Below are 72,089 nucleotides of genomic sequence, written 5' to 3'. Positions count from 1 at the left end.
ATTTTCTCTGATGAATACCCTTTCCGATTGTTTCGGGCATCCGGAAAACACCTTGTCCGGAGAAGACAAGGTGAGCGCTACCATCAGTCCTGTGTCATGCCAACAGTAAAGCATCCTGAGACCATTCATGTGTGGGGTTGCTTCTCAGCCAAGGGAGTGGGCTCAGTCACAATTTTGCCTAAGAACACAGCCATGAATAAAGAATGGTACCAACACATCCTCCGAGAGCAACTTCTCCCAACCATCCAAGAACAGTTTGGTGACGACCAATGCCTTTTCCAGCATGATGGAGCACCTTGCAATAAGGCAAAAGTGATAACTAAGTGGCTCGGGGAACAAAACATCGAAATGTTGGGTCCATGGCCAGGAAACTCCCCAGACCTTAATCCCATTGAGAACTTGTGGTCGATCCTCAAGAGGCGGGTGGACAAACAAAAACCCACAAATTCTGACAAACTCCAAGCATTGATTATGCAAGAATCAGCTGCCATCAGTCAGGATGTGGCCCAGAAGTTAATTGACAGCATGCCAGGGCAGATTGCAGAGATCTTGAAAAAGAAGGGTCAACACTGCAAATATTGACTCTTTGCATAAACTTAATGTAATTGTCAATAAAAGCCTTTGACACTTATGGAATGCTTGTAATTATACTTCAGTATACCATAGTAACATCTGACAAAAAATATCTCATAACACTGAAGCAGCGAACTTTGTGAAGACCAATACTTGTGCCATTTTCAAAACTTTTGACCACGACTGTACATACACTCTTAGAGAAAAAAAGGTGCTATCTAGAACCTAAAAGGTTTCTACAGCTGGATAACCCTTTGAAGAACCCTTTTTGGTTCCAGGTAGAACACTTTTGGTTCCAGGTAGAACCCTTTTGGGTTCCAGGTAGAACCCTTTCCACAGAGGGTTCTACATGGAACCCAAAAGGGTTCTACCTGGAACCAAAAAGGGTTCTACCTGGAACCAAATAGCGTGCTCCTATTGGGACAGCTGAATAACCCTTTTGGAACCCTTTTTTCTTAAAGTGTATTAATATCTAGAACATACTAATGGCCGAGCATAAACTGGACACAGAATCAATTTAAGATGACAAGACTAACCATTCTAGTGCTTTCAAGTCTCCCTATCACAGCAGCAGATTGTAATAGATGATGTGCACATAAAGATGTATCCTCTCCCCCGATAAGGGCCTCCATCTCTCCCTTCTCCTCAGGGCTTGCTGGAGCATGTGGCATTATTTATGTGTATAGCAGTTCGGGCTGCTCAGCCAATATTACAAACAGCTGAGCCCAATGGTAGTACGCTACATTGCGAGTGCAGGGAGTGCCAGTCCCCTTGATCTGACTGCACACTGCAGCTATGGAGAACTGCTCTGGAAAACAGGCAGTATGGAGAACCATATTGAAACCAGGAGGAGTTAGTCCACTTCAGGAGGATGTCGCAGCTTTCTTACATTTACATTTTAGTCATTTAGCATACGCTCTTATCCAGAGCGACTTACAGTTGGTGAATACATATTTTTTTATACTGGCCACCCGTGGGAATCGAACCCACAACCCTGGCATTGCAAACGCCATGCTCTATCAACTGAGCTACATCCCTGCCGGCCATTCCCTCCCCTACACTGGACGACACTGGGCCAATTGTGCGCCGCCCATGAGTCTCCCGGTCGCGGCCGGCTGCGACAGAGCCTGTATTCGAACCAGGATCTAGTGGCACAGTTAGCACTGCGATGCAGTGCCTTAGACCACTGTGCCACGACTGTCGTGTCGTCTCAGGTGTTGCGGGCAGAATGGTGGGAGAAAAGAGGCAGAATAGAGAGGAGAGAGAGAGAGAGAGAGAGAGAGAGAGAGAGAGAGAGAGAGAGAGAGAGAGAGAGAGAGAGAGAGAGAGAGAGAGAGAGAGAGAGAGAGAGAGAGAGAGAGAGAGAGAGAGAGAAAGTAGTGTCAGTAGCTGAGTGTAGATGCGGTGAGGAAATCAAGCGCAGGAAACACGGGCGTTCGTCAACAGACTTTAGTTAACAAAATGCAGCACCAAACAGGCGAACAGCCAACCCAACCGGGAGGCAAAATACAAATTACGCACAACACACACAGTGCGTAAAATGAAGATAGCTCACACAGTGCGGACTCTCGGAAAACAACAAACACGAGAGTAATACAAAAAGAGCAACAGCTTGACAATAAACAATACCACATAACACCTGCCCCCACACACGAAACTAAATAGGCAACCAAATCAAACACTAACACGGGACAGGTGTACAAACAGACAAAACCAAACAAACATGAAACATCGAACGGTGGCAGCTAGTACTCCGGGGACGACGACCGCCGAAGCCTGCCCGAACAAGGAGGAGGAGCAGCCTCGGCCGAAACCGTGACAGTACCCCCTGACGCGGCGGCTCCAGCCGTGCGCCGATCCCGGCCTCGGGGACGACCAGGACGACGCGGAGCAGGGCGGGTGGGATGACCCCGATGGAACTCGGTCAGCAGGGACAGGTCTAATATGTCCCTCCTCGCACCCAGCACCGCTCCTCCGGGCCGTACCCCTCCCACTCCACAAGATATTGGAGACCCCCCATCCGGCGTCTCGAATCAAGGATGGACCTCACAGTGTACGCCGGAGCCCCCTCGATGTCCAACGGGGGCGGAGGAGTCTCTTCTATCTCATAGTCCTGGAGTGGACCAGCTACCACCCGGCCTGAGGAGAGACACATGGAACGAGGGGTTAATATTCCTGTAATCAATAGGCAGTTCTAACCTGTAACACACCTCGTTCAACCTCCTCAGGACTTTGAATGGCCCCACAAACCGCCGACCCAGCTTCCGGCAGGGCAGGCGGAGGGGCAGGTTTCTGGTCGAGAGCCAGACTCGATCTCCAGGTGCGTACACAGGCCCCTCACTGCGGTGGAGATCGGGCGCTCGTCTTATGCCGACGGATGGCCCGCTGCAGATGAACGTGGGCAGCGTTCCATGTCTCCTCCGAGCGCCGCACCCACTCATCCACCGCAGGGGCCTCGATCTGGCTCTCGTGCCAAGGTGCCAGAACCGGCTGGTACCTAACACACACTGGAAAGGGGTTAGTTGGGTGGAGGAGTGGCGGAGAGAGTTCTGTGCCATCTCGGCCCACGGAACGTATCTCGCCCACTCCTCCGGCCGGCCCTGGCAATAAGACCTCAGAAACCTACCCACATCCTGGTTGACACGTTCAACCTGCCCATTACTCTCCGGGTGGTAACCCGAGGTAAGGCTCACCGAAACCCCCAACCGTTCCATAAACGCTCTCCACACTCTGGAGGTGAACTGGGGGCCTTGATCAGACACTATATCCTCGGGTACCCCGTAATGCCGGAAGACATGGGTAAACAGAGCCTCAGTGGTCTGTAGGGCAGTAGGGAGACCCGGCATGGGAAGGAGACGACAGGCCTTCGAGAACCGATCCACAACGACCAGGATGGTAGTATTCCCCCTGTGAGGGGGAAGGGCTGTAACAAAATCCACCGAGAGGTGGGACCAGGTCGTTGTGGAACGGGCAGGGGTTGTAGCTTACCCCTGGGCAAATGTCTGGGCGCCTTACACTGGGCACACACCGAACAGGAGGAGACATAAATCCTCACATCCCTGGCTAACGTTGGCCACCAGTACTTAGTGCTAAGGCAGTGAACTGTCCGGCCGATACCTGGATGTCCAGAGGAGGGGGACGTATGAGCCCAATAAATGAGGCGATCGCGTACCTCGAGCGGAATGTACGTCCGACCCACTGGACACTGTGGAGGACTTGGGTCGGTGCGTAACGCCCGCTCAATCTCTGCATCGACCTCCCATACCACCGGTGCAACCAGACAAGACTTTGGTAGTATGGGAGTGGGCTCAACGGACCTCTCCTCCGTGTCATACCGCCGAGACAGGGCATCTGCCTTCCCGTTCTGGGACCCAGGGATGTAAGTGATTTTAAACACAAACCGGGCTAGAAACATAGTCCAGCGGGCCTGGCGAGGATTCAGTCTCCTAGCTGCCCGGATGTATTCCAGGTTACGGTGGTCAGTCAAAATGAGGAAAGGGGTGTTGAGCCCCCTCAAGCCAATGCCTCCACACCTTTAGGGCCTGTACCACGGCTAACAGCTCCCTGTCCCCTACGTCATAATTCCGCTCCGCCGGACTGAGCTTCTTAGAATAAAAAGCACAGGGGCGGAGTTTAGGTGGTGTGCCAGACCGTTGTGAGAAGACGGCCCCAATACCGGCCTCGGACGCGTCTACCTCTACCTGGAATGGTAAAGCGGGATCCGGATGCGCCAACACCGGCGCCGAGGTAAACAGGTCCTTCAGTCTCCCAAAAGCCCTGTCCGCCTCAGCTGACCACCGCAAGCGCACCGGACCCCCTTCAACAGAGACGTTATAGGGAGCTGCCACCTGTCCAAAACCCCGGATAAACCTCCGGTAGTAATTCGCAAAACCCAAGAACTGTTGCACCTCTTTCACAGTGGTTGGGGTTTGCCAATTCTGCCACAGCTGACACCCGGTCAACCTCCCATCTTCACCCCTGACGCAGACAACTGATAACCCAAAAAGGAGACTGACTTCTGAAAGAACAGACATTTCTCTGCCTTGACATATAGGTCATGCTCCAACAGCCTCCTCAACACTCGGCGCACCAGGGCTACATGCTCTGCTCGGGTAGAACTGTACACCAGAATATCGTCTATGTACACGACTACTCCCTGCCCCTGCATGTCCCGGAAAATCTCATTGACGAAGGATTGGAAGACTGAGGGAGCATTCATTAACCCATATGGCATGACGAGATACTCGTAATGACCGGAGGTCGTGCTAAACGCTGTCTTCCATTCATCGCCCTCTCTAATGCGCACCAAGTTATATGCGCTCCTGAGATCCAATTTTGTGAAGAACTGAGCACCGTGTAATGATTCCGTCATAGTCGCAATCAGAGGAAGTGGATAGCTGTACTTCACCGTAATCTGATTGAGACCGCGGTAATCAATACACGGGCACAGACCTCCATCCTTTTTCTTCACAAAAAGAAGCTTGAGGAAGCGGGTGAAGTGGAGGCCCGTATGTATCCCTGTCTCAGAGACTCGGCGATGTAAGTTTCCATCGCCTTCCTCTCCTCTTGAGACAAGGGATACACATGGCTCCGCGGGAGGGCTGCTCCTAACTGGAGATCTATCGCACAATCCCCCTGTCTATGAGGCGGCAGCTGCGCCGCCCTAGTCTTACTAAACACCAGTGTCAAATCCTCATACTCGGGGGGAATATGCAGTGCAGGCATTAGATTCAGACTTTCCACCGAGGTCGCCCCTATGGAAACACCCAGACACAGCCCCTCACACTGAGCAGACCACCCTTTAAGAGCTTTCTCTCGCCACGAAATAGTAGGGTCATGGGTAATCAACCAGGAAGCCCCAGCACCACCGGATACGCAGGAGAGTCAATCAGATAGAGCTGAATCGTCTCCTCATGACCCCCTGCGCCTCCATCTTAAGGGGCGCTGTGACCTCCTAATCAACCCAGATCCTAACGGACGGCTATCTAGGGCATGTACAGGGAAAGGCTTATCAACGGGAAGGAGAGGAATCCCTAATTCTACACAGAACTGGCGATCTACAAAGTTCCCAGCTGCGCCTGAATCGACTAGCGCCTTATGCTGGGAACGAGGTGCTACCTGTGGAAAACAAACAGGCAAGGTTATGTGAACGACAGAAAGCTCTGGGTAAGTAGGGCGCCTACTCACCTGGGAGGACTCCCCAATGCGTGGCCTGCCTTCACCTCCACCGGGACCTTCCCCAACACCTAGCCGCGGTGTGCCCTCCACGGCCACAGTTGGTGCAGGGGACGGCACCCCTCGGGTTCCTACTCCTCCTTTCTCTAGCGCCAGCACCTCCCGAGCTCCATAGGGCTCGGCTCGGAGGTGCTGGAGGGTGAAATGGGCGACCCCCATCCGGGACGTCCCACGGGTGGCGAGCAGGGTGTCCAACCGAATGGCCATGTCGACTAGTTGGTCAAACGTCAACATGGTATCCCTGCACGCCAACTCTCTTTGGACGTCCTCCCGGAGGCTACAACGGAAGTGGTCTATGAGGGCCCGCTCATTCCACCCTGCATCTGCCGCTAGAGTCCGGAACTCCAGGGCAAAATCCTGTGCGCTCCTCATCCCCTGTCGGAGGAAGAACAGACGCTCCCCCGCCGCCTTCCATTCTGGTGGATGGTCGAACACGGCCCGGAAGCGGCGGGAGAACTCCGCATAGGTGATGGTAGCGGCGTCCATTCTCCTCCACTTCGGCGTTGGCCCACTCCAACGCCTTGCCGGTGAGACAGGAGATGAGGGCGGAGACGCTCCGTGTCCCGAGGGCGCCGGGTGTACGGTGGCGAGGTAGAGCTCCACCTGTAGCAGGAACCCTTGACACCCGGCAGCGGAGCCGTCGTACGCCCTCGGGAGCGAGAGCCGAATCCCACTGGGTTCCGGAATGTGGACAGGAGGACTGACCGATGGGGATGGTCCGGTAGGTGGGGGCGTGGGTACCCCGCTGCTTTCCCATCGGTGGAGAGTGTTCATCACCCGATCCAAGGCGTGACCGATCTGGTTAATCCGGTCCTCCTGTCCACGAAGACGGTCCTCCATGACCTCTGTCGACGCTGGGTGCTCCTGCTGACTCCATGATGGGATGTGGTATTCTGTCAGTAGCTGAGTGTAGATGCGGTGAGGAAATCAAGCGCAGGAAACACGGGCGTTCGTCAACAGACTTTAGTTAACAAAATGCAGCACCAAACAGGCGAACAGCCAACCCAACCGGGAGGCAAAATACAAATTACGCACAACACACACAGTGCGTAAAATGAAGATAGCGCACACAGTGCGGACTCTCGAAAAACAACAAACACGAGAGTAATACAAAAAGAGCAACAGCTTGACAATAAACAATACCACATAACACCTGCCCCCACACACGAAACTAAATAGGCAACCAAATCAAACACTAACAAGGGACAGGTGTACAAACAGACAAAACCAAACAAACATGAAACATCGAACGGTGGCAGCTAGTACTCCGGGGACGACGACCGCAGAAGCCTGCCCGAACAAGGAGGAGGAGCAGCCTCGGCCGAAACCGTGACAGAGAGAGAGAGAGAGAGAGAGAGAGAAACAGGGAGTGAGAGAGAGAGAAACAGGGAGTGAGAGTGTGTACTTTAGGGGAGGGGGGACAGTAGGTAGGTCTGAACAGCCAGTCTGGTTCTACTTCCTCTAGAAGAGAGAGACTGGAGTAAGTATTTGCTTCAGTAGTCTTTATAGAGCTGGGCTCAGTGTCTGTGTAAATCTAAGTCATTCAACCTATACATAATTGATGTAATTCAACCTTTACAAAACTATGGCCTAATTCTTTCTCATTAGTTCATACTTTATCATAACACATTGTCATAATATAGAACCATAATATACAGTATTTTTAGTGTTCAATTATGGTAATAAAAAACCTCCATAACAATTTCAGTAATCAAACATTTCCACCACAATCTCCATGAACCACTCAAACAATTTAACTAATGCAGGTTTCTTCAAGGCACACTTAATGATAGACATAGTTATCTTAGGGAAGCTCACTTTGGGCCCTTACGCCTCTAAGGAAAGTCCACGTGTGAGTTGAGCCTGAGCCCTTGTCTCTCTCTGGGCTGGGGTTGGGTTGATTGGCCAGCAGCTCACATCTTGGCTGCAACTGCAGGCGGTTGGCCACGCTGCAGCTGGGAGTCTTGTCAGAGCAGTGGCAGAGTCAACCCTTACCCAGAGCCAGATGAGCCCAGAGCTCATCTAGGGAAGACTGACAAAGACTCCCTCTTCCTCCTCCCCCTCTCCCAGGCTCATGTCAGTCTGAGCAAACCTAGGTCGTGTTCAGTATGAGGAAAGGTTTTTGAAACAGAGTGAAATGGGGAGGTATTTGATCATATCCAGTAAGAAATGTATGATTTTGTTCCACTATGGTGTGCCCAGTCGGGGTCCTGCACCTTGGGTCAAAAAGAAAGCCAGGTAGGAGCCAAACCAGCACCATATTGGTCTGAAAAGGAGTAGGATAAAAGTACTAACCCTAAACCTAAACCTAACCCTAGTCTTGGTATAACCTTAATCTTGGCATTACCCTAACCCTAGCCTTATGTTCAACCTTGGCTCAAACCTTACCCTAAATCCCTCCAAATAGGGGTTTGAATTCCCAATTGAACCATGGGTGTGCCCTACTGAACATGGCTATGTATACTTCCAGAATCACAGATACTAAACACATTCCTGTTATCAGCCTGTCCCTAGAACTATTCTTCAAAATGTCTCCTCAATGCTATTCTGGGCATTTCTCAACATTTGACAAAAACACACTAGTGATATTACTGTAACATTTTCACTCTTTCAACTTTCAACATTTCAATCAGAGGAGAAAGCCTCTCTGAATCACAGCAGTCTGTCTGTTTGAGAGAGAAATAATGGGATAATGTCTATATACTATGTATAGCCAGCCAGGGCTAAGTGAGGGCAGGGTAATTGTATGTTGCTCTCTGTGTGTGTGTGTGTGTGTGTGTGTGTGTGTGTGTGTGTGTGTGTGTGTGTGTGTGTGTGTGTGTGTGTGTGTGTGTGTGTGTGTGTGTGTGTGTGTGTGTTGGTCGTCTGAGCACAATGCTAGTTCCAGTATAATTGACTGCTCTCACTACCAGTGTTGGTCAGACCGCTCACACCCACACACTGTGACTCACTGGCCATGCTCTCTGCCCTGTGACTGGCTGGAGTTCCCTAGGGAGAGGTCGGCTGCTAACAGTCTACAAGGGGTCATACAGTTATGCACACTGTGTGTGTGTGTGTGTGTGTGTGTGTGTGCGCCCGCACATTATTATTTGCAGTATTTCAGTATTTAAGATCAATTTATCGCACTGCTCATCCTGCTTCTGCAAACAATTCCACTATGATACTTTCCCATGTGGCTTAGGGAAAGAGGCTGACCAGTTTGAGCTGATAGCTCACCTTGGATAAATAAAAGGAAATGGATAAATAAACTCTTCCATAAAAGAGCAACAGTTTAAAAGTTCTGTTCAGGAACGGCTAAAAATCATTTGTAAATCCATCAGTTCTGCAATCTTAAAGGGTGGGAAACCAATCAAGCTGCCATTACGGGCAAAGTACACACAATAAACTATGTTTTACCCGTTATTATGTCCGCCTCTGGGCCTTTAGATACATGTCCTGCCTTCTTTACTCCTCGGCACGTCGCCTACTTACTTCAAAGACTATGCCAGTCTTCCAAGGTTTCTTCTCAAGATTAAACAATAGGCCTCGACAAAATACTGATAGTCCCACAAGCACGTCACTTAGGATCCACAGTATATGAAATGTTTACACCTATGTCAATATGATGAATTTTCTGTCATGATATCTTTCAGACCAGTGGTCAAGAGCAGGGGCGGCCTGTTCAATAGGGCGATATGGGCGACGCACTGCCAAACGGGAAAAGGAAGGGATTTTTTTTCTAATCAATTATATCACGGCAACAGTAGTTATCAGTGTTGTAATCTATACGTCTGATCTGCCACAGTGCCACACTGCCACTAAATGTCGAATCAGGCTAAAGTCGTGCTTCAAATGGCTCCCCCCTTTTGGGGGCGATTTCAGTCAGGTTGAAAATCGCCCAGAAGTCTGTAATAGACTCCCATGTAAAATCTATTTTTTCAAATTTCAGAGCCTTCAATACAATCTCAATGGGTGTCTGTGGGCTTGCACTTACGCTTTCATCATACGTTACGTAACCATGAACGTAACTGAGAAAAGAGTGGATTGTTTGAAAGAAGTTCCTTTTTGTCGGCGAACAAATGGAGATAAATTGGCAACGAAACAATTAGGACCTCCCAGACCAAATTTAATAATTCAACAGGTTTCTACTAAAGGCGGAAAGTCCTACACCCGAGGATTTTCCAAAAATTGGTACTGAACGAAAAAGACATTGCCACTCACTCAACTGGATGACGAGGGATACAGGCTAGCTGTCCGCCGCCACAACGATGAGGTTAGTGTTGATAATCACAAGTTTACTGGATGTGGATATGGTGTAATAAAGGCAGTTTATTCAGAGGTAAATATATCTGGAATCGCGTTCACGGACCCGTTCGTCAAACTCTTAGGGAGCTATAAATTAAGCCCCATTACTTACCATATCAGATAAGAGAAATTGCTGCAGCTACATATATTTTACATCCTGGCCCTACATAGTTCACTATTTGCATCACTTACCAAAATATTACATGTGGTCATATATGCTTGGAAAGTGGAGATGCCATAGAACGTCAAAAAAGTAAACATTGCTGGAGACACATTGCCGTTTTGGAGAAGACATCGCGTTTGCTAGCGAAGAGATTTGTTGTGGCAAATGAACTTGGGCTGGGAATTGCCAGGAACCTCACGATAAGATATATGCATCAGCATTGCGAGTCTCATGATTCTATACGTATTGCGATTCGATACTGTGATTTTATTGCGCACCATATGTCTGTTGCAGAGGGATCAGAAAGCCATGAGAACGAGTTTTGATCAGTCATGGAAATAAAAGTGCTGAAAACAAATTTGCTCCCAATGTGAAAAGATTGAGAACAAGCTATGAAGGAACAATAATGGTGTTTTGGTGCAGGTACAGCCAACTAGCGCTAAAATATTGCGATATTGTCAATACAGTATATCGTAAAGTATCACTATGTAACTCGATTTCTTTCACCCCAATCCCTCAAATTAACGGTAAATAACTGAATTGTTTGCCCCACATTTAGCTAAGATGATTAGCTAGCCAGCTAAAATGTTTTATTTAGTTAGCAGTCGCATCTACAATAGTTTACTGTCAATAACATGTCTCCAAAAATGACGTGGTGTCTCCAATTGTGTTGACATTTTACAATTGCAATGCGCATCCATGAGTATCCACTTTCTGTAGCTCAGCTGGTAGAGCATGGTGCTTGTAACGCCAAGGTAGTGGGTTCGATCCCCGGGACCACCCATACACAAAAATGTATGCACGCATGACTGTAAGTCGCTTTGGATAAAAGCGTCTGCTAAATGGCATATTATTATTATTATTATTATCTGAAGAGAGCCCCGAAACATTGTGTGCAGACATTTTATGCAATAAATGAAGTAGGTTCAATCTAGTAGTTCTGATCTTCTGATTGGTCCTGATGAGTTGGGCGAGGTCCCCTGCAGGCTACTGTCACTGTTGCATTGGCTCTGAGTCGGGTTCTCTGTCTTCAAATGTTCAGCCTAAGAGAGGGGATTTTTGTGTGTGTGTGTGTGTGTGTGTTTAACAGTGATGATGTGTGTGTGTGTGTGTGTGTTTAACAGTGATGATGTGTGTGTGTGTGTGTTTGTGTGTGTGTGTGTCCTCAGAGCAAGAACTCGTGAGTTGGAAGAACTGAGAGGCCTATGGCGTGGGTGTTGTCCTTGGCCACCTGCTGACAAGGCTGACAAGATAGGACCCTTTTGTCCATTGTTATTGGATAGGAACAGAACTTATAACCAGCTCCTGACCTAAATAGATCTTAGCACAACATTTTACTCAACATATCATATTCCATATTCACTATAACAAATATATTTACTACGACATTAGCAAGAACCGCCACATCCTCAGCCGGCTAATCCAGTGTGTGAAGTTTTGCGGAGTGTTTGAGTTAGCTTTGCGAGGCAAAGATGAAACTGAGGGCTCCACCAACCCTGGTAAGCCAACACTTTTGAGATCAGTCAATAAATGCTTCTGGTATTGACTTATATGCTGCCCCTGTCTTCATGTTGTTGCTGGACATATCTTTTTTAAAATGTGTGTAGGTCACCTAAATCATCAGAAAAATTGCCCCTCCTGAGAATTTTTTCAGGAGCCGCCACTGGTCAAGAGTACAAAGAGTACCATTTTACAGTAAGCCATCAGCAGAAAGAGATTGAGAGAGGGATGGAGAGAGAGATGGAGAGTAAAGAGAAGAGAGGAGGGGTAGCTGCTGCTATACTTTACTACCCCTGGCTCCCCAGCCAGTTCCTCACAAAGAGGTCATTATCCTCCAGGTTGCCACTCTGGGCCCAGTCAATCTGTTCCGTGTTTCCTTAGGAAATGTCTACTTAGTCCTGGGAAGTCGGAGGCTTCCCACAGCACCTTTGATTCCGGCCTTGTCCAAATAGTTGCCAGGGCGATTACACGGGTCAGGGTGACCCGGGGGACACTGGTAAATAAACGCAAGGGGCGAAGACAAATTCTAATGAGGAAGCCTTCAGACACCTCCGAAGATAACCTGTTTTCATATCCAAATGTGTTAGCCTTGTAACCGCTCACTTTCACCACTTTACATTTTTCCCATGTTTCGTTAAGAGGCCTACTATACCTACTGCTGTGAACTTGAGAGGTAAAAAATATATTTCTATAGGGTTGTATGAGGGCATTAGCCAGTAGCCAGTGGCCAGTAGCCACCCACCTGTTGAGTATTGATTGGCCGGTGGTATGTTCCATAGAGTCTTATCACATAATGACAACAGAGCTGTTACAGGATATGATATGGACCCTTTCTTTCTAAAATTAACCGCCGATATTGTCGCAACCCCTATTACCAGCCTGTTCAACCTCTCTTTCGTATCGTTTGAGATCCCCAGAGATTGTAACTGTTCGCTGCTCTGGCACCCCAATGGTGGAACAAGCTCCCTCACGACGCCAGGACAGCGGAGTCACTCACCACCTTCCGGAGACATTTGAAACCCCACCTCTTTAAGGAATACCTGGGATAGGATAAACTAATCCTTCTACCTCTCTCAAGGTCCTAAACGATATAATAACCGCGATCGAAAAAAGACAGTATTGTGCAGCTGTCTTCATTGACCTGGCCAAGGCTTTTGACTCTGTCAATCACCGCATTCTTATTGGCAGACTAAATAGCCTTGGTTTCTCAAATGACTGCCTCGCCTGGTTCACCAACTACTTCTCAGATAGAGTTCAATGTGTCAAATCGGAGGGCTTGTTGTCTGGACCTCTGGCAGTCTCTATGGGGGTGCCACAGGGTTCAATCTCGGGCCGACTCTATTCTCTGTGTATATCAATGATGTCGCTCTTGCTGCTGGTGATGCTCAGATCCACCTCTATGCAGATGACACCATTTTGTATACATCTGGCCCTTCATTGGACACTGTGTTAACAAACCTCCAAACGAGCTTCAATACCATACAACACTCCTTCCGTGGCCTCCAACTGCTCTTAAACGCTAGTAAAACTAAATGCATGCTCTTCAATCGAACGCTGCTTGCACCCGCCTGCCCTGGACAACTACAAATACCTAGGTGTCTGGTTAGACCATAAACTCTCCTTCCAGACAAAGTTTAAATCTAGAATCGGCTTCCTAATTCGCAACAAAGCCTCCTTCACTCATGCTGCTAAACATGCCCTCGTAAAACTGACTATCCTACCGATCCTTGATTCGGCGATGTCATTTACAAAATAGCTTCCAACACTCTACTCAGCAAATTGGATGTAGTCTATCACACAGTGCCATCCGTTTTGTCACCAAAGCCCCATATACTACCCACCATTGTGACCTGTACGCTCTCTCGTTGGCTGGCCCTCACTACATGTTCGTCGCCAAACCCACTGGCTCCAGGTCATCTATAAATCACTTCTAGGCAAATCCCCGCCTTATCTTAGCTCATTGGTCACCATAGCAACACCCACCCGTAGTATGCGCTCCAGCAGGTATATCTCACTGGTCATCCCCAAAGCCAACACCTCCTTTGGCCGCCATTCCTTCCAGTTCACTGCTGCAAATGACTGGAACAAACTGCAAAAATCTCTGAAGCTGGAGACACTTATCTCCCTCACTACCTTTAAGCATCAGTTGTCAGAGCAGCTTACCGATCACTGCACCTGTACAGCCCATCTGTAATTAGCCCACCCAACTACCTCATCCCCATATTGTTATTTACATTGTTATTTATTTTGCTCATTTGCACCCCAGTATCTCTATTTGCGCATCATCTTCTGCACATCTATAATGTAAATGAGAACTTGTTCTCAACTGGCTTACCTGGTTGAATAAAGGTGAAATAAATAAATAAAATGAGACATGAGTATCATCAGATGGTCTGGCGGAGTGCGTGTGTGTGTGCGTGTGTGTGTGTGTGTGTGTGTGTGTGTGTGTGTGTGTCGCAAGCATCCTTTTACCTCTCAGTGTAGCAAAGGGTATCAACTCACTCTGCATTAAATACCTCTGCATCAAATCCTGTTTTGTGCACAAAATGCAGATGCATTATGTAGGTCTATGTACCTGTAGAATACAGATAATACAGAATTGTATCAAGGAATTACACTCTTACAATATATATCTACGTCAATCCTAGCTATAGAGCTAAGGAGACATAGAGACACTCATAAACAGATCTGTCATTCCATTCCTGGCATTTTTTTATTAGTAACACAGAAGACACCCATTTTTACCATAAATATTTTGCCAAGAAATATCAAGGCTGTAGGCAAGCATGCACTTGACTTGTTTTGTTTTCTCCTTGACAAATTGAAGCTCTTCAGCTACAATTGTTAACTGATTGTAACCATATGATATGATATTAGCAGGGAAATATGACGAGAGATGAATATGTGGTGTGAACAGTAGGGTGTTGTCAAATGTCAGTGTGTCCATAAGTGTTGAATATATGAATGTTGATACATGACCACAGTATACAGTGGGGAAAAAAAGTATTTAGTCAGCCACCAATTGTGCAAGTTCTCCCACTTAAAAAGATGAGAGAGTCCTGTAATTTTCATCATAGGTACACGTCAACTATGACAGACAAAATGAGAAAGGAAATTCCAGAAAATCACATTGTAGGATTTTTTATGAATTTATTTGCAAATTATGGTGGAAAATAAGTATTTGGTCAACAACAAAAGTTTCTCAATACTTTGTTATATACCCTTTGTTGGCAATGACACAGGTCAAACGTTTTCTGTAAGTCTTCACAAGGTTTTCACACACTGTTGCTGGTATTTTGGCCCATTCCTCCATGCAGATCTCCTCTAGAGCAGTGATGTTTTGGGGCTGTCGCTGGGCAACATGGACTTTCAACTCCCTCCAAAGATTTTCTATGGGGTTGAGATCTGGAGACTGGCTAGGCCACTACAGGACCTTGAAATGCTTCTTACGAAGCCACTCCTTCGTTGCCCGGGCAGTGTGTTTGGGATCATTGTCATGCTGAAAGACCCAGCCACGTTTCATCTTCAATGCCCTTGCTGATGGAAGGAGGTTTTCATTCAAAATCTCACGAGACATGGCCCCATTCATTCTTTCCTTTACACGGATCAGTCGTCCTGGTCCCTTTGCAGAAAAACAGCCCCAAAGCATGATGTTTCCACCCCCATGCTTCACAGTAGGTATGGTGTTCTTTGGATGCAACTCAGCATTCTTTGTCCTCTAAAACACGACAAGTTGAGTTTTTACCAAAAAGTTATATTTTGGTTTCATCTGACCATATGACATTCTCCCAATCCTCTTCTGGATCATCCAAATGCACTCTAGCAAACTTCAGACGGGCCTGGACATGTACTGGCTTAAGCAGGGGGACACGTCTTGCACTGCAGGATTTGAGTCCCTGGCAGCGTAGTGTGTTACTGATGGTAGGCTTTGTTACTTTGGTCCCAGCTCTCTGCAGGTCATTCACTAGGTCCCCCGTGTGGTTCTGGGATTTTTGCTCACCGTTCTTGTGATCATTTTGACCCCACGGGGGTGAGATCTTGCGTGGAGCCCCAGATCGAGGGAGATTATCAGTGGTCTTGTATGTCTTCCATTTCCTAATAATTGCTCCCACAGTTGATTTCTTCAAACCAAGCTGCTTACCTATTGCAGATTCAGTCTTCCCAGCCTGGTGCAGGTCTACAATTTTGTTTCTGGTGTCCTTTGACAGCTCTTTGGTCTTGGCCATAGTGGAGTTTGGAGTGTGACTTTTTGAGGTTGTGGACAGGTGTCTTTTATACTGATAACAAGTTCAAACAGGTGCCATTAATACAGGTAACGAGTGGAGGACAGAGGAGCCTCTTAAAGAAGAAGTTACAGGTCTGTGAGAGCCAGAAATCTTGCTTGTTTGTAGGTGACCAAATACTTATTTTCCACCATAATTTGCAAATAAATTCATAAAAAATCCTACAATGTGATTTTCTGGATTTTTTTCTCTCAATTTGTCTGTCATAGTTGACGTGTACCTATGATGAAAATTACAGGCCTCTCTCATCTTTTTAAGTGGGAGAACTTGCACAATTGGTGGCTGACTAAATATTTTTTTCCCCCACTGTATATTATCGATCTATTTAACCTTTATTTAGGCAAGGGAGTCCCATTGAGACCAAGGTCTCTTTTTTGAGGGAGCCCTGCATGACAAGACCAAACACTTACACAACCAAGGCAAGAGCATAAGAAACACAAAGAACAATAAAAAAGGACAATCATACAAATATTCACATACATATTTCAAACCCTAACCTGCCAGGTTGCTAAACAAGGTGACACATGTTTTATTTCTAATCCCTGTGTGTGTCAGGTTCTACAGTGCAGACCCATAGGGTTTGAACTGGAGCCTGTGCTATGGCAGGAAACGTAAGAAGGGGGATTGAAGAGTAGCCTACTGTGAGACCACCCCGTGACCCCATATGTGCCTGAGCTAAAGCAAAGATTAGCACTTTTTTCTGGGAGCCCTCAGCAGATTCATGATTTAGATCTTGCTCCAAGTCCTCTTTATACTTAATATAGGATCAATTGATGCTTAGTGCCCACTAAACCCTTCACCTAATTGTTCCCTTGTAACTTCCTTATTGGGAGGAACTGGTGTCAGCAACTCTATACAATTACTTTTATGTGATGTAGGCCACTTGGTGTAGCTATGAAAGTTATGATACAAGCTGCAACAAGGGCCTGTTATTTCTTGTTCAAATGCATGCAATTGCACTTCCAATGTGTCCTCTAGTGAGGTCTCAAAAGATACCCTCTCAGCATTTGTTTCAAATTATTATCCAAGTAGAGGCCCTCACTGTGTCCCAAATGGCACCCTATTTCTTATATAGCCCACTACTTTTGACAAGAGACCTCAAAAGTAGTGTAGTATGAAAGGAATAGGGTTCCATTTGGGATGCTGCCCTGTCTATTAGCCCTGTCTATTAGCCCAGCTTTGGAAACACTCAACAGGGGGAATGTCTCTGCAATCAATGAGGCTGGTTGACCTGCAGGGGGAGCTCCAAGCCTGTTAGTCACAACCATCACCCCTCGAAGGGGAAATAGCAGTGTTGTGATTGAAGGTTCAAGTAGGTTGTCTCACAGTCACTGGTCTGCCACATACACAGATCTGCAGTTCCCATACAGTAGGATAGCAAGTGTTTCCAGATCTGGCTTGCAGCCTCAAGCCATCGCACACACATGCCCACACGCACGCTTGCTCACATGCCTGCTCACATACACCCATGCACCAATCACGTACGCAGGCATGCACGCTCATACACACAACATACACAATTTCGAAATCTCTTGGATAAAATAATAAAACCATCCAGAACTGATGTAGTTCATATGAGAGGAGTACACTGTATACCTTACTGTCTTCTAGAGGGCTTTCAAATTCGATTTTCAGACAAACTGCTTTAAATCATGTTAGATTATGTCCTTAATATTTGGGACTGGTTTGCAAATGAAGCCATTTTGGAGAAGGAATGTTCCTCCACTCATACCGATTTTAGAGCGTTTAGTTAAAGCGTACAACAATCGATGTCTAGCATTGGGCTGAGTTTCCATTTCAAGTAATCTGGAACCATACCAAAACAGTCCGTTATGGCTGGAAGTTTACCACTGAAACTGTGGTCAACATCACCACCTAGTGTTGGTCCCATTTAAAGTCAAGTGGAACCAGACGTTCCATTCACGTGCGTGTTCTTGAAAAACCAGGTCGCTTGGTGGCGTGATTCCCACTTTACAAACAACTGCATCTGTTCCCTTAGTCATCCTATTTTTCTATGGGAGCTTCAGACACAAACAACAAACAGAGCTTGTCATTAGCCTGACCTCAATAGAAAATGATGTTCCTACAGCATTGCGTGCTGATGAATTGTACATTTACATTTTGGTCATTTAGCAGACACTCTTATCCACAGCGACTTACAGTCAGCGCATTCAACTAAGGTAGGTAAAACAACTACATATCATAGTTAATATTCAAATGAATACAGCGACAAAGGGGTGATTCAAAATGCTTTTTAAAGAACGTTTGCCTAAATACTGTAGTACAGTATTTACTGTGAGAGTGAGGGGGAGGGGGTTGATCCTGACCCTGATTAGATCAGAGGCTGATTAGGAATCAAATAAGAATTAATCAGATCAGATTAAGTGGTTCAGTACGACCAATAGAGCAGATGCCCTCTAGTCTCTCAATATTCATGTGCAACACTTGTTAAGTCCCAGAGACTATATTCAAAGATATACATGGGTAAAAAAGCATGATAGAGAGGGAAAGGGGGAGAGACACACCCATACAAAACCATGTGCAGACGTCGCACATACACACATACACAAAAACACACAAACAAAAACACAAACACAGACACCCACTACTGACCTGCATGCACGGCTACATTCCATAGATTATCTCATTGTGTCTATTCAATGTTGTTCCACGTATACTGCATGATCTCATTGTATCTATAGACACTGAGTATACAAATATTAAGAACACCTGCTCTTTCAATGACATAGACTGACCAGGTGAATCCAGGTGAAAGCTATGATCCCTTATTAATGTCACTTGTTAAATCCACTTCAATCAGTGTAGATGAAAGAGAGGAGACAGGTTAAAGAAGGATTGTTAAGCCTTGAGACAATTGAGACATGGATTGTGTATGTGTGCCATTCAGAGGGTGAATGGGCAAGACAAAATATTGAAGTACCTTTGAATGGGGTATGGTAGTAGTTGCCAGGCGCACCGGTTTGTGTCAAGAACTGCAACGCTGCTGGGTTTTTCACGTTCAACAGTTTCCCGTGTGTATCAAGAACGGTCCACCACCCAAAGGACACCCAGCCAACTTGACACAACTGTGGGATGCAATGGAGTCAACATGGGCCAGCATCCCTGTGAAACGCTTTCGACACCTTGTAGAGTCCATGCCCCGATGAATTGAGGCCGTTCTGAGGGCAAAAAGGGGGGTGCAACTCAATATTAGGAAGGTGTTCCTAATGTGTGATACCCCTTCAGAAGTATTCACACCCCTTGACTTTATCCACATTTTGTAGCGTTACAGCCTAAATATATAATGGATTATATTGAGATTTTTTTGTCACTGGCCTACACACAATAACCCACAATGTCAACATGGAATTCTGGCTTTCATAATTTTTACAAATTCATTGAAAAGCTGAAATGTCTTGAGTCAATCAGCATTCAACCCCTTTGTTATGGTAAGTCTAAATATGTTCAGGATAAAAAAATTATATAATAAGTTGCATTGACTCACTCTGTGTGGAATAATGGTGTTTAACATGATTTTTGAATGACTACCTCATCTCTGTACCCCACACATACAATTATCTGTAAGGTCCCTTAATCGAGCAGTGGATTTCAAACACAGATTCAACCACAAAGACGAGGGAGGGTTTCTAATGCCTCGCAAAGACGGGAACCTATTGGTAGATGGATAAAAACTAAAAAGCAGACATTGAATATTTGAGCATGTTGAAGTCATTAGATGGTGTATCAAAACATCCCATCATTACAAAGATACAGGCGTCCTTCCTAAGTCAGTTGCCAGAGAGGAAGGAAACCATGAGGCCAATGGTGACTTTGAAACAGTTACGGTGTTTAATGGCTGTAATAGAAAACTGTGGATGGATCAACAACATTGTAGTTACTCCACAATATTACCCTAATTGACAGAGTGAAAAGAAGGAAGCCTGTACAGAATACAAATATTCAAAAACAGGCATCCTGTTTGCAACAAGGCACTAAAGTAATGTGGCAAAGCAATTAACTTTTTGTCCTGAATGCAAAGTGTTATCTTTGGGTCAAATCCAATACAACACATTACTGAGTACCACTCTCCATATTTTCAAGCATAATGGTGGCTGCATCATGTTATGTGTATGCTTGTAGTTGTTAAGGGCTGGGGAGTTTTTCAGCATAAAAAATTAACAGAATGGAGCTAAGCACAGACAAAATCCTAGAGGAAAACCTGGTTCACTATTCTTTCCACCAGACACTGGGAGATTAATTTACCTTTCAGCAGGACAATAACCAAAAACACAATGCCAAATCTACACTGGAGTTGCTTACCAAGAAGACAGTGAATGTTCCTGAGGGGCTGAGTTACAGTTTTGACGTAAATCTGCTTAAGATCTATGGCAAGACTTGAAAATGGTTGTCTAGCAATGATCAACAACCAACTTGACAGAGCTTGAAGAATTTAAAAAAGAATAATGGGCAAATATTGTACAACCCAGGTGTGCAAAGCTCTTAGAGACTTACCCAGAAAGATTCACAGCTGTAATTGCTGCCAAAGGGGATTCTAAAATGTGTTGACTCAGGGTTGTGAATACTTATGCAAATGAGATATTTATTTATTAGATTTTGTATACATTTGCAAACATTTCTAAAAACATGTTTTCACTTTGTCATTATGGGGTATTGTGTGTATATCGGTGAGATACAAAAATTATATTTAATCAATTTTGAATTCAGGCTGTAACACAAAAAAATGTGGAGGGGTATTAATACTTTCTGGAGGCATTGTATGAGTTTCTTTCCAAAATGCTATATATCCATTTTTTTATGTTGTTAAATTAGCTTTTATTGTTTAAAGAAATTAGGAAAGATATTGGTGTGTTTTTTCACTATCTAATCATGGCATGGGGTTGTTCAATGACAGACAAGTATTTGTTTAAAATCTATCACTTTCAGAGAGACAAATAATGTTTTTTTTGCTAAATGCTATATATCCGTCTCACTCTCAGATAAATAAATAGTACTGCTAGGTTTTACACAGTGAAATGTCACAAATAACAACAATTGTTATAAAGAAATGTAGAAATTATACATTTGTGACATAGATATTTAAAAAATTTAAAAAATAATAATAAATCTGTATGTAAAACATTTACATTTTACATTTTAGTCATTCAGCAGATGCTCTTATCCAGAGTGCCTTACAGCAAGTGCATTCATCTTAAGATAGCTAGATGAGACAACCACATATCACAGTCAAATATACAGGATATGAACATTTCATTCCAGCTAAACAATGGATATATACACTACCGGTCAAAAGTTTTAGAACACCGACTCATTAAAGGATTTTTCTTTATTTTTAAAATGTTCTACATTGTAGAATAATAGTGAAGACATCAAAACTATGAAATAACACATATGGAATCATGTAGTAACCAAAAAAGTGTTAAACAAATAAAAATATATATTGTAGATTTTAGATTCTTCAAAGTAGCCACCCTTTGCCTTGATGACAGCTTTGCACACTCTTGGCATTCTCTCAACCAGCTTCACCTGTAATGCTTTTCCAACAGTCTTGAAGGAGTTCCAACATATGCTGAGCACTTGTTGGCTGCTTGAGGTCGGGTTATGGTGGAGGCCAGGTCATCTGATGCAGCACTCCATCACTCTCCTTCTTGGTCAAATAGCCCTTACACAGCCTGGAGGTGTGTTGGGTCATCGCTGTAGAATGCTGTGGTAGCCATGCTGGTTAAGTGTGCCTTGAATTCTAAATAAATCACTGACAGTGTCACCAGCAAAGCACCCCCACACATCACACCTCCTCCTCCATGCTTCACTGTGGGAACCACACATGCGGAGATCAACCGTTCACCTACTCTGTGTCTCACAAAGACATGGCGGTTGAAACCAAAAATCTCAAATTTGGACTCATCAGACCAAAGGACAGATTTCCACCGGTCTAATGTCCATTGCTCGTGTTTCTTGGCCCAAGCAAGTCTCTTCTTCTTATTGGTGTCCTTTAGTAGTGGTTTCTTTGCAGCAATTCGACCATGAAGGCCTGATTCACGCAGTCTCTTCTGAACAGTTGATGTTGAGATGTGTCTGTTACTTGAACTCTGTGAAGCATTTATTTGAGCTTCAATCTGAGGTGCGGTAAACTCTAATGAACTTATCCTCTGCAGCAGAGGTAACTCTGGGTCTTCCATTCCTGTGGCGGTCCTCATGAGAGCCAGTTTAATCATAGCGCTTGATGGTTTTTGGGACTGCACTTGAAGAAACTTTCAAAGTTCTTGACATTTTCCGGATTGACTGACAGTAATGATGGACTGTCGTTTCTCTTTGCTTATTTGAGCTGTTCTTGCCATAATATGGACTTGGTCTTTTACCAAATAGGGCTATCTTCTGTATACCACCCATACCTACAACTGATTGGCTCAAACGCATTGAGAAGGAAAGAAATTCCACAAATTAACTTTTAAGAAGGCACACCTGTTAATTGAAATGCATTCCAGGTGACTACCTCATGAAGCTGGTTGAGAGAATGCCGAGAGTGTGCATAGCTGTCATCAAGGCAAAGGGTGGCTACTTTGAAGAATCTCAAACATAAAATGTATTTATATTTGTTTAACCCTTTTTTGGTTACTACATCATTCCATATGTGTTATTTCATAGGTTTGATGTCTTCACTATTACAGTTTTTCTCAATTGCTAAAACACTAAACCCTATTGTCTGAACCAAATTCTCAGTTGCCTGAACCCACTGATTGAATCAATCACTCTTTTGGCAAAACCATAAGCACTTTTCACCTGTTTAGACACAACTTGCCAACACATTTTCATTGTGATGCACCCGTGCTGCATAATGGTGAGCACATGTGACAAAAGTCAAACACAATTAGAGCACAGGTATCACCACTTGAACACAACAACTCAAAATTGATCACACTTGTGGCTAATGATGTGAGGGAACATATACAGTAAGCCAGTTCAGAGAGCACTGGTTTGTGAGGCCCTACAATGGATAGAAATCTGAGAGGAAGAGTTTGTGTGAGAGGAGGTCGAGGTGGTCGAGGTGGTCAGCGAAGACAAAGAACAGTAATATCTGATGAAATCAGAGCTACTGTGATTGACCATGTTCTTGTCCATGGTATGAGCATGAGGGAGGCTGGACAAAGGGTACAACCAAACATCAGTAGATTCACTGTGTCCACCATAATCCGAAGATTTAGAGAAGAGAACAGGTAATTACCTTTTTTTGACATTATAGTACAGTATGTAAATGTTGACAGCAATTACTGTATGACATACTATATACTGTACCACAGTATACTGTAAGTGAATATATGTTTCAGTACATCACTGTACCAATGTACTGTAGTATTGTAATGGAGGGTTGGTCTAACTGTTTGTAGGCCTAGTATTCCATGTATATTTTTTTGTAACTCCATGTTCTCTTTTTGTAGAATTGAAAGACTGCCACATGGGGGTGGGAGGACAGGTATGTTCTCCCCACACCAAGAGACCCTAATTGTTGATATGGTCTGTAAGAAAAATGCCATTAAACTGAGCGAAATTCAGCAGAAGATCATTGAGGACCATTTACATTTTGAGGGTATCAACAGTGTCAGCCTCTCTACTGTTGATCGTGTCCTCAAGCGCAACAGACTGCGCATGAAACAGCTATACAGAGTTCCCTTTGATCGCAACTCAGACAGAGTCAAAGAGCAAAGATTCCAGTATGTACAGGTTGGCATATATCCAGACACATTCAATGTTGATTACTCTAAGTAGTGATTTACTGTAGTGGCCTAAATCACTTTTTCCGTATCACTTACAAAACTATATCTATTTCTACAGAGGGTTTTTCAACTGGATGCAATGGAAAGACCCCATCAATACATCTACATGGATGAAGCTGGGTTTAATCTCACCAAAAGGAGAAGGAGAGGCCGTAATGTGATTGGCCATCGGGCCATTGTTGGTGTTCCTGGGCAGCGTGGTGGCAATGTTACATTATGTGCTGCCATCAGCAATCATGGGGTTGTCCACCATCATGCCAACCTGGGGCCCTACAACACTCACCAGCTCCTCATTTTCCTCAATCACATGCGAGATGCTTTGTTAGGGCAGCAGGATGAGCATCCCATCTATGTTGTTGTTTGGGACAATGTGAGTTTTCACAGAGCCCTCCAGGTTAGAGAGTGGTACAATATGAACCAAGGTTTTATCAATCTTTGCCTTCCACCGTACTCCCTTTCCTAAACCCCATTGAGGAATTCTTCTCCTCATGGCGGTGGAAGGTATATGAACGCCAACCTTACACCAGGGTAAATCTCCTGCAAGCCATGGGACTTGCCTGTGGTGACATAGGTGTGGAGGCATGCCAAGCCTGGATACGGCATGCCAGGGTTTTTTCCCCCGTTGCCTGGCCAGACAAAATGTGGCCTGTGATGTGGATGAAGTCCTGTGGCCTGACCCAGTACGGAGACATGATGCTGTGGCTGAGTAATGCACTTATTTGTATATTTTTGTACTTTATTTTTACATGGGCTTACTGTACACAAGTGGCAAACGCATAAGATTTCTGTTTGTTTTTACAAGTGCTACATGTAAATGCACAATATTTCTGTTTTGTCTTTTTGTACAAGTGCTAAATGCACAGTTTTTTTTTGTTTTGCAACATGCATTTAGCCTACAGTGAACAATAAACATTTATTTCTCCAGCTTCATGTCCTGAGCATTGTGTTTTCTATTTTTCTACGTAGTGTTTAGTGACTGTTCAGTAGTGTTTTTTATTTTGATTGACTCGGGGCACGATTTGACAACATAGTTCAGTTTTGAGCACAGATTGAACTGTTTTGAGGTGAAAGTTTGGTTTTGCAAGAAGAGTCTGAGGTTTTGTGAATGTAGCTTGAAAATTGGGTTTTGTGTTCACAGTTAAGAGAAAAGGAGAGCAGCTTTCAAGAAATGTGTCTTAGCAATCGAGAAAAACTGTATTCTACAATGTAGAAAATAGTAAAAAAAATAAGAAAAACCATTGTATGTGTAGGTGTGGCCAAACTTTTGACTAGTGCTGTATTTCCTTTCTCCAATCACCATGACTATTATTTATTAATTTTTTTACTGTCATTGTTGTCATTATCTCACTTTGCTTTAGCAACAGTAGTTTTGCCATTCATAGAGAGAGAGAGAGAGAGAGAGAGAAAGAGAGAAAGAGAGAGAGAGAGAGAGAGAGAGAGAGAGAGAGAGAGAGAGAGAGAGAGAGAGAGAGAGAGAGAGAGAGAGAGAGAGAGAGAGAGAGAGAGAGAGAGAGAGAGAGAGAGAGAGAGAGAGAGAGAGAGAGAGAGAGAGAGAGAGAGAGAGAGAGAGAGAGAGAGAGAGAGAGACCACTTATTTGGATAGTCCCAAGTAGAGGGTTTGTAGTTCAATAACTTTCAACTAACTATCTACTAACCTTCATCCTTATCCTAACCCTAAAGGTAACTGTTACCCTAGGCAGAGTTGCAAAGAAAAAGCCAAATCTCAGACTGGCCAATAAAAATAAAAGATTAAAAAAGATGGGCAAAAGAACACAGACACTGGACTTTTTCTTTGCAACTCTGCCTAAGTCAACATCCCGGTGTCGCCTCTTCACTGTTGACGTTGAGACTGGTGTTTTGCGGGTACTATTTAATGAAGCTGCCAGTTGAGGACCTGTGAGGCGTCTGTTTCTCAAACTAGACATTGTAATGTATTTGTCCTCTTGCTCAGTTGTGCACCGGGGCCTCCCACTCCTCTTTCTATTCTGGTTAGAGCCAGTTTGCGCTGTTCTGTGAAGGGAGTAGTACACAGCGTTGTACGAGATCTTCAGTTTCTTGGCAATTTCTCGCATGGAATAGCCTTCATTTCTCAGAACAAGAATAGACTGATGAGTTTCAGAAGAAAGTTATTTGTTTCTGGCCATTTTGATCCTGTAATCAACAATCCACAATTGCTGATGCTCCAGATACTGAACTAGTCTCAAGAAGGCCAGTTTTATTGCTTCTTTAATCAGCACAACAGTTTTCAGCTGTCCTAACATAATTGCAAAAGGGTTTTCTAATGATCAATTAGCCTTTACATTATAAACTTGGATTAGCAAACACAACGTGCCATTGGAACACAGGACTGATGGTTGCTGATAACGGGCCTCTGTACGCCTATGTAGATATTCCATTTACAACATTAACTATGTCTACACTGTATTTCTGATAAATTTGATGTTATTTTAATGGACAACATTGTTTTCTTTTCTTTCGGAAACAGGGACATTTCTAAGTGACCCCAAACTTTTGAATGGTAGTGTACAGTACAACTTGATTGCATCAAGGGATACTTGCAGCATGAGAGGATGCATGTTCATATGACATGCAAAACAAGAGAGAAGTCACAGAGAGAATTCACAGAAACTGCTGTACTGGATACACTTTATTTACAAGCAAAACAAAACCAAATCAGTGGTGGGTGCAATTGGAACATTCCGGCGCCTGTTTGGAAGCTCTAGAACCGCCAGAGATAACAGACAGGTGAGGAGGGTAGGATCATAGGTTGTCAAGGAGAAAGGAAGGACACCATCATTACCAAGTGATCCCTCTAATCCTCTGAATTTTCCCCAGATAAATCTCATCCTCCTCAGCTCCCAGTGACCTCAGGTGACTTTGTGTAGCCTAGTCAGTGTGACATGTTGTGTTGTCCAAAACTGGCTAACCTAGTGGAAGTCTCTCTTGTTGTATTCACATAGGAACAAATCGCTAATTTATTGCAGCTATGAACGACTCTTTGCAGTGCTGAAAAGGCTGAAACTGAGAAAATAAAATAGGATGTTTTTCCTTGTGTCCCGCCTGGGGCTGTTTGTCCCCGGGCGGGCTAGGTGATTATGCAGCCCCCCTTCTCAGGCTTGTAGGGGTTCTTATCATCTGGTACTCCTGTTATCAGGAGGTCGGTAGCAGACGCAGCCTCACACCACTCCATGATGTCCTTGGATGTCTTGGACACCTAAGAGAAACGGAGAAGGGTCAATAGAAGTTGGGATTATTTCAATTCAACATTCTACTTCAGTTCTATGGGACAGTATCAGTTTAGAGTGATACCTTTGTAATGCTACAGAGCTTCTCTATATGGACCCATTGATGGTACTTACAGGCTCCCTGGGTGTCGAGACCTCTTTCTTCAGCTGTTCCAGCTCCATCTTGAGGATGTCAATATCTGACATATCCCGAGCCATCTTTCCCTGAGAAGGAAGGAGGGGAGAGGACCCATTAGATAGGGCACACAAAATGAACATAAAACATTCACCATAACAAGTGCCTCTTATCTTGTAGCTGGTCAATAAAGATCATAATTAATCTATATCCACATTAGGGTATTTTGAATTTGTGAATGAATTCACTAATTGAACAGGTTGGCATACTTGTTTGATATTCTTGTATCAGTCTTCAACAAAGCACTTTAGTGTGTAAGCCCATGAACCCAGGTCTTCACCTTTCAAATCTTCACCTTTCAAATCCATATAATTCCTCTTTCTTAGGAATCTCATGCTGGGATGACCGGTCCAAGGCACCCTGGCCTGTTTTCTATTGCATGTGTGGTAAAATAACTATATGATGTCACAACAAGCTAAAGAAGGTTGCAGAACAGGATTATCCAATAAGAACACTATACTAAGCCTATACATTGTGTAACTTTGTATGGCCAGCCGCCAGGAATGCTACTCTAATAATATCTTGTTTTTAAATATAATTGATCTCTATGGGCATACACTGACACAGTAAAATACATCTTAGGTCAGATGGGAGACTTTGATGGGGTGGGGGCCACAAAAAATCTGAACTGATCATGAGGGGCCACAGTGGCTCGCTGGTCTCTTGACCGCAGAGAGACATTTTTTAAGTTGTAGAGTTAATTTCCTGCAATTCTACACATTTTGCCATGGGGACCTAATAACACCCCAACTGAGTTCCAAAATATATACAGTACATATTATATTTTGGGGGGAGGGAAATTCATTCGCAGGCCTACAAAAGGGGAGCCTTAGATATCTGACTGTATGGACAAACCAATGAACTATTGACATATCTGTTTCCATGGCCTTGTACTCAGTTGTGTCCTTTTTTGACTCTGCCCTATCCTAAAAGAATATGTCATACAACTGAACTTTTGAAATACATGAAGGCTATGTGGTTGGTGTTCTTTGTTTGGTACTACTTCAGTCCTACCCTCTACCAACACACTGTGCCAACATAATCAGGCAACCAGCCAAACCCAAAACAAGCAATTGCATGTCACATTAACAATTATAGCAGGTAAGGTAGTCACTGTGACAGTGGGTGGTGCAGACAACAGTTTTATTACATTGTGACTTCTAGCCACACTGAGCAAACTCACACTGCATTCAATCATTAATTTCTGTCCCAACAAGGCCATTTATATGGCCTATGAAAAGAAGAGGAAAGACAGACATTCAGTCTAAAAAGAGACCTCTGAGTTATGTCTAACAATAGTGAAAAGAACTCAGAGTAATCAATTACACAAATACATCGGTTAATTGATCCTATTAGAAATGTGATACTACATAACATGTAGTAGTATGGCTTGTCGACTCCGGTCAATAAAAAAAATCTATCCCTCAATTGAAAATCGAAAAGAAGTTCTAAATGCATAAATTGAATTCAATTAATTGCTCAATTGAGCTAGAATCTCCCTGAACACTGGTCCAGGCTAATGGCCAAGACTGTAGTTACATCTCCATCCTCTCCTCATCCTCTCCTCTGGGCATCACTCACCTATTGGTTGTGGGGACAGTCGATGCAGGGAAAGTGTAGTCTCTCGCCCTCTATAGGACCGTTGTGATTGGGTTGTCTCCCTCCTGAGTCCAACTGGCTTACCCTGTCCCTCAGCTCTCCTCTTCAGGGTGTTCTCCAGATGGCACGGTGACAGATTGGGAGGAGACTATTGCCCGGAAAAACATGCCCCCCTCCCTGTTCCTAATCAGATTAGTCTATAATAATTAGCTGGGCCAAATGTCAACCTCAAATTACATATGACCTTTGAGTATCACAGGAGGACATAGAGAGAGTATCAGCTTCAGCCAAATGCTCCCAAACCACAGGTCCTGGATCAGCTCTCACAATGCCAATCCTGACCTTTATCATGGGGTTTAGAAGTTTAAACTGGCCCTAGATCTGTGCTTATTATGAGCAACTTCCACTCTCACCAGAGGTCAAAAACACGGATATGAGCATTCTGATTGACCAGGAATCATGACCAGGTAATCATTTTAAAACAGCCTGGCCCACTTACAGACTTTCATTCACACACTGTCTCAGTGCCAAAATGAGGCCCTAATTCAATCAATTGATTTGGAAAGGAAAACTGCACTGCACTTGGTTCACTCAGAATGTTAACTCTGTATTGTAAGGACAGGTGAGGATTGTGATGGATTTAATTGGGGGGTTAAAGTTCAGATTAGATAAGGGATGACAATAAGAACTATACAGTATAATATAGACATACTGTTTAATTGTCAGGCATGTTATGAGTTGGTTTCTAGGCAAGCCCCATTCAAACCCTTCTAGATCCTTCAGGACTTCACTTGCACAAACAATTCCAATCCCTCATCCCTGTTTTGCCTCTTAACAGTGACCTTGCTGGTCGTCTGCTTCTGTCCCAACTGATCCTGAGGCCTGTCACATTTGGTATCTGGCCCCATGTCACCTCTTATTAAAGGAGCAATCTCAGACAGATGCAGGATTGACAGATACAGATGTAGGATCTTAATTTGATCAGTCTTTTGTTGTTAAAAAATGTCCTGCACAGCCAGAAATGCAAACTTATAGTGTATTCAATGTTTAAAAAGGCTTCTAAAGTTTGTAATTTTCACTTTAAAATGTTGGACTTATTTTCCTGCTGTAGCAAACTGGCTCAAATTAAGATCCTACATCTGTAAGATGGAGAAATGTAACACTGTCAAACGTATAGACGGTCAGTTCTTGCATCTATGAAAATGATATTTTTAACCATGTTTTGAAGCTATACACTGATGGTTTACAATTACATTATTTACAAATAATTTAGTTAAACAATCTAATATTTTGGATTGTGATGGAGAAAGACTGTTGAACTAATCTCATGAGGCATTTATTAATGATATTCTTCAAATATCAATGACTAAATCATCAATCCAAAATTGTGTATGAATCCCAGATTGGCCCTTTAAAGGCCACATCCTGAATGAGCAACTCTTTCAGCCCAGAGACAAATTGCTTCCTGAGTCAAATCCTCCCAATCCCATTTCAGAGTCTTGTCTGTCTTAATCCATTAGATTAATGACTGAACCCTGTAACTTCCTCTTGTAAGTGTGGAAGGCGGGGGGATCTAAAATAGAATATTGTGTGACCACTGTGTTACAATACACATTGCAGCTGACACACACACACAAACGCAGTTTTATTTTCGTGAAAGTACATTTTTTAGTTTGGGAGTACAAATATTTTCCCTTAACCTAACAAAAACCCTAACCTTAAACTTAAAATTGCATTTGAAGTTCAGATTTTTACATTTTTTATTGTTTTCCTACCTTGTCAGGATATTCGGGTGAATTGTTAGGACATTGGTGTCCTGATAAAGTAGGAAAACAAGCACACACACACACTCAAGATAAACCACCATGTTTACTAAGACCTCTCTCTCTCACACACAAACATAAATTAATTGCTGGATTACGTGTGATTTTAGGCTTGTGTGCGTCTGCTCAGCCATTGAAACCCATTTCATGAAGCTCCCGACAAACAGTTATTGTGCTGACGTTGCTTCCAGAGGCAGTTTGGAACTCGGTAGTGAGTGTTGTAACCGAGGACAGACGAGTTTTACGCGCTACGCGCTTCAGCACTCGGCGGTCCCGTTCTGTAACTTGTGTGGCCTATCTCCTCGCGGCTGAGCCGTTATTGCAGCTAGACGTTTCCACATCACAATAACAGCACTTACAGTTGACCCGGGCAGCTCTAGCATAGCAGAAATTTGACGAAATGACTTGTTGTAAGGGTGGCATCCTATGACGGTGCCACGTTGCAAGTCACTGAGCTCTTCATTAAGGCCATTCTACTGCCAATGTTTGTCTACGGCGATTGCATGACTGTGTGCTCGATTTTATACACCGGTCAGCAACGGGTGTAGCTGAAATAGTAAGCATTCAGTTTTCAACAATTACATTACATTTGTAATTTGTTTATTCAAACTGTAGATGGCGGGTGAAAGGGTCACACAGTAAAGAAACACATTTCATCTGAAATAATCCCAACGTAAATTAATGAAACTATTACAATGTAAATGTACTTTTAATCCATCGGTCTGCATATTTCAAGACATGGCATATGATGACCTGATGGGTTGGATGATACTTTTCTCGTCAATCATCTTGAAAAAAATGTATACTTAAAAACTGGAAATCAACCAATCCTCCAAATGCTTTATTATCTAAATGTTGAAAGTGCGTAGGCAACAAAGAGAAACAAAATGGTGCAGTTTGAGGCCATGTGGCTGAGAGTGATGAGAGTGCTGGAGATGGGGGTGTGAGCAGGTGGATCTTGGTAGGGGTGATGTTATCTGTATGTTGTCATTTGTATATGGATGTTAACCTGTATGAGATTAGGGCTTGAGCTGCTTCCCCATAGAGAATGATAGAGGCCTCTAGTGGCCAAAAGGCCATTTTAGCATGACCAGCGCGATTGAGGGCTTCCACCATGCTTCCGCCATTTTAAAGTAGTGGGGATTCCTATGGGTTGTAGCCTCAATAGAGCTGCCCATGCTGTCACAGATGATATAATGGCACATATATAAAAGAGGAGTCCTCTATCTCTATGTGCTTGCCATAAAACAGCTGCATTTCTATACAGTCTGTTCACTCATCAGTAGTTATGAAGTAGAGGAGATGAGGAAACAGGCAACAACAAAAAAACAGTGAAACAAATTAACAGAAATAACAGCTGTCACGCTAACCTGTCCAACAAGTACTGTAGCAACTAAGGGGACAGATCAAGTTGGTTGTTAAGTCATTAAGTCAAACTGTAGGACTCAGGATAAACATTTAATGATTAAAGAGGCATATTGATATCTTCTAAACGTTTCGTGGTGCACCAAGTAACAGTAACATTTTAAATAGACGGTGCAAGAAAGAGCATTTTGCTAGAAAGATCATTATTTCTGTACATATTTATGAACATATATGTATTGAGAACATTCCATTTTGTTTAGAAAACACTCTGTTAGAATGCTCCATTAGTTTAATCCATGTGACATCACTCCTGTGACCACATAACTCAGTAGAGGAGAAAGTACCTAGAGCAACACAGTTTTTAGGCCATTATAAATGTGACTCTGTAAAACCTACATTTTTTTAAGAGAACTGCGCCACTACAGACGGGATGCCGCAATTACATATTTGGATTATTGCACCTCACTATTGCACCACTATTTTCACTGTTTACTTCTTTGTAAACTATCCATAACGGATACATTTCAGGTGGTTCTTGAAGAAGTGGTGGGCTAGTTTGTCTTCTATGTCTTTTGATTGTTGATTTCGGAACGATGAGTACTTTGTGTTTTCAATTTCGGGTTGGTGGTCGATGCTGACATGACTACAGCTGGCAACCAGCAAACTGCCCAACCCATCCATGAAGAACTCTGAAACAGACATATGGACAGGGAAAATGGAATGGACCAAATATGAATTACCAAAGACAGAGCAGTGCCTTAAGCATAATAACAGCAACATGTTCATAATAATCTATATAAAAAATTGACTTCTTCAAAACTTACCACACGTAACCCAACAACACTGAAACTGAACATCACTCTCGAGTTTGTCCCTCTGTCTTTCTTATTGACACAGCTTTCCAGATTTCCTATTGACGTAGTTTACAGACTTGCTGCAATCTGTCGATGTGCCGTTGAGCAAGGACTTAACCCTAATTGCTCCTGCAAGTCACTCTGGATAAGAGTGTCTGCTAAATGACTAAAATGTAAATGTAAAATGTGTGCAACTGTTTTTACTTGGGTTTTATCTGCCATCTTAGCATAGGATGAACTTTAATGTCCCTGGTGGGAAAATTCTCTTAAGACACACAGTGCTGCTATATACAGTACAAAATAGATTGACTGTACATTACACACTCAACATTATACATATATTATACGATACCTCTGTCATACACATTGTGCACTTCTCATACTGTTTATGCATAATACATATTGGCCAAGTCTCCCTCCTAAAATAATCAAGAAGGAGAAAATAAATAAATACAGTGGGGGAGAACAAGTATTTGATACACTGCCGATTTTGCAGGTTTTCCTACTTACAAAGCATGTAGAGGTCTGTCATTTTTTATCATAGGTACACTTCAACTGTGAGAGACGGAATCTAAAACAAAAATCCAGAAAATTACATTGTATGATTTTTTAAGTAATTAATTTGCATTTTATTGCATGACATAAGTATTTGATACATCAGAAAAGCAGAACTTAATATTTGGTACAGAAACCTTTGTTTGCAATTACAGAGATCATACGTTTCCTGTAGGTCTTGACAGGTTTGCACACACTGCAGCAGGGATTTTGGCCCACTCCTCCATACAGACCTTCTCTAGATCCTTCAGGTTTCGGGGCTGTCGCTGGGCAATACGGACTTTCAACTCCCTCCAAAGATTTTCTATTGGTTTCAGGTCTGGAGACTGGCTAGGCCACTCCAGGACCTTGAGATGCTTCTTACGGAGCCACTCCTTAGTTGCCCTGGCTGTGTGTTTCGGGTCGTTGTCATGCTGGAAGACCCAGCCACGACCCATCTTCAATGCTCTTACTGAGGGAAGGTGGTTGTTGGCCAAGATCTCGCAATACATGGCCCCATCCATCCTCCCCTCAATACGGTGCAGTCGTCCTGTCCCCTTTGCAGAAAAGCATCCCCAAAGAATGATGTTTCCACCTCCATGCTTCACGGTTGGGATGGTGTTCTTGGGGTTGTACTCATCCTTCTTCTTCCTCCAAACACGGCGAGTGGAGTTTAGACCAAAAAGCTCTATTTTTGTTTCATCAGACCACATGACCTTTTCCCATTCCTCCTCTGGATCATCCAGATGGTCATTGGCAAACTTCAGACGGGCTTGGACATGCGCTGGCTTGAGCAGGGGGACCTTGCGTGTGCTGCATGATTTTAATCCATGACGGCGTAGTGTGTTACTAATGGTTTTCTTTGAGACTGTGGTCCCAGCTCTCTTCAGGTCATTGACCAGGTCCTGCCGTGTAGTTCTGGGCTGATCCCTCACCTTCCTCATGATCATTGATGCCCCACGAGGTGAGATCTTGCATGGAGCCCCAGACCGAGGGTGATTGACCGTCATCTTGAACTTCTTCCATTTTCTAATAATTGCGCCAACAGTTGTTGCCTTCTCACCAAGCTGCTTGCCTATTGTCCTGTAGCCCATCCCAGCCTTGTGCAGGTCTACAATTTTATCCCTGATGTCCTTACACAGCTCTCTGGTTTTGGCCATTGTGGAGAGGTTGGAGTCTGTTTAATTGAGTGTGTGGACAGGTGTCTTTTATACAGGTAACAAGTTCAAACAGGTGCAGGTAATACAGGTAATGAGTGGAGAACAGGAGGGCTTCTTAAAGAAAAACTAACAGGTCTGTGAGAGCCGGAATTCTTACTGGTTGGTAGGTGATCAATACTTATGTCATGCAATAAAATGCAAATGAATTACTTAAAAATCATACAATGTGATTTTCTGAATTTTTGTTTTAGATTCCGTCTCTCACAGTTGAAGTGTACCTATGATAAAAATTACAGACCTCTACATGCTTTGTAAGTAGGAAAACCTGCAAAATCGGCAGTGTATCAAATACTTGTTCTCCCCACTGTACATATATACATTTAAAAAAGTATCCCTCCTAATGGAGATCTTCAGACCTTAGCGGGACTTCCTGGATAAATAAAGGTAAACATTATTTATTTTTTTAAACGCCCACCTGAATGCGCCACTCTCTTCAGCCGGGGGTCAAAGCCCACTTTGAGCACGGCATCGGTGCGACCAAGGAATAAGTTGACCACCCCGCTGGTGAAGGAGCAGGTGGGGAAGCCTGGAACAGGTTGGTATTTCACTGCACCATTTCTGTTCAGACAACCCCCGTCCTCACCATTACCCTCCTCGTACACCAAAGAGAAGTAGAACTGGCCGTGGCCCGCCACAGAGCCGCCCACCTGATCACAGGAGGCAGAGAACAGAGCAGGTTCACATGTAGTAATAATAATAATAATAATTCTTCATTTAATTTGTAAAGCGCATTTCTCAGACCCAATGCGTAGAAAAAAAATACAATAGAAACAATCCAAAACACAGAGAACATAGCACTTTTTTTTCTTCATAAGACTGTATCTAGAACCTAAAAGGGTTATTCTGCTGTCCCCATAGGAGAACCCTTTGAATAACTATTTTTATTTATAGGTAGAACCCTTTTCAGTTCCATGTAGAAACCATTCCACAGAGGGTTCTACATGGAACCCAAAAGGGTTCTACCTGTAACCAAAAAGGGTTCTACCTTGAACCAAATTGGGTTATCCTATGGGGACAGCTGAAGAACCCTTTTGGAATCCTTTTTTCCAAGAGTGTGGAACACAGACAACAAACAAAGCTATATTCACGTGTTGTCAGATCCAGAGGACATGAGAATAGAATTCGCAGAGGTCCTTGAAAGCTTTTCTGAACAGCAGGGTATTGAGCTGTGCCTTAAACGAGGACAGAGACTCTGCAGCCCTAACAGTGTATGGAAGTGTGTTCCACAGCCGCAGAGCCGCACAACTGAAAGCCCTGTCACATAGTTATTAGTCTGCTGAAGGGCTGCTGAAGGGAGGTGGACCTGGTGGAGCGAAATGTGCGTGTGGGGCAGGAGGGTAGAATGAGGTCAGACAGGTACTTGGGTCCAGAGTTGTGGATAGCTTAGTCGGTGAGAAGCAGGATTTTGAAGTCGATGTGTGAGCGTATAGGGAGCCAGTGGAGGTTGAACAGCACTGGAGTGATGTGCTCGCAGGGTAGGTGTGAGGACACGTGCAGCACAGTTTTGGACATATTGTAGCCTGTTTAGGCACTTGGCAGATGTAACAATAAACAGGGCATTACAATAGCCCAGACAGGATGAGATAAAGGAGTGGATGAGTCGCTCAGCTGCAGGCTGTGACAGCATAGGTTGTAAACTGGCAATGTTCCATAGATAGAAAAATGTGACTTTGGTCAGACTTTTGATGAGGGCCTCAAAACGAGAGCTGGTTGTCAAGTATCACACCAAGGTTTTGAACCTCACTGGAGGGGAGGACCTTGACACCATCAATATCGTGAAGAGAAAGTGTTGGTTGAGAGTTGTGTTACCACTGAATTCCAGCCCCAGTCTAAGCAAAACAGGTAATACCTTTTCTAGCCTGGTGACAGATCGGGGATCAGGTTACAGTTACTCTGCTCACCACGTCTAGTTCTGGTGTGGCCTCCATCACCTCCACCAGATTCTCGATCTTGGTTTTGTCTGTGAACAGGAAGTCGTCATCGACCCAGATAAAGTACTTGGTAGTGACCTGAGAGACAGCCAGGTTCCTGCCAGCAAACCAGCCCTTTGGGAAGGAAAATGTCCTCAAAATTACTTTGTAGCAGTGCCTATCTGTGATAAAAACATCCTATAAAAAAAAGAATGGTAGACTTGTTAATTGCAGAATGTGTTCCCGACTCAATAGTTCATCATCAAAAGTCTTTGGGTGCAGGGTTCTAAAGGCATACAGATGTAGGATCTTAATTTGACCAGCAAAGGGATTTGAAAGTTTAGTACATAATGTTGCTTGATCAGTGGTTAGGCTATTAGCTGGCCAAAATTATGCTACATAAAAAGTGCAATACAGTTAATATTACCATGTGTTAGCACAGGTTTTCAGTGAATTTATGTAAGTCACAAAGCTTATCTGTATTTCCTGCGGCGCAAGAAAATTCCCAGCAACAGTGATCAAATTAAGATCCTACACCTGTATACGATAGGAAAGGAAACCCTGCACTAACTGAAATATAATGTTCTTTAGCAGCTGCAGTTGTCTAACAAATGGACGGGTTCTGGCGACAACTTCTTTAGCGGTTGGAGAACAATAGGCATGCACCTATTATTTCTAGGTGATGTCAAATTGTCATACTGCTTTTCTTCATATTTAACATTTATTATGTACATGATAAAAATTCAAATTAAATTCCACAACATATTCACAACGGTTGGCATGATTGTACACTGAGTATACAAAACATTAAGGACACCTCCTCTTTCAATGACATAGATTGACCAAGTGAAAGCTATGATCCCTTATTGATGTCACTTGTTAAATCCACTTCAATCAGTGAGTACGTTTACATGCACACTAATAATTGGATATTAAACTGATTATGGCATTAGGCAGATTCTGCAATAGCCATGTAAACACCTTACTCTGCTTATCTTAATCGGCGTAAGGTCAAAATCGAAGTAAGCATACGCCGATTAATACACCTTGTTTTCTGAGCAATCTTTCGAATTATTAGGACATATAAACACCTTAAATCAGCGTTCCAGAGGTATTTGATTTGCGCATGTGATAGCACCAGCCGAGCGAGCCTCCCTCTTTAGCGCGAGTTAAGTGTGTTCGGAACAACTGAATGTATGCCTCTTAGAAGTAGTTCACATACAAACTTTATATGTCCGAACTCAGAATAAAACATGCTTCCCAAAAATAACATGCTCGCTGTGGTAGAACGTTTATTTTGATTGGCGATTGTCTGCATTTATCAAAGTCGCATTAGGTAGCCTGATTTCAGGTGTGTCCATGTCAACAGGATTGTTAGGGAAATCTTTAGGGGGGGCTGGTGGGAGGAGCTATAGGAGGATGGGCTCATTGTAATGGCTGGAATGGAATAATTTGGAACGGAGTCAACTGTGGTTTCCTTGTGTTTGATACCATTCCATTAATTTCATTCCAGCCATTACAATGAGCCTGTCCTCCTACAGCTCTTCCCACCAGCCTCCACTGCAGCCAGCCTCCACTGCTCAGTATACTTTGACAGTAAAAATAAAGTCTGATTCTGACATGGTTAGATTGATGAAAGCAATTTACATTACTGGAGTTAGCAGAATCTTTTTTAATACCACACAAATGACCGAAATGACAGGCTACCCTGACACTGACAAACAATAGTGATTTTAGCTATATTGTTACAGAATAGCCTTTTTAACCATTGTAGCACAAAAACTACAACCAGTTTCTATGTTGATAAGGCTAATAAGAAAATATGTAAAATGACTTGAATATGGCAAAGGTGTAACAATTTGTATTTGCACCAGTAAGTGACTGAAATGAATCCTACAAATATTGATAATTGAAAAATATCTGCATTTCTTTCAATTGCGGTTTTGTCACAGTACCTTCTAATGTCTCCTGCGTGGCTGGTGAGCATTGTGAAGGGAAACAGTCTTACCTTTCAGGAATGGGGTCATAAATTAAAGTTAGAACGAAAGTTAGAGCGAAATGTGTAGGAAGAAAACCAAAACCACTTAACTGCTGATAGCTCAGATTGACAGCGCTCTGACCCAATGAGAATGGGGGTGGGGGGGCAATCATATTTCAGTGGGGTTCCACCCCTGACACCCCACTGACAACGCACCTGTCCACATTGTAACCGTTTGCATCTACACATGGTAGTAAAATGTCTCTTAACCGTCCACTGTGTCTGCATCCTAGTGCCTCCCTGTATGCAGAATATTTGACAGCTATTCTTTCTAAATAGTATTTATTTTAAGACATATTGATGCCATAAGTCAATGGCATCACCTGTCAATGATTTTAGAGGGTGGGATAATGATGATTTAAATGGTTTCACTGTCCAGATCCGTCTACACTTGTAGGATATCCAAACACAATGTGTGTCTACCTCGGGAGGTGGTCAGGAAGATCTGATAACAATTAGATCACAATTAGTCTTTTAATCATCTACACCAGTCTAAAAATGTGGCCACAATAAGAATGTGGACAAGATCAGGACAAAGGACGCATGTTACAGCCAGGTAGGCTGTGTTTACACCGGCTGCCCAATTGTAATATTTTTTTCCACTAATTGGTCTTTTGACCAATCACATCAGATCTTTTCACATCAGCTCTTTTTCAGAGCTGATATGATTGGTCAAAAGACCGATTAGTGAAAAGGAATGATCAGAATTGGGCTGCCTGTGTAAACTCAGCCAATAAAAAAGGGCCTTTTGTTTCAACAAAAGCCACCATGAAAGAGAAACATTTCTGTGACGTCATTTAAATAAACGTGCATGCTTACGAAGGCTGTTGCCAAAACCTGTTCATTTGTTTGCCTGCTGCTGCTGATAATGACAATTCAAATTTCTCAAGGCTTTGGTTGTTGTCTGCGTTCTTCTAAAAAAAATATATATTCAATTCCAGTGTGGCCGACTGGAGTTTGTTACAGATGTAGGATCTTAATTTGATGACTATTTTGTTGCTGAGAATTTTCCTGCACAGCTAACATTTGTAATTTGCACTTTAAAACTTCAGACTTAATTTTCCCTAACAAAAAAATCATCAACCCCTAAAAAATGTCCATTAATTATAATCCACATTTCCTATTGCTGCAGGATTATTTTCCTGCTGTAGCAAACTGGCTCAGATTAAGATCCTACATCTGTAAGTGTAGGTCTATGGCAGGTTGCCCTTATTGCACTGATCTGCTCCAGGAGACAAATACATACACCAGAGTAATTAAGAAATGCACATGTCACAATAATTGACAATAACATTTCGATAAAATGTTATTTATATTCCTTTCAACTCAGAAATTCAATCATACATGCTCAACATGTACAGTGGGTAAAAAAAAGTATTTAGTCAGCCACCAATTGTGCAAGTTCTCCCACTTAAAAAGATGAGAGAGGCATGTAATTTTCATCATAGGTACACGTCAACTATGACAGACAAAATGAGAAATATTTTTCCAGAAAATCACATTGTAGGATTTTTAATGAATTTATTTGCAAATTATGGTGGAAAATAAGTATTTGGTCAATAACAAAAGTTTCTCAATACTTTGTTATATACCCTTTGTTGGCAATGACACAGGTCAAACGTTTTCTGTAAGTCTTCACAAGGTTTTCACACACTGTTGCTGGTATTTTGGCCCATTCCTCCATGCAGATCTCCTCTAGAGCAGTGATGTTTTGGGGCTGTCGCTGGGCAACACGGACTTTCAACTCCCTCCAAAGATTTTCTATGGGGTTGAGATCTGGAGACTGGCTAGACCACTCCAGGACCTTGAAATGCTTCTTACGTAGCCACTCCTTCGTTGCACGGGCGGTGTGTTTGGGATCATTGTCATGCTGAAAGACCCAGCCATGTTTCATCTTCAATGCCCTTGCTGATGGAAGGAGGTTTTCACTCAGAATCTCACGATGCATGGCCCCATTCATTCTTTCCTTTACACGGATCAGTCGTCCTGGTCCCTTTGCAGAAAAACAGCCCCAAAGCATGATGTTTCCACCCCCATGCTTCACAGTAGGTATGGTGTTCTTTGGATGCAACTCAGCATTCTTTGTCCTCCAAACACGACGAGTTTTTACCAAAAAGTTATATTTTGGTTTCATCTGACCATATGACATTCTCCCAATCCTCTTCTGGATCATCCAAATGCACTCTAGCAAACTTCAGAGGGCCTGGACATGTACTGGCTTAAGCAGGGGGACACGTCTGGCACTGCAGGATTTGAGTCCCTGGCGGCGTAGTGTGTTACTGATGGTAGGCTTTGTTACTTTGGTCCCAGCTCTCTGCAGGTCATTCACTAGGTCCCCCCGTGTGGTTCTGGGATTTCTGCTCACCGTTCTTGTGATCATTTTGACCCCACGGGGTGAGATCTTGCATGGAGCCCCAGATCGAGGGAGATTATCAGTGGTCTTGTATGTCTTCCATTTCCTAATAATTGCTCCCACAGTTGATTTCTTCAAACCAAGCTGCTTACCTATTGCAGATTCAGTCTTCCCAGCCTGGTGCAGGTCTACAATTTTGTTTCTGGTGTCCTTTGACAGCTCTTTGGTCTTGGCCATAGTGGAGTTTGGAGTGTGACTGTTTGAGGTTGTGGACAGGTATCTTTTATACTGATAACAAGTTCAAACAGGTGCCATTAATACAGGTAACGAGTGGAGGACAGAGGAGCCTCTTAAAGAAGAAGTTACAGGTCTGTGAGAGCCAGAAATCTTGCTTGTTTGTAGGTGACCAAATACTTATTTTCCACCATAATTTGCAAATAAATTCATAAAAAATCCTACAATGTGATTTTCTGGAGAAAAAAAATCTGAATTTGTCTGTCATAGTTGACGTGTACCTATGATGAAAATTACAGGCCTCTCTCATCTTTTTAAGTGGGAGAATTTGCACAATTGGTGGCTGACTAAATACTTTTTTCCCCACTGTATTTTATGTCCATCATCTATTCACATTGAATGTCCACTTTGAGGTTTTCAATTTGACCAAAACCAGCTTGTACCTGTGCTGGGGGCATGATGTACTGCTCAATGTTGGGGCCGTTCACTTTCTGTGGCTCCAGGCTGTCGTCGGCGATAATGATTTTGATGTCCTTGTAATAGGTCCTTATGCTACTGATGAGGACCTGCAGCTCAGTGTATCTCAGAAACGTCTTAGTGACGATGGTCACCCGGGAATTGATATCTGCAACGAGAGATCATCTCTGGTTTAATGCAGCGACATCCTAGATCCTACTGCAATTGGAGGTGGACGTGTCTATTTGATTTGTATACTGAACAAAAATATAAATGCAACATGTAAAGTGTTGGTCCCATGCTTCATGAGCTGAAATAAAATATCCCAGAAATGTTCCATACGCACAAAAAGCTTATTTCTATCAAATTTTGTGCACAAATTTGTTTACATCCCTGTTAGTGAGCATTTCTCCTTTGCCAAGATAATCCATCCACCTGACAGGTGTGGCATATCAAGAAGCTGATTAAACAGCATGATCATTACACAGGTGCACCTTGTGCTGGGGACAATAAAAGGCCACTCTAAAATATGCAGTTTTGTCACACAACACAATGCGACAGATGTCTCAAGTTATGAGGGAGCGTGCAATTGGCATGTTGACTGCAGGAATGTCCACCAGAGTTGTTGCCAGAGAATGTAATGTTCATTTCTCTACCATAAGCCGCCTCCAACGTCATTCTAGAGAATTTGACAGTACATCCAACCGGCCTCACAACCACAGACCACATGTAACCACGCCAGCACAGGACCTCCACATCTGGCTTCTTCACCTGCAGGATCATCTGAGACCAGCCACCCAGACAGCTGATGAAACTGTGGGTTTGCACAACCGATTAATTTCTGCACAAACTGTCAGAAACCGTCTCAGGGAAGCTCATCTGCATGCTCGTCGTCCTCACCAGCGTCTTGACCTGACTGCAGTTTGGCATCGTCACCGATTTCTGTGAGCAAATGCTCACCTTCGATGGCCACTGGCACACTGGAGAAGTATGCTCTTCATGGATGAATCCCGGTTTCAACTGTACCGGGCAGATGGCGAGCGGTTTGCTGAGGTCAACGTTGTGAACAAAGTGCCCCATAGTGGAGGTGGGGTTATGGTATGGGCAGGCACAAGCTACGAACACAATTGCATTTTATCGATGGCAATTTGAATGTACAGAGATACCATGACGAGATCCTGAGGCCCATTGTCGTGCCACTCGCCACCATCACCTCATGTTTGATAATGCACAGCCCCATGTCACAAGGATGATAATGCACAGCCCCATGTCGCAAGGATTTGTACACAATTCCTGGAAGCTGAAAATGCCCCAGTTCTTCCATGGCCTGCATACTCACCATTTGTCACCCATATATCACCCATTGAGCATATTTGGGATGCTCTGGATCGACGTGTACGACAGCGTGTTCCAGTTCCCGCCAATATCCAGCAACTTCGCACAACCATTGCAAAGGAGTGGGACAGCATTCCACAGGCCACAATCAACAGCCTGATCAACTCTATGCAAAGTACATGTGTCGCGCTGCATGAGGTAAATGGTGGTCAAACCAGATACTGACTGGTTTTCTGATCCACGCCCCTACTTTTTTTTTTAAAGGTATCTTTAATATCTGTATTCTCAGTCATGTGAAATCCAGAATTAGGGGTCATTTTAAGGTTTTATACAAAATGTCTGCTAGTGGTGGTAACCAATATTGATAATTCAAAAAGATATTGATAACTTTGATATTGGTTTATTCTCCCTGTTAACCTACACTATTATGTAAAAAAGCATACATATGACTGTTCCTGCATCCACAAAACCATCTCACCGACCTCACAGGCTGTCACATTAGGAAAGTCTGTTTAATAATAAGTTACCAGACAACCGGCAGAGTAAGTTGAAATTCAATTTTATTTAACTTCTGGCTTCCCAAAGACTGTTCCGTTTTTTGCAAGCTAATTACTAGCAATGCTGGTGAGTATGTGTATCAGTTTTCCGACGCCAAACCCACCACTGGTGCGTGTGGCCAAAGAGCTCTATTTTCTTGTCATCTGACTATAGCACCGCCTGGAGTTTGGCACAGCATTGGCACTTGGATTGGAACCGGTGCTATGGTCAGATGTCAAATTAGAGTTATTTGGCCACGCACACCAGTGGTGGGTTTGGCATCGAAAAACGGAAGTACTGTATATGCAGAAAAGTTCCTCATATCTACTGTAAATATGGTGGTGGATCTTTAATGTTATGGGGCTATTTTTGCTTCCACTGGTCCAGGGGCCATTAAGGTCAATGGCATCATGAACTTTACCAAGTACCAGGATGAAGGATATCAAAGATCTGTAAAGATTCTGTATGGAGGAATGGTCTAAGCACCCTCCCAATGTGTTCTCCAATCTCATAAAGCATTTTAGAAAAGGTCTCAGTGTTGTTATTCTCGCAAGGGGAGGGTGCTTGAGTGTTGAAAACAGAGGTGCCAATCCTTTTGACCCCTATCTTTTTAACTTCTAAAACAAAATCTCTTTCTCTGAGCAATTGTATTACTATAAAATTACATAATTTCTCTCTTTTCTTGCATACAATATACAGCAAATTAGTATTTTAATTATTTATTTTATAGTATTTTTTGCTCATCTTTATCAAGGGTGACAATAATTTTGGACCTGACTATGTCAATACACCAGCGTTGCTGATAGCAGCTAGGTGATGGCATGTTGAAGTTGGTAAGCCAGCAGGGTTTGTGGAGCTCATGAGGAGGATGCTTAATGCCACACTTTTCAGGAAGGGAGTTAGTAGGGTTATGGAATGTTGAAGTTGGCAAGCTGACAGCATGTTTGCTCTGCTTTCATATTTTCATTATATGAGGGGTGATGTCATATTTCTTCCTAATGGTACGTAACAATAGCCCTACATTTTGCGGTTTAAAGACACCCCCATTTGCATATTCCCGTAGAAGCTTCACGACCAAAAACAACGAATTAACAATCACATCATCTTTAGTGTACCCTTTATTTCTATCCCACCAGTCTGATCCCGAGCCTTGATCCTACCCCTATGGTTGATTAATTCTCCCCAATTTCACTTTCAGATACTGGCTACATTACAAGGGAATAAAGGGGGATCTCACCGTTTCCTATGTCATATAAAACAGGCACTGATGGCTGCTGGATGACAATAGGGAAGACAGCCTCATGGTGTTCAAACGTGAAGTGAGCTGGTGAAAGAGCAGGGAAGGGTGGTGTCATATGATGGTCTCAGATCATGTAGAGAGGAAGACATGGGTATGGTAGGAAACCTGGATCTACGGCCTTACCCAGGTCTCCAGTCCTCATCCGGTACACAGTGCTGGTGTAGGTCATTCGTCCCAGAAGATTGTTGAGGTCAGATAGGCTGGTAGACTGGACAGTGATCTCTTGCTCTCCCTGTCCCTCTTTGTCCCCCTCTCCAAGGGCCTCGATGGCCAGGACACCACTGGACACACTCAGAGTCACCTGCAGGTACATAACACCATAGCATTTTCATAGACTGAGGTCAAAGGTTGAGAAGATGGACCATCTTCCCCTTCTATGGAACTTATGTGACTGTACAGTTGTTGAATCAATGTGGTTCCTGTTAGCATCTGCATACTTCTTTATCTAATCAATTAAGTTCCTCAAAGGTGTATTAAAACAAAGTTGTGTTGTTAGAAGTTAGATTGAACCAGAACAAGGAGCACAGAACTTGTAGGCATTTCTGTCACTGTACACAAATGTGAAAAATAGATGAAGTAATTTGTTCTACATGGTAAAACTTTAATTTGAACATGTGCCTTTAATATTTGTGTAACTGTCTGTGGATAGGCAGTTAGCTAGCTAAAAGATTTGAAATAACCTTGTCAATCCTGTTCATATCAGTGCGGTCTCAAACAGACATACCGTAACTGAGGAATGACCCAGTGGGGAAAAAACGATTTACTGCGAAAAGGAAAGGAAGAGAGGGAGAACCGGTGTGATGGTACTGATGATTTGTTGCCACAGATGGTTTGTTTACATAGCAGGTTAGGAACTGTGACGTCACGAGAGGCTACACAGCTTTCAGCGGGATTGCTCAAGTAGTGCAAGGAGACAAGGTTCAAACAAAACAAGGAATTTATTATAGGTCTTGGGAAATTAACGAAAATATAACAAAATTCTGTTCTCTTGTGGCTCTTTAAGGGTTAACAGTTCAGGGATGTCTCTTCCACATCCAAAATCATAATTCTCACTCGCTCAGATAACTTTTCCCCAGCCTTACTGTAGTCCACGTTGCAGCTAGTGGCCAACCCAGCAAAAAGTCCTTCCAAATGTCTCTCACGTATTTCCACAGGTGCATATATCCAAAGGTGAGTATTTCCCAAAGGTAAGTATCTCCAAATCCTTATATTCCTCATGGAAGTGGACGTGCAGCACTCTTGTCCTCCAGAGAGCCCAGGTTGGAGACTGTGTCTCTTCCCTTCCCAAACCTTCAGCTCATCAGCTCCTCATTTGTTTCAGCTGCGTGGGAAGATTGGCCATAGAGGGGTGGAGTTCCCGACCCTACCAGCAGATGGAGCCATAGCTGTCTGGGTTTGCAGCCACCTCAGGGGGATGTAACGTCCCTCCAGGACACAGCCTCTCGTGACATCACAGAACATTAACGTGGCAAATAGGTTAGGGAAAGCGTTAGCTACATTGCTACAAACAAAGCCGTTGTAGGCCTTCTCCATCTAGCCACAACAGTAGAAACGTATACAAACCATCTGTGGGACAAATCAGGAGTATCATAACACCGGGACTAAAGTAACACAGGGCGAAAGTAACATGTCCATTTTCTCAAATAACACAGAAGCTGTAATGATGTAGTGAAGTCAGCACGTTCCTAATGCGGAGGACGACCTCCCTACAAAAAAGCTGCCAAATCCGGCCAGAAATGTTTTTTGGTTGTAGAGCTGTGCTTACATATGTCGTTTTCTTAACCCATCTAATGACTAAACAGCATAGGTTTTAAGTATCATGCTAGCTAGTCTTGGGTGTTAGCCTGGAAGAAGTTACAGGAGAGACGGGTGGGACGAAATGTCAACTGATGACCTGGAATAAAATAATTGTTTAAGCGCTGGCCATTGTCTCCTTTAGTTAAAATTACTTTCATAATGTTATCAAAATATCAACAAGTGACTACATTTTTTAAAATTACATGACATAATTAGAATTGTGCCTTTTTATTTTGATTGATTAGCTTCTCACAATATGCTTTTATCAACAGGTTAGTGGTCAAAAAAATATATCTATGATTCTGGGGGTCAATTACCTCAAGCCATGGAAATGTGATAAGCATGATGAGTTTTCCATTTGGGAAGAGAATAAATACGTTTATTCTATCAAGACACGAGGAGCACGCATGACAAAGACATCTGGAGCGCATCTGATTGGTAGGGCTAAACATGAATAGTCATTGAAAATTCCCATTAAAGAGATGATGGTTAATATAGCTTTTATGTGATCACTTTAGTCTGATTCATGTTGACGAATGGTTAATTCTCATGAATTTCAAAACCATATATTTATTTATTGAATCGACACAAACTAGAAACTATGGCTGATAGTACATTTGTTGAAAGTAACGAGCATTACAAACCAGAAAAATTTTAATAAGACATATTGTGCACTTTTGTCCAGCTGTTAATTTTCCAAGCCTGTGTTAGTTTAGACCTGCCTGGCAGGTACAAAAGTAGCATTGTGCTAGTTTCGTTCTCGTTTTATTTATTTTAATGTAATTTACCTTAGACATAATTACAGTTGCTAATGGTAGAGGACATATATACTGTAAGTTGTTTATCATAAAATATGGTTTCTCTAACTCTATCGATCTCTGAGTAAATAGGAAAAAAACGGTGTTACTTTCATCCCGGGACTACCCTACGTCAAGTAAACGCTAAGCAGAAAATGGTAGATATGACACCTGATGTAAAGAACCACCACCAAAAAGAGCAGGTAACTCTTAACATTAAGGGTAAAATTGACTTTGTTTGTATCCTGCGTTTGTCTGTACGATGGCCTTAGCCATAACATACACTGCATAATTTATGTCAATAAATATCCTTACTGTAAAGTCTTACCAAAGATTCCAATCAAACACCAACAAACAGTTGTTTATTACAACATGGGGAAAATAAGACCCTCAAGCCCATTATCCATTCAAAGCATTTCGAACCAACCTTGTAAATTTGTCTTTTTGCTGCATGGAGAGCTAAACCTGAAATAATATTTTTATAGAACAATTGAAAGATGGAGTTACTAATCTATTGTGTAACTGCTTTGCAAAGAACATACTATATACAGTTATTCTTTACTGATGATGGACGGTACATAAACAAATGGTTCTTGCATAGGCTACCTGGTATTAATGAAGAGGGACAACAGTGAACCCCTGGATTGGATACTGAAGAGGAGAGTTGGATTGAGCAAAGATGAGCCTGTTCAGACTGGAGCTTGTCCTAGGAGATTATCAAATGGTCCCATAAATGTTTCCTGTGTACAGCACCTAGGCCGTCCGCATGTGCATATTTAAGATATAACAAACAATTTAGTGGATATTCTTCCTTTCTTGAAATGGAAGAATATCATGTCCTGAAATGACCTGGTTGCCAGTGTAACGGAATTAAGAATGTGCAATAAACTAACTCCACAGTTAGCTTGAAATGTTGTTAAGGAGGACGTTCACGAGTGTTGCGAAGCAGAGGTCCCGAGTTCGAGCCAGGTATGAGCCGAATCGGGGAGAAAAGGGTTACTCGCTAAGCAAGCTACGTGATGTCCGTAACACCAGGTTACATTTGTAGTATTTTCACCCACCTGATATGATGCTTCTTGTACTCTTCAGCTCTTCGTTTGACTATGTCATCATACTGGTCTTTTGGAAGGTGATCTTTCAGTTCAAACACTCCGTTTCCCTGACAAATGCAATTGGGTTGTCTGGGACTGGTGGATGGTAAGGCTCTATTGATTCACAGGGACAAATCGAAAATAATCTACAAGAACTGGACAGGTTCCATTGCTGAAGATAGAGGGCCAATATACAATTTTAAAACTGGTACAGTACTTTATTGATTTTCACAATGGCAGAACTCTTAAAAACAAGTGTATTGTACCTTTACATTTTGAAATGTAATTTGAAGTGATTTCAGGCTTCACCATAACTGATGGAAGTCTTCAAACCAAAAGTTAAAACAAACAGCAGCTGAAAAATAAAATGTACCTTATTTGCTGAGGAACAAATTTATCTGTGTCTTCCTCTGTTGTGCAATAGTGGTGTATGAAGAAGGACATCACTGATGCTGACAGACAGAGGACAAGTGCCTGCTTGCATCTACCCATCTGTAGAAGACTGCCCATCTGTAGAAGACAAGAGCATCAAATTCTGACCAGGGAAGCAATGTAGAATCTTGAAGGGGCTACCCACTGGGAACAAACTGGTTGAATGAACATTATTGCCATCCTAAATATATATATTGGATTTGCAAAAAGTCGTCAACCTAAAGGAATTTCGTGGATTTCTTAACCTAAATCCAATGACAAGGTTCCACTTTTTGTTAATTTCACTTTTAAGTTTTGTTAGTTGACAACTCAATCAAATGTAAATCAAAACTAGACCTTAAACTGACGTCTGTGCCCCGTGGGTAATATGCTGTAGGCATAATAGCTCCTGCATATGCTTGCTCACTCATGAATTACAGCTCTGCTTCTAACCCTTCACTTCCCTGTGAAGGGTTAGTAGCAGCTAATCTTTTTGGGGGGCGGGGGGCAAAAGATTTAATCACCACGTTTCCAACCACCATTTTTATGCAAGTTTTCATGCAAATAAAGTCATACCATACTAAAACAAAAAGTAATGACAGCTGTGATGGATTCAGGAAGTTTCGGTACAATTTTATAAATGCCGACCGAATTTGTTCGTTGACATGGTGGGATCTTTTTGTGTCTGTAAAATTAATTATGCAAGAAATGGCGGTGGAAACGTCTTTATGCGCAAATATTGATATCATAACCATCTTGGAGTCAGGCGAGGATATGGTGTGTGGTCCTCCCACTACAACTCGGGAAACGGGTTGGGCCATCCCGGGTTTATGATTTGCGCAACATTGTCGCCTTCTGACCAACCCGTGGCAGTTGCTGTGGTGCGAGAGAGAAGCGTGCCTGTATCTCTCACAGAACCAGAATGAGATTAACTTTCTATGATATTTCCCTCTCTCTGCTCTGATACATGAGCCTGCAACATTCCATGGGTTATTTGAATCAGTAACGTTACATCACACACACGATCTCTAGCCAGTTGTGCACCCCATACTGAATTGTCAAAAGCCACGCACCCTCGTTTTCCGGTTAAGCGCACACACACACAGCATTGCTACCTCATTAATAATATATGTACTCACATGTCCAGGGTTTCTGGTTTTCTTTTATATTCCAGTATTGAATGACTGTCCCGGTCAGGAAAGTTATTTTTTGCAGATACAGTGCGGGCAGGCTAGCCTACATGATGAGATTATTATGGATAAGAGCGAGATTATTATATTGATCATCATTTCACCAGAATAAGACCATCAACACAGCATTTTCACCACCCTGTGAAGTTCATAACACATTTTATCTGTAGCCTAATAAACTGCATGCTTTCTTGAGTCATAGTGGGGGGACCACACAATACCATCGCGTGTTTAATATGATGGTTATATAAATATTTGCCGCATAAAGGCGTTTCACCGCCATTTCTCGCATAATTACCAACACAAAAAGATCCCACCTTGTCTAGTATATTTCGTTTTGTCGACATTTGGAAAGTTTACCGACAGATTTGCCTGTCATGTCATTTTTTATCCGACACATAGGCTACTTTACTCACATAAAAAGGTTGGATGGAAACCTGGCTAGTGAAACTCCGCGCACTTCTAGTTGTAGGCTACAATCTTATTTTAGGTTTGTGGTGCGTGGACCAAAAAGTCATCGTAATGAATAGAAAAAATAGCAAGTGTAGTGTAGGTTATTCGTCGGTGTTACCGTCAATCAAGGAGTCTGCTTAGGCTGTATCGTGTTCAAAGGCCTTTATTCAAACCACGAGGTTCCAGCGTAAGTACGGACACAATGTCCGGAGAACCAGACCCAAATAAATCTTGCTGTATTCTAACTCTTCGTCACCGCTCCCCCCTTTATATAGCCTTCCAAGAGTTGAATAGCTCCCTCTACTGTTCAATCCCCGTATCTTACCACCCACTTCCTGTCTGTCATATGTGACGTCACGCTAAAACCTTCCCTCTTGATAACAATAATCAACCTTCCATTTCTTCATGAAAAACCTTTAACAAAGACATAATTTTAATATACTACATATTCCCCCCTTCGAGACAAAACTAAAAAGTCTCGACAACAATAGGATTATGACCAGTAACAATTTATCTTATTGAGTATCTTTAACCTTAAACCAAAAACATTCTTCTCTAGAGTGTAAATACCTTTCTATGAAATAACTGTTTATGGAGTGTAAATACATTACTATGAAATATGAACAACTGTTTATGCAGTATGAATACATTACTATGACATATGAAGAAATCTCTATGGAGTGTAAGAGCGAAAAACTGTCTGGCAGCCATCTTTTCAGATATCCATCCATCAATCAAGACAGTAAAATTCTCTTACGGTCCCTCTGCCCCAGGCAACCACCTCGGTACTCCAGATAACCTCATAAACCATGTAAATACATTTGAAACTATAATACAATTAACTACACATGTAAGCCCCTGTAAACAAAATCCTATCCATAAACATCCATTGTACGGCTGGTCAACCCATTGGACCGGACAATGAAACTCTCCCTTCCTAGCCTCTCTGTCCCTAAGCATTCACCGAAATAAACAAAAACATCTAAGATCCTTACATGTAGTCAATAACATCAAACATCATTCTACAAAAATTAATACCTAAAAATATGACACAATTATGTATTACACATGTCTATATTTCATTGCAGACACTGGAATGTAGACCACTACACTTCATCTCCCTGTAGTCCCGACTTCCAATGGATTTGTTGATGGAATCGGCCACACCCTCCTTGTTTCATCTCCTCCAGTCATATTGTCGTTTCATATTGTCTTTGTTTGAGTATTTCAATCTCCACATGTCATCCAAATGCTTCTGGAAGAAAAAGAAAAAGACCAAACAGTATCTTTTCCAAAAAACACTTTCAAATTAAACATCAATATCCACTAAGACTATAAAACTGATATATAAATGATGCATGAATCACATAAACCCATTCCCCCCTTGATTCATAAATCATACTAAAAATCACACTAATATTGAAAAAAAAATTGAATTGAATTTGATATTTATCCATCAGTAGTCCATCTAGACCCCCTCGTCCATCTTCGTCCAGATCAGGAACAATCAACAACGGCATCTGAGTGTTGTCTCCAGGCATCACAACACCAACCCATCTTAATATCATAGCTTTTGCAAAGGTCAGTAACAAAGTACAAAAGCAAAACATGACACACAACGCTATCAGAGCTGCGACTAAAATCTGAACCATCACTGCTCCTATTGGGCCTAACTGATCTTGCAACCAAGACTTCGCTGACCATCCAGCTTTCTCAGATCTTCCAAATGCATCCCTGATATTCTTCAAGGCATCAATAACACTCGTGATATTATCGGTACTATCTGGGATCAAAGTATAACAATCATCCCCCGTCAGATTCATAGCCAAACATAAGCCACCTTGTCTTGCCAAAATATAATCAAGAGCCATGTCATGTTTCAACAACGTCAGTCTGTGACTTCTTTGAGCATTTGACAGAAGGTGAAACCCTCTTATTGTTTCATTTGCAAATCCCTGCAACGTATATGTAATATTATCAATATGATCTGCTAAGAATGTTACACCATACCATGGAAAAAGACCAAGTCCCCACTTCTCTCCCAGACTTATTCTCCAATGGTAAGCTTCAAGATTAGTAAATTTAGCCATGTCTCGTTTAACCCTATTTTCAACAGTAGTTTCAGATTGATCTGGGGTCGGTGCTACTCCTCTTCTTATTGTAAAAACCTCATATGGAAGCTTCAACGTGGACATGTAACAACACCCTTTCCATCCATAGGGTAAAAATATATATGCTTTATCACCACAAACCCACCAAATATCTCTAAAATTCCCAATAGTTGCATTGATAGGGAAAAATTGATCCATCACCATCAAAGTCCTGCCCTTCTTACTACCTGGTGCATAAAAAGTTACATTATATTTGTCACCTTTACCCTTTCGTCCGTGTTTACCGAACGTCAACATATACCCATCACAATCTGATATTCCCATGAACATACCATTTACCTCATCTGTATTATTAGAACAAATACAAGTTTTAGCTCTCACTGCTCTCACCTCAAATGCTTCAGGGATCACTGTCACCTGACTTTCTTTACCACCCACCATATTCACATAGGGAAATTCATTTAACCAAGAACACTTATAACTAGGCTTATACAAATGGTGTGACAACGACATGTCTTTATCTGTCAATACTCGTTGATGATACAACAGCCATCTCAACGCATAGGCCTGACACCCACCCGCCAATGGTTGAGCGATCGTCTGTAAAATTGAACCCCACGTCTCTGGTGCTGGAATTCTCAACAGACATGGACCCTCAAGATTCCTCACTGATCTTATAGCATGAGTTAATTGCTGAAACCAAAGATTTCTCCCTGCCCATTGATCTTTAATTTTCAAAACCGCCGAATCAAATCCATATGCTTTCCATTTAGCGTCTCTTTTCCCTACCGAGCGGGATTGATCAGATGTATCTTCTGATGTTAAGTTGAACCCAAAAACCCATCCTGTTCTTCCATGATATTATCCTGTACTATTTCAGATGAACCTATATTGTTTTCAATGACTACTTGCTGAGTCATTTCAGTTACATCGTTTACTTTTAGAAAAGTTGTTGTTGGTGTCGGTATCATACCTCCTACATTTGTTATTGCCGTCGTACCCCCAAATCCTTCCAAAGTCACCATTAAAGTAGTTGCTTTAGTTAATGTCTTTTGTTCTAACATTGGTGCTGACACTATTGGATCCCTTGTAATCGAATGCGATATATCTATGGCTTTACCAACTGTCAATGTTGAAAGAGTTAAATTGCTTCCCATTGTTGTTCTAACAGACTGACGTGTTGGTGTTATTGTTGTTACTTCATTCCTAGTTTTCGTAACGTTTTGGTCTGACTTTTCTCCTAACTGGTCTAGGCCTATTTTGTCCAATCGAATCACTAGCTTCTCCTTTAACCGAGTTGCCTTTGGTGATCTCTGCTGCTTCACATCCCACTGAAATATTCCCTGTTGCTTCTGGGACGTATTGGAAATCAATTTCCCCAAATCCTCCTTCCTTTCCATCCCCTGCATAGTCATCTCTGGCATAATCAGAAGTGTCATCATTATCAACGTTAATCCCAACATTGACAATCTCTCCCTCTTCCTGTTCTCCCCTATCTCCATCTTCTCTCTCTACGCGTGGCACCTCTTCTGTAGGCGCTTTAACACAATGTGACAAATGATACCACGTAGGAGACCCCTTAACCTGGACAGCTGTTCCAGTACTACGAACCACTTCAAATGGTCCGTCACGACGTTCGTTATACCACTTCCTCCTGAATACCTTTACGAATACTTTGTCTCCCGGTTGTACTGTATTCCTCTTATCCTCCTCAGGCGCCTTCTGCACCTCTTCTTGTCTTTGCCTGTCAGAAACATATGTGGACAACTTTTTATGAAAATTGGCCATATATGTAACGTACGCTCTCATTTCATCTTCCAACAGGGCCAAGCTTGGACCCTTTCCGCTTGTTCGCAAACAAGGCGTTGGCATCCTTCTTCCTGTTACCAACTCATGGGGTGTCATACGTAGATCACGTAACTCACTTGAGCGACACACCATTAGTGCTAAAGGAAGCGCCGCTATCCAGTTTAGACCTGTATGTTGACAAATCTTCACAATGCGGTTCTTCAAGACACCGTTCATTCTTTCACACATCCCCTGACTTTGTGGGTGATAAACTGCTCCAAGACGTTGCTTAATTCCCAATTTTTGCAACATCAATTTTACTGATTTATCCACAAATTCTCTTCCATTGTCTGAGGATATTCGATCGGGTAATCCCCACCTGCTTATGACCTCTTTACATAAGAACTTGGCAACCGACTGAGCATCCTTACGCTTGGTTGGACAAGCTTCCGTCCATCGTGAAAATCTATCTACAACCACCAACATGTATCTTTTCCCATCAACTGGTTGTATCATATCAACAAAGTCAATGACCAACTCACGCATAGGACCCCTGGGTGTAGGAATGTAACCTGGATGAACAGGTATCCCTCTTCGAACATTATTTTTAAGACAGATAGTGCATCTTCCTATCAAATAATCAATTTGTTCAAACAAATATGGAGCCCAAACACCATATTCCTTTGTGATCTTTCTGTGAACCTCCCCCCTCGCAACATGAGCTAAGCCATGTGCTTCTTGAATCATCAGACCTATAAGGTCTAGAGGCGCTACTATCAACCCCTCATGGTTTCTCCACAGACCGGTAGCATCTTTGACCGCTCCTCGGTCTAGCCATAGCTGTTTGTCGATCATAGAAGCGGCTTCTTGCATCAAAATTACATCTCGAAGCGTAATTTTGTCTTCCAAGTCCACTACATGAGTGACCAGAAAAACTTTTCCCAATTTATCCGCTCCTGCGACGGCTTTTGCAGCTTCATCAGCAGCTTTGTTCCCTTGTGTCACTCTTGACATATCTGTCTTGTGAGCTGCACACTTAGCTATCGCTATCTCTGTAGGTTTCATCATAGCATGCAACAATTTCATGATTTGTGCATGATGTTGTATCGGAGAACCATCCGATTTCTTGAACCCTCGACCTTTCCATACCGCCCCCAAACAAATGACATACACTATGTGCATATGCTGAATCAGTGTATATGGTTACTCGCTTACCTTCCGCTAACAAACATGCTTCTGTTAGCCCCACAAGTTCAGCAAGTTGTGCAGACGCAGGCTGTGGTATTACTTCAGCCTTTTCAACAACAAATCCCGTCCCTCTGCCTCTAACTACTGCATAACCAGCACATAATTTATCTCCCACCCGATAGCAAGACCCATCAGTCCAATACTCCAGGTCTGCCTCACGTAATGGAAAGGCTTGTAAATCTGATCGAAGCCTCGAATATCTCTCTGCTTCTTGGACACAATCATGTGGCTCACCATCCTCGGAAGTTGGTAAACTCTCGGCTGGATTTACTGTATCACATCTCACAAGGGTGACATCCTCCTGCTCTAAGAGTCTATGATAGTCTCTGAGCCTAGGCATAGTCAATGTATACTTCCCATAGTTCAGAAGATTTCTGAGACTATGATGAGTAAGAATTGTCACGGGGTAGCCCATCGTGACCGATGATGCTTTGTCATACATGGAATACACCCCCACCATTGCTCTGTAGCATAATGGTAACCCTAGTTCTACCTCTGAATAAGCAGTAGAGTAGTAGGAAATAGGCTGAGGATTCGTCCCCATGCCTGTCGGTTGACAAAGAACCGCGCATGCATATCTACCTCCAGTAGAAGTAGACACATATAGCAAAAAGTTCTTTGAATAATCTGGTAGTGCAAGTGCAGGTGCCTCCTGCAACCTCCGTTTGATAGTTTCAAATGCCACATGGCCTTCCTGTGTCCAGGAAAGATTGCTATGGAGTTGACCACTCTCAGTACCCCTCACCATAGCCCTCAATGGAGCCATCAAACTAGTATAATCCTCTACCCAAGCAGAGGAATAACCAGCAATACCCAGAAATGTCATCATTTCTCTGACTGTTCTAGGTTTTGGAGCCTTACGAATAGTTTCCACCTGCTTGTCCGAAATGTTTCTGTGGCCATGAGTTATGTTTTGACCTAAATATACAACTTTCTCCTGACAATATTGCAACTTTTTCTGTGACACCTTGTGTCCCTTTTCTGCCAATACCTGTAGTAATTTAATTGAGTCCCTATGACATGTTTCCTTATTTTGTGAGCAAACCATTATATCATCCACGTACTGAATAACAGTGCTCTGCAATATCTGATCTATCCCTACCAAATCTTCCTTCAGTACTTTATTGAAGATATGCGGCGAATGCCGGTACCCCTGTGGCATTCTATTGTACTCATAGAACTGTCCCTTATAGGTGAACCCAAATAAATCCTGACTCTCTACACTAAGTGGAACACTGAAAAATGCTCCACATAAGTCCAGTACTGTAAAATGTGTCGCATCTGGAGGAACTTGAGCTAACAAGGTATGAGGATCTGGCACGTCTGCTGGAAAGTCAATCACTATTTCATTCACTGCTCTCAAATCATGAGCTACCCGATAACTTCCATCTGGTTTTTTACAGGCCACAAAGGCGTGTTACTCCGAGGGTGTTTTGTTGTCCTTAAAACCCCCTACTGTCGAAAGTCCATCAATTTGTGGTTCAATCCCTTTGATTGCTTCCTCTGTCAATGGATATTGATTTTTCCATGGAGGTTTGGCTCCTGGTCGAAGTTCAACCTTCACAGGTTGGGCTGATTTCACAAGTCCAATATCAGTACTATGTTGAGACCACAATCCTTCTGGAACTTGTTGCAACATCTCCTCTTTCATAGGATCTGAATCAATCTTCATATTGCAAATAGATTCATGTGTCATTCCTACAGCCTGTGGCTCTCCTTGTCCTTGAGCCGAAATCATTATTTTGAGAAATCGTTGATCTTCACTTCTCCAGATCGCCAAATTTTCTTTCGTTGGTCTGAAAGTAAGTTTCTCTGCTTCTGTCATCATTTCTCCTATTTGCTTTTGCTCATAGCCTTCTGAAACCAACAAGGTAACATGTGGCACACTCTTCTCAATCTCAAATTCTCTATTCAGATAATCATCGGTGTTTATCTTCATAGCTGCTCCTTGTGGTCCTAAAATAATGCAACTTGAGCTAAGTTGAACATTCTTCGGTTGATGACTCAACCATTCCTCTGATTGTGGTTGAGCAGCCTTCTTGAAATACTTAAGCGTACAATGGAATGGATATTCCGGGAAGCTTCGCATCCGGCATATTTGCAACAATAAATCTTTCCCATATCTTAACCTGCTTCATAAAATCTTCACTGAGATTTCCAATCCAGAATACTGAAGACGAATCCATCTCCGTCATCATCGACAATTGGTAAACCCTTTCCTTTGGCATTTCTATCAGACAGCCGTCTGGTGTACATCTGATTGTACAGTTCAATTTACACAAGGCATCTCTTCCCAATAATGCAACAGGTGTATGTTCTGATACCAGTATGGGTATTTTAATTTTGTGATCTTTATAGCAGAGCTCAATTGGTTCCGTAAGAGGAATCAGCTGTTTTACTCCCTCAAATCCGATTGTCCTAACGAGTTGATTGGACATAGGGAGATGTGTAGCATCTTCAGGTCGAACACAGGTGAACGCAGCTCCGCTATCCGCCATTACTTCCAATGGTCGGTTGTTTATTTTCACCTCAATTGTTGGATCTCTTTCCGATCCTGACGCTACCAGCTGACACCCCCCTTTCGGATCATCTAGGCACCCCTAGAATCCCGGCTCCGGACCCCTGTAGGGGTTCACCGGTCCTCCAGATGCTCTTGCCTGGCCCCGGTATCCTCCTCTAAAATTCCCTCTGTCTCCTCCTGACGAATTGCACCCACGGGCCCAGTGACCAACCTGTCCACAAGTAAAACATGCTTCTGAACGTTGCTGGAAGGATGACTTAAATCCTCCTCTTCCTCCAAAGTCTTCTCGTCCTCTTCCTCTCCAATTCTGTGTCTGTCCAGACATTGGCTGGGGATATGAATCAACCGCCATGGGTGACTGATACAATTGCGGTTGGAACTGTTCCGGTTGAAACTGTGGCAGTGATTGTTGGTTTGGTGCACACTGACTCTGCATAACCAAAGCTTGTTTCTTATCCTTTTATTCTCTCCCAGGTGTATTAGATTAAGTTTCCTGAGAGTTTCCTCGTCCTGCTCTTTCTGGTTGAGTTCCTTCTTCCTGTACAGATCCACTTGATGAGCTATGTGATCTGTATAGACCCCTTTGTCATGCTTCCAAGTCCAACCACTTCTGCCAGTTTGCTTCTTACTGGTGCGGGCAGTCCCATTTGCAGTTTAGCTCTCAAAATTGACTGCTCAATTTGACTCACATCTGGATCATTTCCAGTAATATTTCTCCACACTTGATGAACTCTTGACACATAGGCTCTCGGATTTTCTTGTTGTCCTAGTGGGTCAATCAGAATATTACCAGGATGCACATTTGTTGGAAATGTATCTTTCAATGCTCTCCACAGACGATTCCTACTTGCAGCCAACAATTCAGGATTGTTCACTGCCGTCCCAACATATCTCATGAGTCCAGCCCTCTGGAAGACTTCTTCCATATCCGGAATCCCAATGAGATTAGCCAACAGTCTCTTAACGTCTCCTATGGCAGACTGTGTTCCCACCGTAATTTCCTCCAATTTCGAAATCCAAGGATAGGCCCCATTCTGAAGAATAGGCAGCTTCTCAAGTATGTTCGACATATCGGTATTTTGCAACGGCTTATATTCAAAGTTTTGACCTCGAATGATAACTGGTACCATTTTGCTCGTGCTATCTTTCCTTGACCTTAATGCATATTTTGTCTCATCTTTTTCAGACTCTCTTCTCAGCTGTCTCTCCTTCCGTATGGTCAGCGTCTGAAGTTCTCCCTGTAACTCTCTTACTTCTCCTGCAGTCCTTGCACTCTTCAGTTCTGATAAGCATTGGTCTATATCTCCATCTATTTCTTCTGCAACAGTCTTTGCCGGAGAAACTCCTTTCGAATACGCAGCACCTTCAGTCTTCTCTTTATCGCTGTCTTCATCTTTGCTTCCCTCAGCACTCGAATATATTGTATCCTTCTTCTTCGAATCTTCCTCAGCACTGTAATATCTTGTATCCTTCTTCTTCAAACCTTCCTTACCCCTTCTCTCCGTTCTGGCCAACCTCCGTTTGATGACCGGATTATATCCACCCATGATCCCCTCTAAATCACTCTGATCATCATCGTCCTTCTCCAATTCCATCCTACTTAACCTCATACCACCCTTAGTTTTCAGACTTCTCGTTTTCTTTCCACCTTTGGTGCTTGGATGCATTTTTACGGTCGTTTCTGCTTGTCCTCTCTCTATAATTTGTTCATCTTCATCTCTGATGTAATAATCCCCCTGTTGGAGGATTACTGGAAGCTGAGGATAAGCATCCCTAAGCTCAACTTCCTTCTCATACGGTGGGGGGTCTTCTCGCTCGAATCCGTATGTGAGAAAGGTATACCGACCTCTACCCTCAGTTTCTCTGTCGACGTCTCTTCCTTTAGCTTTTTCTCCATACCTTTGCTTCCCTTGTCTTTGGTATCTTTCATCAGTTTTTGTCCTTCAAACAATTTAAGAACACCCAGCTCCCTCTGTCTCTTCTCTTTACGTCGTTCCTTTTGTTTTCCCTTCTTCTGATCTGCCTTGTAAATTGACAGAAGTACTTTCATGATGTTGATAACATCCGGATTAAGAGTCCCTTCCTCTGGCCAGGGTTGTTCAATGTCCGCCAACGTTTGTTCCATTTGCCGGATAATCTCGCAATACCCTTAACTAAAGGATTACTATGTTCGACTATATTAACCGGTGTAATAACTTTCATAGCCTTGCTATCCTTTTTTTTTTTTTTAAATATGAATAGTAAAAAAATTAAAATATGAATAATAAAAATTTTAAAAATCTGAATATTAAAAATTAAAAAATATGAATATTAAAAAAAAATCTAAAAATCTGAATTTAAAATTTTTCCAAAAAATATGAATATTAAATTTTTTTGAAAAATATGAATAATTAAACAAATTAAAATATGAATATTAAAATTTTAATCAAAAATAAACCCCCCTAAAAAAAATCAATTAAATTATTCAATTAAAATTTTAATTAACAACCATGAATAATTATGAATAATTAAGACCAATTTTTATTTCTACACCTATTTTACCAATTTAGGACCCACTTACCTTAACCCCTCCGGAAAGTGAATACCAGTAGTCAACTTCCACAGCAATCCAAACAACATGGAATTCCAATCTACAACACCATCACCCCAATAAATTCCATTGTTTAATCTGCACCCAAGTATTTTACTATCACAGAATAAAACAATATACACCCAAGTATTTTACTATCACAGAATAAAACAATATGCACCCAAGTATTTTAATATCACAGAATAAAACAATATGCACCCAAGTATTTTAATATCACAGAATAAAAGACTTCCAATCTACAACAATACCACACCAATATAAACCATTGTTTAATATGAACCCAAATATTTCAATATCACAGAATAATGTCAGTACCTGCTTTCCAACCGAATCCCCCAGTCAGGCCCAGTAATGCACAGAGACCCAAAACTGCAACTTTTATTCACTGATCAGTCCGTTGCCAAGCGTCTAAGAGAGTATCATTGCATCCAACATCCTAGGGAAAGATTTTGTAGACAAAAAAGCACTAGCCTGATTTTGAATGATCCTCTGCCTGCGTCACACCTTGTCACGTCACGTCACGCACACGTTAGCCTCTCTCTCTCTTCTTTGCTCCGTTCTATAGCCTCACATAACAAGGGAAGAAAACAATACAGCCAAGCATTTAAAGTTTACACTTAACCAAGGTATTCCCCACTCATATTTGCTACCAAATGGAACCCAGGAAGAAATAAATCACTCAAAACATTTTAAAACCTGACCCCAAGAATAAATAGATCGCTCAAACCATTTCAATTTTATTTTAATCCGTCATTCAAATCAATGCATTATACTTCGTCAACATATATTCAATTTATAAATTTACTACATCTCTACAACTAGTTTAACGTTCACATAACAGTTACTTTAACGATTTTAAAAGAGTCGTGTTCACCTTTCTTTTCCGGTAGCCATTAAACCCCTGAAAAGGAAACCCCAAACAACATATGACCTTACGCCACCATTTTGTTTCGTAGGCTCAGCACGACCGCATGTCGTAGCTCTCGCCCTGTAAAATCACACGCATGCGCACATCCAATCAAAACCACATTTTCACCTCCACGAAACGGATACCAGTCCAGCTGTACCTTTCGTTCCCCTCCTAGTCAAACAACATTTAACAGCGCTCACAAAACATACAACCTGACTTACAGACAGTGACAAGTTTAAGAGACTTTAATCCATCGCAATGGAATCTCTAAGGATATCCGTTAGCATGTAGCATGCAACACAATTAGCATTAGCAGTTAGCATTAGCCTGAGGTACACTGTGACACAAAACACAGTTAGCATTTAGCCTTAAGCATTAACATTAGCATTTAGCCTTAAGCATTAGCCTTAGCCTCTAGCTAACTGCGGCCTACTACACAAATAAATATCCTGCATTGCGTCTTTAATTGATTACTGTTTCGTTTGCCCTAAATTTATTCTGCCGTGGGTATGGCTATTTCAGTGAGCGATCCCCCCCAATACAACTATCCCGTCGAACAGAAGTTGAGTAAGCCATCCCCAAGAAATGTCCCACCAACCCCCAGTCCCAGACTGAACCTGAAACTCATAATGCGTTGCCAGGATTTTGGCCCACCCTGTTGGTCGCCCCGTTCGTCACGAGGGCTTATCTAAACCTGCAATGCTTCTAAAATTATATACGTATTTCCCTTACTTCATTCTGCCAATATCTGCCATTGATATCTATACAATTTTAGAATAATTATTATCAGACTCCTAATCGACAGCAACACCATACCTCAACAACGACCCAAGTCCTTTTAACTGTACACCATCAAAGCCCTCTCATGAATCAGCGGGATAACCAATGGCCAAATTTCTTTGTGAGTAATCTCTCACCTTTAGAGCCGGCTTGGCCAGTAGTCAACTCGCGAATCCAGGAAAGGGACCAACAACGATGCAATCAATATCTCAGCGGAGCCTCCATTTGTAGTGTAGGTTATTCGTCGGTGTTACCGTCAATCAAGGAGTCTGCTTAGGCTGTATCGTGTTCAAAGGCCTTTATTCAAACCACGAGGTTCCAGCGTAAGTACGGACACAATGTCCGGAGAACCAGACCCAAATAAATCTTGCTGTATTCTAACTCTTCGTCACCGCTCCCCCCTTTATATAGCCTTCCAAGAGTTGAATAGCTCCCTCTACTGTTCAATCCCCGTATCTTACCACCCACTTCCTGTCTGTCATATGTGACGTCACGCTAAAACCTTCCCTCTTGATAACAATAATCAACCTTCCATTTCTTCATGAAAAACCTTTAACAAAGACATAATTTTAATATACTACACAAGTTTGGGAGAGTTGATCTAAGAGGAACGCATTTGTTATATTCTTTTTTAAATTTATTTTATCAACCGACTTTTAAGAACGGCTTACAGATCCTTATTGGATGGATAAACCACAATACATGTAAATTGTATAGCCAAATGTAAATAAAAAAAAAGCTGTTATAATAATATAGCCATAGCCCTGTAAATAGTAGGCTATGCCAAATTCATGATATTAATAATACACATTTACATAAGACAATATGCAAATGTGAACGTTCACTATTAATTTAATGAATGTTCCATAGATCTACTATTTAGGCCTAAAGGGCTAATTATATGTATCGGATGTAGACAGTGTCAAAGTAACAAAAGTGTATTACAAAAACAGGGGGCAGGCAAAAGACAGGTCAAGGGCAGGCAGAGGTCAGTAATCCAGATCAGAGTCCAAAAGACACAAAACGGCAGGCAGTCTCAGGGTCAGGGCAGGCTGAGGTCAATAATCCAGATCAGAGTCCAAAAGATACAGAATGGCAGGCAGTCTCAGGGTCAGGGCAGGCAGAGGTCAATAATCCAGGGTGGTGTGACAAGGTACAGAACAGCAGGCAGGCTCAGGGCAGGCAGAATGGTCAAAACCAGGAACTTGAGCAAGGGGAAACCCGCTGGTAGGCTTGAAGAAACAAAACGAACTGGCAACAAACAAACAGAGAACACAGGTATAAATATACTCGGGATAATGGGGAAGATGGGTGACACCTGGAGGGGGGTGGAGACAATCACAAAGACAGGTGAAACAGATCAGGGTGTGACAATATGCCTTGAAGCAGAGCCTACTAGTCTATACAAACAGAAAGCCTATATCAACAATTCTAACTACATGTTTAAACTGCTTGGTGAAAAGTAAGGCTAAAATACAAACCTTTTTGCAGACAATTCTACAATGGTCCAGTCTGTCCTGTCATTTAACTTTTGAAAAAAGAACATCTACAGCAGCTGTGATCAGAGGGTAAACCAAAGATTATGGATATATTGACAAGATACACGTCTCTCTGCCCTAACAATGGGAGTCGTTGTCAGCAAAGTATCACAGCGGCTGTCTAGCTCCCGCCTATCCCTTCTTTTAGATTGGTGTATATGTCATTATTGTAATAATTTTCTGAATATTCGATGAGGGTTGTTGACGTCAACTGCCTGTATTCAATGGAGAGAGATGCTATTATTTTGGTGCTTTGAGAGGTACAGTCCGTATCCTTCTGCCCCCTCTCTGACATCTGATAGAAAATGCACCTAGGCTATGCAAATTAGATGTGTACGTGTTTTAGGCATGCTGCTGAGACACGGAGTCGCATCCTTGCTCATCGCACATTACTGTGCTTCAAAAACGTCTCATAGGTAAGCAATACTTATGTGAGCTGTTTTATATTGCTTTATAAGTATTTAGTATAACGTAGTTCCATGGGTAATGGTGTTAAAGTGATTATTGAAAATATGTTAGTATTTACAGTGCATTCGGAAAGTATTCAGACTAGTTTTTTTCCCTCATGAATCTACACACAATACCCCATAATGACAAAGCAAAAACAGGTTTTTAGATTTTCTTCTCTGCAGATCCTCTCAAGCTCTGTCAGGTTGGATGGGCAGCATCGCTGGTCAGCTATTTACAGGTCTCTCCAGAGATCTTAGATCGGGTTCAAGTCCGGGCTCTGGCTGGGCCACTCAAGGACATTCAGAGACTTATCCCGAAGCCACACGTTGTCTTTGCTGTGTGCTTAGGGTCGTTGTCCTGTTGGAAGGTAAACCTTCACCCCAGTCTGAGGTCCTGAGCGCTCTGGAACAGGTTTTCAACAAGGATCTCTCAGTACTTTGCTCCGTTCATCTTTCCCTCGATCCTGACTAGTCTGGGTGTCCCTGCCACTGAAAAACATCCCCACAGCATGTTGCTGCTACCACCATGCTTCACCGTAGGGATGGTGCCAGGTTTCCTCCAGATGTGACGCTTGACATTCAGGCCAAAGAGTAAAAACTTGGTTTCATCAAATCAAATCAAATTTTATTGGCCACATGCACTGCCTACAACAGGTGCAGATATTACAGTGAAATGCTTACTTACAGCCCTTAACCAACAGTGCATTTATTTTTTTATACAAAAGTAAAATAAAACAACAACAAAAAAGTGTTGAGAAAAAAAGAGCAGAAGTAAAATAAAAGAACAGTAGGGAGGCTATATATATAGGGGGGTACCGGTGCAGAGTCAATGTGCGGGGGCACCGGCTAGTTGAGGTAGTTGAAGTAATATGTACATGTGGGTAGAGTTAAAGTGATTATGCATAAATAATTAACAGAGTAGCAGCAGCGTAAAAATATGGGGTGGGGGGGGGGCAGGGCAAATAGTCCGGGTAGCCATGATTAGCTGTTCAGGAGTCTTATGGCTTGGGGGTAGAAGCTGTTGAGAAGTCTTTTGGACCTAGACTTGGCACTCCGGTACCGCTTGCCGTGCGGTAGCAGAGAGAACAGTCTATGACTAGGGTGGCTGGAGTCTTTGACAATTTTGAGGGCCTTCCTCTGACACCGCCTGGTATAGAGGTCCTGGATGGCAGGAAGCTTGGCCCCAGTGATGTACTGGGCCGTACGCACTACCCTCTGTAGTGCCTTGCGGTCGGAGGCCAAGCAGTTGCCATACCAGGCGGTGATGCAACCAGTCAGGATGCTCTCGATGGTGCAGCTGTAAAATCTTTTGAGGATCTGAGGACCCATGCCAAATCTTTTCAGTCTCCTGAGGGGGAATAGGCTTTGTCGTGCCCTCTTCACGACTGTCTTGGTGTGTTTGGACCATGATAGTTTGTTGGTGATGTGGACACCAAGGAACTTGAAGCTCTCAACCTGTTCCACTACAGCCCCGTCGATGAGAATGGGGGCGTGCTCAGTCCTCTTTTTTTCCCTGTAGTCCACAATCATCTCCTTTGTCTTGGTCACGTTGAGGAAGAGGTTGTTATCCTGGCACCACACGGCCAGGTCTCTGACCTCCTCCCTATAGGCTGTCTCATCGTTGTCGGTGATCAGGCCTACCACTGTTGTGTCGTCGGCATACTTAATGATGGTGTTGGAGTCGTGCCTGGCCATGCAGTCAAGGGTGAACAGGGAGTACAGGAGGGGACTGAGCACGCACCCCTGAGGGGCCCCCGTGTTGAGGATCAGTGTGGCAGATGTGTTGTTACCTAAAATACCACCTGGGGGCGGCCCGTCAGGAAGTCCAGGATCCAGTTGCAGAGGGAGGTGTTTAGTCCCAGGATCCTTAGCTTAGTGATGAGCTTTGAGGGCACTATGGTGTTGAATGCTGAGCTGTAGTCAATGAATAGCATTCTCACGTAGGTGTTCCTCTTGTTCAGGTGGGAAAGGGCGGTGTGGAGTGCAATAGAGATTGCATCATCTGTGGATCTGTTGGGGCGGTATGCAAATTGGAGTGGGTCTAGGGTTTCTGGGATAATGGTGTTGATGTGAGCCATGACCAGCCTTTCAAAGCACTTCATGGCTACAGACATCAGTGCTACGGGTCGGTAGTCATTTAGGCAGGTTATCTTAGTGTCCTTGGGCACGGGGACTATGGTGGTCTGCTTGAAACATGTTGGTATTACAGACTCAGTCAGGGACATGTTGAAAATGTCAGTGAAGACACTTGCCAGTTGGTAAGCACATGCTCGGAGTACACGTCCTGGTAATCCGTCTGGCCCTGCGGCCTTGTGAATGTTGACCTGCTTAAAAGTCTTACTCACATCGGCTACGGAGAGCGTGATCACATAGTCATCCGGAACAGCTGGTGCTCTCATGTATGCTTCAGTGTTGCTTGCCTCGAAGCAAGCATAGAAGTGGTTTAGCTCGTCTGGAAGTCTCGTGTCACTGGGCAGCTCGCGGCTGTGCTTCCCTTTGTAGTCTGTAATAGTTTTCAAGCCCTGCCACATCCGACGAGCTTCAGAGCCGGTGTAGTACGATTCAATCTTAGTCCTGTATTGACTCTTTGCCTGTTTGATGGTTCGTCGGGATTTCTTATAAATGTCCGGGTTAGAGTCCCGCTCCTTGAAAGCGGCAGCTCTACCCTTTAGCTCAGTGCGGATGTTTCCTGTAATCCATGGCTTCTGGTTGGGGTATGTAAGTACGGTCACTGTGGGGACGACATCATCGATGCACTTATTGATGAAGCCAGTGACTGATGTGGTGTACTCCTCAATGCTATCTGAAGAATCCCGGAACATGTTCCAGTCTGTGCTAGCAAAACAGTCCTGTAGCTTAGCATCTGCGTCATCTGACCACTTTTTTATTAACCGAGTCACTGGTGCTTCCTGCTTTAGTTTTTGCTTATAAGCAGGAATCAGAAGGATAGAGTTAAGGTCAGATTTGCCAAATGGAGGGTGAGGGAGAGCTTTGTATGCGTCTCTGTGTGTGGAGTAAAGGTGGTCTAGAGTTTTTTTTCCTCTGGTTGCACATTTAACATGCTGGTAGAAATTAGGTAGAACAGATTTAAGTTTCCCTGCATTAAAGTCCCCGGCCACTAGGAGCACTGCCTCTGGATTAGCGTTTTCCTGTTGACTTATGGCCTTATACAGCTCATTCAGTGCAATCTTAATGCCAGCATTGGTTTGTGGTGGTAAATAGACAGCTATGAAAAATATAGATGAAAACTCTCTTGGTAAATAGTGTGGTCTACAGCTTATCATAAGATACTCTACCTCAGGCGAGCAAAACCTAGAGACTTCCAGACCAGAGAATCTTGTTTCTCATGGTCTGAGAGTCCTTTAGGTGCCTTTTGGCAAACTCCAAGTGGGCTGTCATGTGCCTTTTACTGAGGAGTGGTTTCCGTCTGGCCACTCTACCATAAAGTACTGATTGGTGGAGTGCTGCAGAGATGGTTGTCCTTCTGGAAGGTACTCCCATCTCCACAGAGGAGCTCTGGAGCTCTGTCAGAGTGACCATTGGGTTCTTGGTCACCTCTCTGACCAAGGCCCTTCTCCCCCGATTGCTCGGTTTGGCCGGGCAGCCAGCTCTAGGAAGAGTCTTGGTGGTTCCAAACTTCTTCTATTTAAGAATGATGGGGGTCAGTGTTCTTGGGGACCTTCAATGCTGCAGAAATGTTTTGGTACCCTTCCCCAGATCTGTGCCTCGACATAATCCTGTCTCTGAGCTCTACGGACAATTCCTTCGACCTCATGGCTTAGTTTTTGATCTGACATGCACTGTCAACTGTGTGACCTTATATAGACAGGTGTGTGCCTTTCCAAATCATGTCCAATCAATTGAATTTACCACAGGTGGACTCCGAATGTACTGTACCTCATCTTGAAGGTTCATGTTTGAGATTTCAACCCAGCATTTAGAATGTGAGGCTCTGAGGCTTATAAGCTCTGGTGGCCATTCCTGCAGTCAGCATACCAATTGCATGCTCCCTCAAAACTTGTGGCATTGTGTTATGTGACAAAACTGCACATTTTAAAGTGGCCTTTTATTGTTCCCACACAAGGTGCACCTGTGTAATGATCATGCTGCTTATTCAGCGTCTTGATATGCCACACCTGTCAGGTGGATGGATTATCTTGGTTAATAATTAATCATTAATAAACAGTTAAGACAGTAAATTAAGGCGACATAATACAGAGAGTGACTATGACACATGGAGAGTTCAGATCTGTCAGGTGATCAAGGACAAGGATCTCACTGAGAGTGCCAAGAAGAGGAAGCTCCTGGAAAGCCATTTGCCTCCTGCACTAACCATTGCACCTGAAGCTGGAGAAAATGCTAATGCTTAAAAATGCTTTGAAGAGCTGGAGAAAGCTTATGGTAGTGTAGTCAAAGGAGATGAGCTCTTCATACACTTTATTGAGACACACCAACATGCTGATGAAAAGGTATCTGACTACTTGTGTAGACTTCATGTCCTTCTGCAGAAAGTTTAGAGAGAGGTCGGCTAGATGGCAGACATCCCAGACAACAGTTGTTAAAGCAGTTTGTTAGGGGCTGCTGGGACAATGCGCTCATTGACCGTTTCCAGCTGCAACCTAGGCTTGATAAAGAAGCTAGTTGCCCCACTTACTCAGACTTCCTTCTTGAAGTGAGATCATATGAGAATGAGAGAGAGTCAAAGGAACTCAAAGAAACGCTATTTAGGTAGCGCACAACTCAAAGCAATCAGTAAGACAAGTATTGTGAATTAAGTTGCACCAGAAGAGTCTGGCTACAGCGGCAGATTACTCAGTCCTCAAAAGTCAGTGGATGCATGAAAAGACAGAGTCAAACTCCAAGCAGCCCTGTGAACCACAGACAAATGCAAGTGCAGAGTGCAACTCTGCAAGTGCAGAGTGCAAACATACAGATCATTCTTGCTGGTTGTGGACCTTTGTTTAATTCATGATTAAACCAGAGCCTTACACCCTCTGGGTATTATTCAGAGCATTAAGTTTGATAAATTAGAGATAGAAATTCTCGTGACAAATGGTCCTTCGAGCCGGATCTCAAAATACGTCTTTATTGTTCTGAGGACACCGAAAACCGTGCAAAACCGTGAAAATATGTATTAAGTAGTAATGGGTTGTGGTTACAAGTACTAATGACATGATTTCGTAAGAAGGAAGATGATTAGGGCAGGTCCCCGCGCCTCCCCCGTAACTGTGTTAGGGTTATCATTATAAACCCACTAACAGAGGGGGTGAGTTAGAAACTGCTGAGACAAACATTCCAGGATGAAGGGGACTGAGAAACTGGTTAAAGGCATCCTAAAGGTGGGCGGAGCAAAGTGCCTTTGTGTGTCAAGGGGTATAAAAGCTGTATATGTGTTTTTTGGCGGCAGAGCTCTCCATGATTAAACATACAGATCATTCTTGCCGGTTGTGGACCTTTGTTTAATTCATGATTAAACCAGAGCCTTACACCCTCTGGGAATTATTCAGAGCATTACGTTTGATTAATTAGAGATAGAAATTCTCGTGACAACTTGATAAAATAATCTTAATCTTAAAGTCCTCCTCTCATGCTGTTATGATGAGTTTATCTGGTGTTCAAAGAATCAAGGATGCAAGGATATACTGAGACACTTTGTAGAAAGTTAATACAATTATTTAATGATCGGTACCGGATTCGTGACAGCAATGACCAGAGCTTTGCCCTTGATGCTACGAACTAACTTTAACAAAGAAGACACTCTACCTTATATAGCCTTTATTACCCTTCTGCTGGCATACATCTGGCAAGTCTCCATGGGCACTCCCTGTCTTTGATGTTCATCACTTTCTACCCCAAGTCAGTATCCTGCCCATCACTCATGCTATTCTAAACATCACTAATCTACCTTGACATAAGGAATGTAGACTTTATGGCCCCAAACCACTCATCTCTTAACTCTTTCCCTGTCCTCACAATCCTCTGACATGACATCATTACACATGCCTTTAGAATTACCAGTGTGGATGATTAATTAACACCAGAAAGTCAAAACAGAGTTCAGAGGCCATTGAAATCATTCAACAAACTGTTCCATCCCATAGTATAGTAAACATTACCATCATTCTAAATATTTCATAAATATTACTTATCCCAAGTGTTCATTAAGTCCTCATTACATTTATTGTCATAAGAAATCATGTATACCCTAAACTCAGTCAAAAACCGAAAAACTCACTTAAAATTCACTGTGTGAACTGTTGAAAACCCCCTAAATTCAAAATAACAACCCTTTATAAACATCATACTAGGTGTGTTGTTTTTTATTTGAAAAACCCAATTGAAAAACAACAACCAAAAATAGCCAGGCCCCACTTAATTTGGTAGCTCACTTTTACGACCTAAATACTGCCTAACTTCACTACTGCTCCCCCTAGCCCTGGGCAACATTCCAATGAGATAAGATAATCTCTTTCTCCTGGAAGAGGAATTATACATTTTGTTAACCTTCAATTACCATCAGTAATCTAAAGATGGTAAGTACACACAAAACATGATACAGATATCCCCAGTCCTAACTCATCAATAATCGTTTGTATCAATCTAATTCCTCATAACTAATCCATAAAACCACTCAAAATTTCTCGAGTATACAATGATTATGTTTAATTGATTACCCTTCAGATCATATCCTCTTTAAATCTCACAATGATTATTGAACCCCTAAATCTGCTCCATGTGATCTCATCTCAAATGATCCATTATCAATTATTTTACCAACACCATAGGAAAATCTGTCTCCCCTGCTATTGTTCCTTTCGCCCCTGTAAATGTCATATTTCATTCATTAGCCAATACAATCACATACTCCGTGTAAGTAAGACATTATATTTTATCCCAGGCATCCCCTTAACATAATGCTATAGGAGACTTCCATCAATCCTGGAAGACACTATATAATACCACGTTTCATTAAGTACACTACACCTTCTAATATAACCCTATAACACCTTTCTATTAATTTAATCATCGCAACATGTTGTATTGATGTTTTTTTTTTTTTATATAAACCTATTGTTCAATAACTTCATACTTATAACCAATGTTTATTCAATCCATCATCCTAATAGTCATAACTATATCCCATTGTTCAACGTACCATAACCAGATTATCGTTTTAGAAACCACCAATTATTTTCATACACCACTGGTGTTACCCAACCTATACAATAAAGTAATAACCATTAGACTAGGCAAAGAAATGCTTTTCATTCAACTATTCAAACTTCTGCTCGATACCGTCAAGCAAGTACAACTCTTTTACCCGGGAACTAGAACCATAAATTATTTTCCTTTGTCCTCAACTTAAATAATTTTCACAGCTGAAAACCGCACTAGCTCTCACCTCATTCAGCAACACAAAAACTATCTCATTTTAGCAGACACTCTTATCCAGAGCGACTTACATGAGCAATTAGGGTTAAGTGCCTTGCTCAAGGGCACATCGACAGATTTTTCACCTAGTCGGCTCGGGGATTAGAACCAGCGACCTTTCGGTTACTGGCACAACGCTCTTAACCACTAAGCTACCTGCCGCCCCAATCTCTCCCTG

The 72,089-nt window shown here is 42.8% G+C and overlaps 2 protein-coding genes across 2 annotated transcripts; both read right to left on the bottom strand.

Moving 5' to 3' along the window:
- Nucleotides 1-26,446: 26,446 nt before the first annotated feature.
- Nucleotides 26,447-28,936, bottom strand: LOC121570556 (guanine nucleotide-binding protein G(I)/G(S)/G(O) subunit gamma-T2-like). The gene is made up of 3 exons (XM_041882031.1): nucleotides 28,830-28,936; nucleotides 27,188-27,277; nucleotides 26,447-27,042 (listed from the first exon to the last, which is right to left on the bottom strand). The coding sequence occupies exons 2-3, from the start codon at nucleotides 27,269-27,271 to the stop codon at nucleotides 26,914-26,916; spliced, it is 213 nt and encodes a 70-aa protein (XP_041737965.1). The 5' UTR covers nucleotides 27,272-27,277; nucleotides 28,830-28,936; the 3' UTR covers nucleotides 26,447-26,913.
- Nucleotides 28,937-31,555: 2,619 nt separating this feature from the next.
- LOC121570555 (beta-1,4 N-acetylgalactosaminyltransferase 2-like) lies at nucleotides 31,556-50,878 on the bottom strand. The gene is made up of 11 exons (XM_041882030.2): nucleotides 50,664-50,878; nucleotides 48,865-49,001; nucleotides 48,462-48,605; nucleotides 48,018-48,106; nucleotides 47,828-47,883; nucleotides 44,930-45,107; nucleotides 44,744-44,830; nucleotides 41,622-41,803; nucleotides 36,545-36,688; nucleotides 35,059-35,290; nucleotides 31,556-32,724 (listed from the first exon to the last, which is right to left on the bottom strand). The coding sequence occupies exons 2-11, from the start codon at nucleotides 48,999-49,001 to the stop codon at nucleotides 32,540-32,542; spliced, it is 1,434 nt and encodes a 477-aa protein (XP_041737964.1). The 5' UTR covers nucleotides 50,664-50,878; the 3' UTR covers nucleotides 31,556-32,539.
- Nucleotides 50,879-72,089: the final 21,211 nt, after the last annotated feature.

The sequence above is a fragment of the Coregonus clupeaformis genome, unplaced genomic scaffold (genome assembly GCF_020615455.1).
Source record: "Coregonus clupeaformis isolate EN_2021a unplaced genomic scaffold, ASM2061545v1 scaf0027, whole genome shotgun sequence".
In the NCBI taxonomy this organism is placed as follows: Eukaryota; Metazoa; Chordata; class Actinopteri; order Salmoniformes; family Salmonidae; genus Coregonus; species Coregonus clupeaformis.
This window is presented reverse-complemented; position numbering and strand designations above follow the sequence as displayed.

Coding starts and splice junctions, on each gene's coding strand:
- LOC121570556 (XM_041882031.1), bottom strand. CDS start 27,271: ATGGCTCGGGATATGTCAGATATTGACATCCTCAAGATGGAGCTGGAA. Junction 27,043..27,187: donor TCTCGACACCCAGGGAGCCT/GTAAGTACCATC, acceptor CGTTTCTCTTAG/GTGTCCAAGACATCCAAGGA.
- LOC121570555 (XM_041882030.2), bottom strand. CDS start 49,001: ATGGGCAGTCTTCTACAGATGGGTAGATGCAAGCAGGCACTTGTCCTC. Junction 48,606..48,864: donor TTTGTTCCTCAGCAAATAAG/GTACATTTTATT, acceptor GTGAATCAATAG/AGCCTTACCATCCACCAGTC. Junction 41,804..44,743: donor TTTATATGACATAGGAAACG/GTGAGATCCCCC, acceptor CTCTCGTTGCAG/ATATCAATTCCCGGGTGACC.